Source organism: Nothobranchius furzeri, chromosome 2, assembly GCF_043380555.1.
Source record: "Nothobranchius furzeri strain GRZ-AD chromosome 2, NfurGRZ-RIMD1, whole genome shotgun sequence".
NCBI lineage: Eukaryota > Metazoa > Chordata > Actinopteri > Cyprinodontiformes > Nothobranchiidae > Nothobranchius > Nothobranchius furzeri.
In genome coordinates, this window is record NC_091742.1 from 1,256,623 (window position 1) to 1,328,711 (window position 72,089).

Sequence of the window (72,089 nt, forward strand, 5' to 3'; positions counted from 1 at the left end):
ACTGGGAGCCTAAAATGTTGATCGTGACATCCTTTATTTAAATATACAAAAAAGTAGCAAAGTATCCTTTTAATTCCCTTCTCATGCCAAAGGATTAACGTCTGCAGCTACTTTTCATGTTAGAAATGCTCCCGTGTTCCACACACCTTTTGTCAGTCAAAACCTGTAGCTTTATTAGTCCTTCTGCTGTGCTCATACACTGTAAAAATGAAATGGGTAATAACTTAACCAAGTTAGGGCAACTGGTTCAACCAAACATAGTTACTTAAATGTCAAGACATTGTTATTTGTTAAAAGTAAATGTTCATTACTCCATATTGTAATGATTTAAATTACATGTTATTTAATGAACCATAAGACATAAGATTCCATAGTAAATATGAAATCAACCTTATGGATCTGTGGGTACTGTTAACCAGAAGATTGGAACTTTTTAATGCAGAGATTAGAAAACAGCTTCGTATTCACTCAGAGACAACAGAAGAGAGAGTGAAGTTTAAAAGTTTAAAGATTTTATTAAAACAAATTAAACTAGTCTAACTTCAACACTAAATGTATGGTGTAACTAAGGTGGATGATTGGCCACTCCAACAACTTCTCTAGAATGCTTTGAACTGGCGTTAAAGATGATGTGGGCATAGTTTTATACTTCGGATGTTTTGGTTTATGGTCGAATGAAAAGATGACAGATTTACCAAACACCACCAAAACCACGCCTCCGTCAGATCTGGCACATTCTGATTGGATCAGTAAAGCAATGTGTCATCTCTTAACGCTACGTGAGATCAGTCCTAGTGGAAACATTTAAAGTCATATTACTTATTATATTCTATAGGATTATAATAAAGTAATTAATATTTTGATTTCACAGATTGGTCACATCTTATTATCGACTAACACTTTGTTTGATTAGCTTATTAAAAATAGAGTTCTTTGATTAATTAAAAGGAGAGAATCCTTTCTCCATTCTTCTCTTTGGCTGGAAAGAAGCAGTTTAGAAGTAAATGCATGAGACCTTGAGGCCATATCTCTGTTTCAGAGGAGATGGGGAAATGACTTTTGGTGGAAAACAGTCATTTCATACCATTACAGTATTTAAACAACTAGATTCTGTGGAACCAGTTGGCATAACTTGATTAAGTTAATTCAACATATCATTTCTTACAGTGTAAATTCCATCTCTCACATGAGGTTTGTGTTGTTACCAAAATAGAATTTCAATAGGAGTTGGAAAATGACTAGGTGGCAGAAGCTAAATGTAGGGAAATCAGAATAATGAAAACGTTACTGAGCACCACTCATGTTATTAAAGAAAAGATAAAAACAAGTGTCCAACTGGGAGTTCTTCTTTGGCTCTTGTTTAACCCACTGGGTAATAAAGTGATTTGTTATAATGAGGAGGATTTTATGAACGACCTCTTCCTCCGTTCGTATTGATTGGGAGCTATTTAGTTTCCCATCTGCTAGATTGTTGTTTTCCCTTGATGTATGAGTTCATCTCCGTTCATTAAACCAAACACACACATAAAGAAAGAGTCAAGTCTCGATGAAGCATGCCCCCCCCCCCCCCCCCCCACACACACACACACACACATACACCCTATTGTTTCTGATAAATGACCACCCCGGCTGTGCCCAGCAATGAGTCAAGGGCACGGCAAACTATGAGGAAATGTGATTATAAGTGCACCGGAGCAGCAAAAGCACCTGAGGATATTACCAGCCCACGCAGCATGGGCTGAAATGTGACCACTTGGCGCTCTCCTAGACTGTTACCTTCAGGCGCTGCGGGATTTTAGAAACAGTAATTTATAGTGAGGAAATGAACACATGTTAACACGTCGTTGTCTTTCTCCACTTATCCGGGCCCGGGTCGCGGGGGCAGCATCCCAACTAGGGAGCTCCAGACCATCCTCTCCCCAGCCACCTCCACCAGCTCCTCCGGCAGGACCCCAAGGCGTTCCCGGACCAGATTGGAGATGTAACCTCTCCAACGTGTTCTGGGTCGACCCGGGGGCCTCCTGCTGGCAGGACATGCCCGAAACACCTCCCCAGGGAGGCGTCCAGGAGGCATCCTGACCAGATGCCCAAACCACCTCAACTGGCTCCTTTCGATCCGGAGGAGCAGCGGTTCTACTCCGAGTCCCTCCCGAATGTCCAAGCTCCTCACCCTATCTCTACAGCTGAGCCCGGCCACCCTACGGAGGAAACTCATTTCGGCCGCTTGTATCCACGATCTCGTTCTTTTGGTCATTACCCAAAGCTCATGACCATAGGTAAGGATTGGGACGTAGATCGACCGGTAAATCGAGAGCCTGGCTTTCTGGCTCAGCTCCCTCTTCACCACGACAGATCGGCTCAGCGTCCGCATCACTGCAGACGCTGAACTGATCCGCCTGTCGATCTCCCGATCCCTCCTACCCTCACTCGTGAACAAGACCCCGAGATACTTAAACTCCTCCACTTGAGGTAGGACCTCTCCCCCGACCCGGAGTTGGCAAGCCACCCTTTTCCGGTCGAGAACCATGGTCTCAGATTTGGAGGTGCTGATCCTCATCCCAGCCGCTTCACACTCGGCCGTGAACCTACCCAGCAAGAACTGAAGGTCAGAGCTGGATGAAGCTAGGAGGACCACATCATCCGCAAAAAGCAGAGACGAGATTCTCCTGCCACCAAACCCAACACACTCCACACCACGGCTGCGCCTAGAAATTCTGTCCATAAAGGTAATGAACACATGTTGACACGATAAATTAAAATTGATAAAGGAATCTGCATATGAAAACGTACGTTAGCACATACCTAGCATTAAAAATGTCTGTTTTCTAGAAGAAGTTATTTTTTATAGCGCCTCTAATAACACGGCACTTGACCATAAAAATGTCAGAATGATTTAAAAGATAATAATATAAAAATGGGAGAAAGATAGAAGTCTAAGATTATAAAATTTGTTTGACGACATGTTGTGTTTACCGTTTCCACTTTTTGAGACATCATGTTGCTTTATTTAATTGTAGCTGGATTATTTCGTTCATTAATTTTCTATAAATATTGGAAGAACTATGTTGAGTTTGCACATTTGTAAAAGAAAGAATGTTTTTCTTTTATTAAACTAGATACTGTTCTCATTTTGAAAGTAATGAATCTTAACATATTTTAAAGTACATTTGTGCCTATTTTCAATACTAAGTATGCCAAAAATGGTTCGTTTGATAAATAATGTTGGTTTACCTCAACTCACAAATATAAAATAATACTTTTCATTTCATGCTGTACGTATTTACAGAAGCCAAATGAAAAAGAATCTTTGATGGTTTGTCCTCTCGCAGCTTCAGTTGTCCTTTCATTTGGGCTCCTAAACACAAAGCATTTAACATTTGAAGGTATTTAGAACGTATGAATGAAACTTTAACCTTGGTTTTGTGAGGTTCTTGTTAGAAAATCTTCCACAAGAGAAGGTGACATGACAACGAAATCAAAGAATTATTAGTTTAAAATGAAAAAAATGAAAGGGACCTCCTGCTCTTTGACTGTGCTGTCATGTTGAAGACAACCTTGAGCAAACTTACAAAGAACGATGATCCCTCCCAGTTGCAGAGTGGTGCAGAGGTATGTGCAATTGGAGAGGCTTAGAGCAGGGGTGCCCATAACTTTTCAAGACAAGGGCCAAAAAGTTATTAGTTGGGGCTGCATGGTGGTGCAGTGGTTAGCACTGTTGCCTCGCAGCACGAAGGTTGCAGGTTCGAAACTCAGCTGCGGCCTTTCTGCGTGGAGTTGCGTGTTCTCCCCATGCATGCGTGGGTTTCCTACGGGTACTCCGGTTTCCCCCACAGATCACAACATGCCCTGTAGGTTATAAATTGTACGTCGCTTTGGATAAAAGCGTCTGCTAAATGAATAAACATAAACATAAATAAACATAAACATAGTTCTCACGTCACAGGTGACAAAAATGGGATTTTTTAAATTAAAATAAATGCTAAAATTATTTTATGCTCATATTTAAAGTTGTTCTCTTCAAAATAGTCAAAAACAGGCATATTAGTACATATTGGAAGAAAAAAATGTTAGAAAGTATTCTTCAGCTATCTGCCTCATCGGGGGGCCACACAAAATCACAACGACAACCTCGGGCCGCGCTTGTCTGGCTTAGAGTGTTGGGATGACATCCAGCCGTCACATCAAGCTGTGGGTCTGTAAACTGGACAGATGTTTGCATTTTATTGGAGGTGCCACTACACTGTAAGAAAAGAAATGCTGAATTAACTAAATCAAGTTATGTCAACTAGTTTCACTAAACCTAGTTGTTTAAATAGTACAAGTAAAATACATTGTTATGTTAAAAGTAAATATATACTACTCTCCACATTTAAGCAGTTAGGTTTAGTGGAACCAGTTGTTATAACTTTTTTAAATTAATTCAAAATTTCATTTCCTACAGTGTATTTTCCCTACATTTCTAAAATGGCATGATATTAAACATAAAATATGCTGTTTTAGGCATCATGTGCTAAATACCATACATACAAAGAAAAACACAAAATTCTGACTTCTTGAAAGGAAACATTCTTATTTTTCTTCATTTAATACAGCTGCTTTAAACTAAACTCCAAATGCTGAAATGATTTTTAAAAAGATCCAAATGATTTACAGAGAAGCTTGGCGAAAAAAGCTGGAAGGAAATAAATCGAGAAGTGGAGAATCAGAAAAAAGTTTCATGAGGATAATGGATATTTATATTTCTAAAGACATTTGAGTCTGAGGAGATCAGTCAGTACATCTGCTGCTGGCTCACATTTCAGTGCTTCTGTCAGGCAGAAATGTCAGCTACAAGCAGACAGGTGCCCTGGGAACTCCGCTATCTAGTTTCAAAATCTGTTCAGATTAATTCCTCATTAAAATAGAAAAATACAGTGATTATTCACTTAAAAAGAGAAAAATAGGGAAGAAAAGTTCATATTTGTATTTTTCATCAATAAAATTAAGAACATTTCAGCCAGTCAAACACTGATGTCTCATTCCAGGAGCCTGCAGATCCTTTTGACAAGCAATTTGCTTTGAGCCGTTTGTCCCCCGAGGACATGCACTCAGCCTATCAGCATGATTCATCTTCCTGATTACACGGTGAGTCTGAGGGCGCTGCGTGGCGTCTGAAGGGTGAGACCTGCTGCTGCTGGACAGAGAACAGGGGAGGGATGGTGGAATTACGCTCATCTGTTCTTGTTAGTCACTATCTCTCATCACAGGTTTAGTGAATGAAGTGTTGCAGGACGGCATGGCCGTTTACCATGAGCCACGCGCCTGAGGACACATCAACTTCTGAGTCAAATGTTCTCCTGAACCACTGGATGGTTTTGAACTAAATCATTTGGATGAAGACCTGTAGCTGACCAACTTATGGTCCGAGATCAAAAGCTCTAACCCAGGGGTGCCCAAACATTTTAACATGAGGACCAAAGTCATCAAGATAACGGTCTTCGTGAGCCACAAAAACGTGATTACATTTTTTTAATGGTCAGTTTTAAAATTTGTACTCCTCAAAATGTGTCTAAAACAAGTAAAATTGGAAATATCTGTGCCATGGTCGGTGGTGAGCTGCCTGCCTGTAACCCTGTTTTTCTCTGAGCCTTGTCTGCAGGTGGGCGTGTCTGAGAGCTACCAGCTGCAGCTGATCCTGTCATCAAGGCCCGGGGGATTTAAGGAGCAGTGTGACACTACACCACGCTGGATGATTACTCCAGCCTCTAACCTGTCTCAATCCTGTGTACTTTGCTAGATCGTGTGTATATTGCTAGATAACTTGCCTCCTGACAAGTCCTGACGACTCTACCCTGCTCTCCTCCAGGTTACGCTCCACACTCCATCACCTCCACACCAGCTCGGACTCCTGCACTCCTGATCACACTGCCTCCTCCCCGGCCGCCTGCTCTCAGCCACTCACCTGCCCTCCTCAGCCTCCGCTCCTACATGATGTCTGGATTAAACAGTTTCTGTGCCTTCTGGACCTCCTCAGCTCACCCGGACCTGACCAAATCCCTCCCCGTGTCTATTACCATTACCAGAAAACCGTAAGCTCCCGCCTGTCACAAAATCTCCAAATTATTCCACCAGATACTCCCTCTGTCTCCCTCCTCAGAATCTCACTCTGGAATCTTGCTACCTGCGCAATCGTCTTCTGTTCCCGTTACTCCTTTAGTTCCTCATTTAAAATAAAATCCTTTTTACACTTGTTTCCGCAATTGATTCTGCATGTTGTGGGTCAAGAAGTCGCCACCCAACATGACAATCTGACCATCTTTCCAGGGTTCAGCATTCTAGAAATGCAAGCACAGGGGCAGCAAAAAACCCTCCAAGAGCTGAAGAATGACCCCTGGGCCATGTTGGGCATCCCCGAGCTAACCCTGATTTCGCAGCATCACAGCACATCCTTTATGGAGTTTCTGCATTTGTTATTATTTAAAGCTCCTGAACAAAAAAAGGTTTCCTGGTTGCAGTCATGATCAAAATGACACAAAAGATTTTTTATACAGATTTCTGCTTTAGTGTTTTCAAATTGTCGAATGAATTACAGGCATTTCTTAAACTTTTCATGACAATTTGTTTTCTTAATTTTGAGAATTGACCACAAGTTCTGAGTGCAATACAGGTCTGATTGTTTTGGCAATGATTCCAGATGGCCACAACTCACTTTACAGAGATCAAGCGATTGACCCCAGATTGGGTAACAATCTTAGTTTAAGACGTTTTCTTGGCGTCAACCCCAACAAACCACAGAACTTAGACATGCACATGCTTCAAATGCAAAGTGAATCACGAGATTCGGGATTGATACGCTCTTGATACGGTGGCACAGGAGTTAAGTGCTCGCCCCGTAATCGGAAGGTTGCAGGTTCGAGTCCCGCTCAGCCTGTCGCTGTCGTTGTGTCCTTGGGCAAGACACTGAACCCACGTTGCCTGCTGGTGGTGGTCAGAGGGACCGGTGGCCCCAGTGCTCGGTCTCTGTCAGTGCGCCCCAGGGCAGCTGTGGCTACATCGTAGCTCATCCCCACCAGTGTGTGAATGTGTGTGTGAATGGGTGAATGACTGATTGTGTTGTAAAGCGCGCCTTGGGGGGTTCCAGGACTCTAGAAGGCGCTATATCAAATACAGGCCATTTACCATTTAATCCACATTTCTTAAATGTACAATGGTCCTATTTTAGTACACTGTAATAAAGACCTTTGGCTCCCTTAATGAACTCCAATCTTTTAATAGCTGCTGAAATGTTAAAGCAGCAGCAGTGGGACGGACGTTGGCTGTGGCCAAGCAGAGCCAATCGATGCCGCGCTCCCCTGATAACACGTGGATGATTAATCAAGCTGCGCGTGCACGATTAGACTCCAATGGGTCTTATTGGTTTGTGGAGCTTTAACAGCACCGCAGGACAGCTGGCGATCCCCCGCCTGCGCGATAAACTCACAGGCGCTGTCTGTGGTGCTGAACCGCGTCCCGGTGGACCGACGCACCTCCCTCCATCTTTTTTCTCCCCCTCCTCCTCCACCTCCTCATCCACACAACCTGTTCGCACCTGAGCTCCCCGGTGATCGATGATGATGGCGCGCAGGATTTAGACGGACCCCGGGCTGCTTTGCATCGGATCATCAGGATGAAGGACCTGTAGGATTAACGGCGGAGTGAGAAAATGTTCCTGAACGCATCGTTTGTTACGGATTTACAGAGATTACTAATTCACTGAGCAGCTGCAGCCAGATGCACACCGTTCAACCTTTCATCCTTTGCGGAATTTCAGCGCGTTTTGTGCAAAAAATGCATTGTTTAAATCAAAATAATCCGCAAAAATAGGAGATTTGCTCGTTTTTGTTTTGTTTCGTGAGAAGATCATGGCTCGCCTGCTTGTTTGGGTCAACTCCGTGGTCCTGTTGCTTTTTGGCAGCGACGTGTTCTTGGTGGCAGCGAGTAAGTATCACAACAAGCATGCATGATCATAACACCAGGCTGCTCGTGACACCTGCTGTCTGTGTGCAACGTGGGCCTCCACGTGCAAGAATAAAATCACCAATTTGTGCTCATTTCTAAAAGGTAGATTAATAATCCACCAAGCATCCTGTATGCAAACAGGCACATTTATTTATTTCAGTTTGAACACATTTTTATTTGAGGTGAAAATGCAAATTATTTACAGGAATCAGCTCATTATTCCGCTGATTTCTACAAATGTGGGTGCGATAACACAACTTTGTATTTTTCTGGGAAAGAATTGCCAGATGATTAATTTTTATGACTTATTTGCTGCTTGCTATTTACCTTCTTTGCTTCCCAAGACACCTTTATAGAATCATATTAACACAGTTGTGTTTAGAGATGGATGTGTACAAGGTCATGCCCAGACAGAAAACTATTCCCAGATTGTTCTTTTCTTCCACACCGATGCGTGAAGTCACAAGCATCTCTGATCAGTTTGGTGTGAGGATGTCAGAAGTGCTGAGAAATCAGTCATCTAAGCAAACGTGGCATTGAAGTTGCTCTTGACCTCAAAGAAAATAAAAAATAAAGGGTGAATTAATTACCAAGGGTCATTTCATGGCAGGAGACTGCAAAGTGCAATTAAGGGAAAGATCTGAATGAACTGATTGCACCACTTTTCTGTTCAATTGGCTCAATTCTGAATAAATTTAAGAGTGAAAATGGATTTTAGCTACTCAGAAAGAGAAGAATGGTGTAAATAACTTCAAATTAAATAAACTTTAGTATAATCCACTCACTGAAATTAAATGTTTGCCCTCTTCTTGAGTAAATGAACAATAAAACACAAAAGTTTGCCCTGTATTTACACACACACACAACTCCAGGAAACAGAAACACTAGAGGACTAAATCTTGCTTTGTGTGAATCAAGATTTATTGGATTTATCAGATAGCTGGGCTCAAATCAGATTGGCGATCTGCTGTTAATAAACCCAGAGACTTGTTCCTGATAAATAACATCTCCGTCTGCCAGCTGAATCCATTTAAATGATGGGCCAGATTTAATGATGTTATAATTGGAGCTGCTGTCAAATTGGACACCAAATAACAGACGGGGAGCGGTGAGTTTAGGGCTGCAGCTAACACTTGTTGACGTCACTGTAAAATCTTATTGGAAAATATAAACGTCACAGTGTCACTGTGTGCTAACCTTTACCGTTTTTGCAATGATTGAGGAGTTGGCTTGTGGCTGCAGAAGTCCCAGAGCTGAGCTGGAGAATACATTAACATTACCCTCTTCCCATCTGGTCTAGCTGCAGTTTCACAGAATGAAGGCAAAATGTGAAATGATGAAACATCCAGAGGTTAGGTGAGGGACAGGTAGTGTTGCAGTGGAGACAGGAGCCATTATGATTTTTGTTTCTGGGTGATTTTCCACACTGAGGTCTGTGAGCAGCTGTGAGACAACCAGCTGTTGTTCTCAGAACATTCAGACTGAAATCCATCCTTGAAGACTGACCGGGCAGCATAGTAAAAAGCCTCTGACTCACCCCCTTTGTAAAGTAAATCCAATATTTCATCAGGGGATGAGACATCACTTAGGCTTATAAGTAAAGACTCAAAAGTGATTCAAATACTTCAAAATGTGACTATTTCCTGGCTTTCAAATACATCTGGAGTTTTGTGAATTAGGCCCCTTTGAGAGTTCTGCTGTTCTGCCACTTAAGGGATCAATCAGCTGCTTCATTTAGAGGCACTGAAGACGAAGCTGAGCTTTCATTCAAGCGGTTTGAGCCTTACACTGAAGACGTGTACCCCTATTTCTCACTGGAAGCATCAGCAGCGTTGAACGGTTTACGCAAGCTTCAACGACGGCAAGATTCTCAAGACTTCAAAGGTCGCGGTTTGTTTATGCGATCCACCAATAAACCCAAAAACAGGAAATCATGTTTGATATTGCTGCTTGATGTCATAGATGATGTTGTTCTTCTCCACTGCCAGGAAAAGACATTGCTGCACTTATCCAACAATACAGGGAGTAAACAAGCCGTTAGGTCACACATAAGCTACATACAGTATATATGAAATCATGTTGTTGCAGTACATTTATTTTGAAAATTACAGGGGATTTTAAACTGAAACCATGTGTCATTTCCTGTCTAGCCCTAAGTTAACAGCGGAAGTTGACGTGTCCTGACCCTAACTTTAACCTTAACTTCTGGGACGCTCCTGGAAATCGCTGCGTCACGGCTGGTTTGAAACATCTCCATAGATGATGAAGGATTCTATGTGAAGCAGCGCCGTTCCGCTGCCGTTCTGCACCGCTGATGCTTCCAGTGTGAAATAGGGGTTAGAACGTGATTAGCCTGACATTTCTTCACCAGCGACCGCAACAGTGTAATCTGGGGAACTTTAATTTAAGATGCAAGAAGTAGGAGTGCCATCCTGTGGTCAGATGTAGATACTGCAGTCTGTTTCAAAACAAATGGGTCCAATCCGAGCAACTGTTGCCAGTCATAAATGACTTCCAGTATGATTCAGACATCAGACTGTTTTGTGATCATTTCACTGTAAAATTCTTAAATTTGTTATCTTTATTGATAACAATCCAGTTTTTTTAGAGATGATAAAATTTTTTCCTGCTTTGCAGTTAAAAAAACATTTACCATCATCATTTTCATTGATGTTTCTGCCCAAAGTTCCAAGTGTTGCCATCTTATTATGTTGTTATAATATGCAACAATTGTTTTGGAAACAAGATTATATGTTTTTAATTTTCAAGCAAGCACATAAAGATTGAATCTTATCAAGTCTCATCTTATCACATCTTCTCTTAAAGATACGCAATTATAAATGTTTTTATTCATGTTCACACTCGTTACTGTGACTCAGTTTGCAAAGTTATCATTGTTTTGATTTATCTATTAGTAAATAATTATGATTGTGTGCTTTTATGCACTGGGTACACTTTTTTGTAACTTTACTTTTGAGACAATCGAGCCTTTGAATTTGAACTCTCCTATGATTCAATTTAACATTTAGTATTGTATAACATTGCACCACAGTGTTGATTTCATGTCGTATTGCATCTAATTATAATGCTTAACAGTAGTTTTGAAACATTTGATACAAAATTCAAACTAAACATTTCAAAGTTTAGGAAAGTTCTTGAAGTAGAGATATAACCTCCAAAATGAGGTTGTTTTAAACTTTCCGTGTCTTGTTTTGTCCACAGCAGTTGTTGACAAAAAAGCAGCCGAGGTTGTCTTGTTGCTGTAAATCCAACTTTTTTAATGCGTCCATAAAAACATTGTTGATGCAAACAAACACACAAGCAATAAACCGAGAGGCAGGTGTGCAGCAAATGTCTACAGGGCTCTACGATGACACAGCAGACTCTGATCCTGGGCTCGTATCCACGAGGCTTCGCAGCACCTCACAGGTCCAGCTTTCAGCGTGTCTCCCAGCTGTGGCTATATGCTGTGATTCATCATGGCAGAGCTCCAGCATCCTGGGAGGGAGGGTCTTGCCAGTTATTTGCACTGACACACACCTTGTCCTCTGTGACAGCATGTGGTTTAATTTCCAGCCTTATATAACACGGTGGGAAGTGCAGAGTTTTCTGTCAGGACGAGCGTTCCTGCTGACAAGAACATGAAACAAACATGAAGAAAAAACGAGAGGAGTCAAGAAATATCAGAATTTCCTCTAGTTTTTGGCAAAAATACTTTTAAGAAAATTTACTGAATGGCTCGTTGCTCTTCAGACATTTCAGGTTGAAAATTAGGACCCAACGCAGAAGTGTAACTCGGAATGAGAAGAAGGGGGAAAGATAAACCATTTCCTCTTTTCATGAGCAAAATGAGGTCCAAGACAGTCCAATTCAATTACTTTAATTACCCAGCTGTTAAATAGACCACTCACCCTGCCTTCTGCCCCTAAACCCCTTTTTAAAAGAATTGACCAACATTTTCTCTGTCACAGATGGAGATGAGGACCAGCCTTTTCCTTCACTCCATCCCTCTCTTCTACAAACCAGTCTGAGCCTGAGGAAGCCTAAGCATCAGGCTTTTGACACATTAAGAGACACTGATAACTCCACTTTGCTCCATCAGTTATCTCTGTGATACAGTAAAAGTGTAGGAATGAAGGAGAGGGGGACCAAAGGGTAAACACGTACTGTATGGATAAGAGGAACCACATGGAAAGGACTGTGAATGAGTTCATTTATAACAGTTTACAATCATTTCTTCTCCATAACTTCCTGGGTTTGGTGTAAACTGGTCATTTACAGGCATGCTGATGGCCTTCTGTATACTTTTTTCCTCCAATCTGACATTTCTATCTCCTGCAGCTACACAAACACCATTAGATGTACAGTAACAACAAAAGCCCTGATGAAAAGGCCTCCTGATCCCATCTCGCCTGCCGATATGACCCGTACAGGCTCCTCTGTCTGAGCTGTCAACCTCTGCTCCTCTTCTCTTTTGCTGCCCAGGCTTTTGTTGCCACTTTGCAATCGATGGAAGGCTGCAAAGGGAGCAGAGGGAAGAAAACATCATACTGACAGAAGCAGATGAGCCAAAACAATAGTTTTAATACAAATCAGAGCAGAACGAGGCTTATAGTAGAAATGTGTACAAAAACTGTCTTCTTTTGATCAGAACACAAAGAAACACGTCGAGTTTAGTTGCCTCTTTTTAAAATCAAAGACAAAAACAGAGAAAACTGGAAAAAAATGAGTTGTGTTTCTGAAATATTGCACGCTATCCACTTGGGAACTCACTTGAGTTTGAGGCTAAACCACTTTCTCAGTCAGTTGAGAATGGGGACCTGCACTTGTGTAAGTCCACGTGTGTTCAGTTCATGTATACTATCATCTCTGATCTCCATAAATATTCAGAACACAACCCAAGAGGATGCTACTGCAAATGCTCACCAGGAAGACAAAGAAGCACCGGGCTCTAAATGCAGCCAAGCGTGAAACTAAATACCACCAAACGCCCAAAAAGAGCAGCACAGAGGAGAGAAACATGCTTAAGCTTGACATTAAGCTGTCCTGACTTCTGCACCAGAGAGCTGGTGATTTGTTTTCTACTGACTTTCTTTAGCTTTATGCATGCAGCTCCTCAGGGGACACGAGATTTGACTTTAAGAGACGGACTCGTCCAGGTCCAATCCGCTGGGCTCTGCAGGGAGAGCCATACCAGACAGAAAAGCAAAGAATATTAGTTACAGTGACGTAGCAGATTTTTAAAGTTGTCCTAGAATTAGAAGCCATATTTCCCTTGTTGTTGAATATATCTTGGGGTGTCTAATGCTGCAAGTACTGCAGCAATTTCCTAATGTTGTGATTTCTTGCACACATGGCAATAAAACCCTTCTGATTCTAATGTACCAAAAGCCTGTGCTAACTTTGACCTGCTTTCCTATGTGACTTAGTAATATTGTAATAACCGCTGAGAAATGATTCTTAGTGGAAGAAGCTGCTTTAACGCGTCATAAATTTAGACACACAGCCTTAAATTTGCATGCCCCACCCAGCCCACGTGAATGTGGGCTGTATCTAAACACTGATAGCGGTAATGCTAACCGCAGAACAAGGCTTGCTAATGCTATCCCAAGCTGCGACTAACTCTAGGCCAAGCTACTGCAAACACTAGCCCAAACTATTGCTAACTCTAGCACAAACTACTGCTAACAGCTGAGCTACTGCTAACGCTAGGCCGAGCTACTGCTAACACTAGCCTAAGCTACTGTTATTGGTAGGTTTACAAAGTGTTACAGATTAATTAATAACATCTACAAATTATAATAGTTAGCCATTTAGAATGAGCCTTTTTGTAAAGTGATACTAACCAAATGATAGCCCCCTAGTGGCTGGTTGCAGTAACAGGTTTTAGTCTCACCCTCTAAATATTAATCAACAGGGTTTTGTCCTAAATGAAAGTTTCTGCCTAATTGACTGACAGTTGATTGTAATCATGTTGATTTGATCATTTTATTGTTTGTACTTTATTGTGTTCAGCGCTTTGGGCTGCCTTGACTAGTGGTGGGAAGGTGCTATATAAATCAATAAATGAAATGAAATGAAAATTGAAAACATCCTCCACATTGAGAGGAGCCAGTTGAGGTGGCTCGGGCATCTGGTCAGGATGCCTCCTGGACGCCTCCCTGGTGAGGTTTTCCAGGCACGTCCAACCGGGAGGAGGTCTAAAGGGAGACCCAGGACATGCTGGAGGGACTATGTCTCTTATCCGGCCAGGGAACGCCTTGGGATTCCCATGGAAGAGCTGGCCCAATTAGCTGTGGAGAGGAATGTCGGGGCCTCTCGACTCAGGCTGCTGTCCCTGCGACCTGACTCCGGATGAGCACAAGAAAATGGATGGACAATAAGATGTGACGACACCTGTAAATGTGATATAATAATATAACTTTGTTATTAGTAGACAGAGACCCAGTGTTCACTTTAATATAAGTTGATTTTACTGACAGATATGGTGTGAAACTAACTTAATATTAGAAAATTCATTGGATCAATTTATTCTTGTTCTCCAGACCGACCGCCAGCTCCTGTGAACGTGTCCGTCATGCATCTTCGTGCTGACTCAGCAACTGTGTCGTGGGAGGTTCCAGAGGGGGATATCATTATTGGCTTCTCCATCTCACAACAGGTAATTACTTAATGTCGAATGTCAATCAGGACATGTGTGGGAATAAATCAGAGAACGCTTATGCTCAGTAATCGTTATCACCCACATGCTGAAACTCAAAAGCTGGATTCAAATGAAAATTGCAGAATAATATAATGTCCATCCAAAACTGATTCAGCTTTGGAGTCAAGCTGAATGAACATGGCAGTCAGAGCTAATTGGCATTATAAAACAACTATAACTCAGTTTAACCAGTACCGAGCTATTGAGCATGCAACTGGTTAAGAAGGTGGTGCACAATATCTAACATTACAAGACTCACAAGCGTTTAATATTTTCAGGCGTAGCTTATTTATTTATTTATTTATTTATTTATTTTGTGGTTAGAAAAGAAACTTTTGGCAAGCCAAACAGCCTGTAGGCTAAATGAGGAGGTGGTTCTGTGCTCGTTTTTCTACAATAATGTACAATCTAATCATAATGATTGATTTTATAGAATTTTTTGGGACTGATTCCATGAACAGTTCCTAACTCACCAGAGCCTGGAGCTGGTAAACTTGTCATGGTCGGTGAGTCAGAAAAGAGCAAGGCTGCAGCATGAATGCTTGTAAACTGATTTTAAAAACTCCATTTTAATTTCTCATTATGAAACGTGTTTGAAAAGCTTGAAATAGGAAAAGCGATGGCTGAATGATGCAGCTTTAAATGCTGCACTGTGATCACATTTATGCACCATGCTGTAATTAAAACATGCTTTCAACTCAGAGCGACTCCCCTCCTCGTTCTCTAGGCAGCTGCATCTAAACACGCTTCGTAATTGATAAAAATGTACATAAAAATTTAATAAATACACAGTTTGAAGGCACATGCATACTTTTTGACTCAACTCCCCTTTGAGCAAAGCAATAAAAACCTAATAAAAGTACATCTGGGTCAGTGACGCCGTAAGTGCAGAGGAGCGTGTGCTGAGAACAGATAAATAGCTGCTTTGGGAGGGAAAGTTCTCTTGTCTCTGTGCCTTAGTAGCTTCAACAACCTTGGGAAAGGTCAAACACCAAGTCTGAGGTTTTCCCTCACAAAGTTTTTGCAGTCTAGAGTAATCGCTCTATCGATCAGGACTCTGTGTGGTGAACAGAAAAGTGCAAAACTGTTAACACATCAAAGTGCTCAGCATGTTCTTCTCTGAGGCTTCGAGTGTTTTCGACTCACATTCACTCTGATGGTTCCGGAGCCTTCCTGTAGCTTTCAGAGAGTGGCTCATCATTGACTTTAACATTTTCCTGTCAGAATTAATGAAGTAGAGCTGGGACACATCCAAGACAAGCCGATGTCTTTTGTTCTGACCCATTCTGCAGAGCGAGCGTGTGTGTGTGTGTGTGTGTGTGTGTGGCCATCTGATCACACTACTGCCCTCGATATTGATCCCATGCTGCAAATGCTCAGTTGTTCATTCTAATCCTGCTGCTCTCTGTCACTTTCCGATACCCAGAGACAGGATGGACACATGCAGCGATTCATCCGTGAGGTCAACACCACCAGCCGTTCCTGTGTTCTCTGGGATCTGGAGGAAGAGACGGACTACATCATCCAGGTTCAATCCATCGGCCTCTACGGGGAAAGCCAGGCCAGCAAGAAAGTCCATTTTCGCACGCTGAAGAAAACAGACCGATTTCCTTCCAACAGCTCCAACCAAGGTTTGCTGCCCTGAAGCCTCATTCACACCAAGGCAGAATGAATGTGGTCCAGCTACCCTACGGCTTCCAAACGGACTGATATTCATACCAACTGGGGTTCGGGTGCAGAATGTCTCCAGAAATTTGCTCACGAGTTCACGCAATAGCATCTATGTAAACAGAGAGAAGCTGTCTTCTTGAAAAAACAAAATCCAGAACAAACAATGCAACACAGGTTGTATTTTGAAGCATATTGGATGCACCTCCCTGTTTCACCTCTCACTTCCTGTCTGGCTTATGTAATTTCTTCAACTTCATAACGCATTTCGCATTTTGCGTTCAAAAAAATAAACTCCACGTGGAGACTGTCTCGTATCGCAGCCGGTGTGAATGCTCTGATTAGACTCAATGATTTTTTGTCATGGGAGTTTGCCCAACCAATCCACATGTGCTTTGTGGATTTGGAGAAGGCTTATGACCGTGTCCCCAGGGGCACCCTGTGGGGGACGCTCCAGGAGTATGGGGTGGGTGGCTTTCTGTTAAGGGCCATTCAGTCCCTTTACCAGAGGAGCGTGAGTTTGGTCCGCATAGCCGGTAGTAAGTCGGACCTGTTCCCAGTGAGGGTTGGACTCCGCCAGGGCTGCCCTTTGTCACCGGTTCTGTTCATCACTTTTATGGACAGAATTTCTAGACGCAGCCGTGGTGTGGAGTGTGTCGAGTTTGGTGGCAGGAGAATCTCGTCTCTGCTTTTTGCGGATGATGTGGTCCTCCTAGCTTCATCCAGCTCTGACCTTCAGCTCTTGCTGGGTAGGTTCGCGGCCGAATGTGAAGCGGCTGGGATGAGGATCAGCACCTCCAAATCTGAGACCATGGTTCTCGACCGGAAAAGGGTGGCTTGCCAACTCCGGGTCGGGGGAGAGGTCCTACCTCAAGTGGAGGAGTTTAAGTATCTCGGGGTCTTGTTCACGAGTGAGGGTAGGAGGGATCGGGAGATCGACAGGCGGATTGGTTCGGCGTCTGCAGTGATGCGGACGCTGAGCCGATCTGTCGTGGGAAAGAGGGAGCTGAGCCAGAAAGCCAGGCTCTCGATTTACCGGTCGATCTACGTCCCAATCCTCACCTATGGTCATGAGCTTTGGGTAATGACCGAAAGAACGAGATCCCGGATACAAGCGGCCGAAATGAGTTTCCTCCGTAGGGTGGCCGGGCTCAGCCTTAGAGATAGGGTGAGGAGCTCGGACATTCGGGAGGGACTCGGAGTAGAACCGCTGCTCCTCCGGATCGAAAGGAGCCAGTTGAGGTGGTTTGGGCATCTGGTCAGGATGCTTCCTGGACGCCTCCCCGGGGAGGTGTTTCGGGCATGTCCTGCCGGCAGAAGGCCCCCGGGTCGACCCAGGACACGTTGGAGAGGTTACATCTCCAATCTGGTCCGGGAACGCCTTGGGGTCCTGCCTGAGGAGCTGGTGGACAAGGCTGGGGAGAGGACGGCCTGGAGCTCCCTAGTTGGGATGCTGCCCCCGCGACCCGGACCCGGATAAGCGGAGGAAGACGAGAGACGAGACGAGATTTTTTGTCCATGTGGAAGCTGTACAGAGTCCATACTGCATCCATTCTGCATTTGGTGTGAATGAGGTTTAACATTGAATATAGGGTCAGTATGAATAAAGTCCTTTAAAACGTGGGTTTGCAATAGAAATTAGCATGCTGTAATGCTTTGTAGTAAAATGCAGAACAAGGAAATCAGCTTCAGATGTAAATGAAGACCTCCAACTCAATAAGGACTCCTATCATCTGAAAAACCACTGAATTGAATGAAAGAAAAGCATTCAAACCCAATAAACTATGAGCTTTAACCTTCTCCAGGTAAGAAAGAGCTAGTAGAAGATAACCGTTAGTATTAGCAACTCCACCACATGGCAGAACTCCTCCAGGCTTATGTTATTTGTGGAGATAAAACAGCAGAGCAAATTGAGTCAGTTGTGGAGTCGTGTTGCTGTTAGCCAATCAGAGTCAAGATGTCTGAATATCAGGAAATAAGACTCCAAATCCTGCGGTCTGGAGCGCAACCCTTCTCTGGCTAGCTTTGACTTCCTGAAACAGGAGCATGAGAGTTTTGTGGTCACAGAGATCAACTCACAAGGAAATAGTTTATACTAAAGACAACTGCAAGTGTGTTAAAAAAAGTGGGAACTTGGTCTTTAATCGTTGTTGCAAAGTAAAATGAGAAAAACGAAGTGTTATAATTAGATATTTTCCTTTATTTTAACATCAAAAAATCCCACTTGGAGGTGGTTGTTGGTGACAAATTGTGAACTCCACATGTTTCCAAAAGGCCTCAAAATGTTTGCAAGAGTAGTTACAGAATTCCCTTGAACGAATTACAGGGATGTGCTTTAATGTCTCCAAAATTTTTATTCTATTAAAAAATAAAAAAAATCTGCTAAAAATTTGCAAATGCATGTAATGAAAATGATTCAACTTTGGGAGCATTATGAGAGCAAATTAAAAATGATATTATGGTCAAATGTTACAAAAATGAGGCATGATGTTTTGTGATTGTCACAGTTTGTTTGCAGTTACATCATGTGACAGGGCAATACTTTAAAAATCTTGCAAAAAAGTGTCATGTGTACCAATTTAATAAGGTTTCAAGAAAAATAAATGTCATATTTCCTCTCACATTTTGGGTTTTCAACTAGTCGCCATTAAACTAAACCCAGTGAAAACCTAGCATGGCCAAGGTCAATCCAACAGAACAGGGTTAGTTTTTGTTTGGTTGTTCTGTTTTATTTTCACCTTCTCCCTCAACAAGAAGCCTGATGCTCCTCTCATAAGGTGCAGGACATTTAACTGTTATGTTACACCACACTTTGCTTTTCATTTAGCTCAAATCCAACTGTGCAGGCAAAAAAAAAACATTTCAGAAACTTTTCCTGCGGTTTCATCCAGTCCACTTTTCACTCCTCATTCTCCTTGAAATGCACCCCGTCACTGAAAATCAGACACAGTGAAGGCGAGTTCAGTCAAGTTGCAGGTTCTCGAGTGCCCCCTTTCTCAGCCACTCTCTGGGGAACGCTATCTGTGCTTTCTTTTTGGCTTTATTTTTTTCCAGGCATCAATACATTATTGACAATTCTTCAATCGCAACAAGCTCCTCCGAATTTATGCAACATTACATCACTCATGGTGATTCTCTAGATGCACTAAAATGCTTTAAATTCAGCGTAAAGGATGGAAATATGAAAACCATGACCGATATAAAGAAGGTTCTTGTTTTTGTTAAGAAGATCCTACTCTAGGAATCGGTTCGGGGGTAATTAAATAATGAGTGTATTCAATCCTAGATAATGAGGTATCTGAACCATAACAGATGGATTTACATTTCAGCGGTGGAAACAAAATCCAGTGCACACTGCTGCCAACTAGCAGTCAGAGTTTGAATTGCACCAAAAGAAAAGAAAAGACACAAATATTTGCATGTAATTTCTTCAAAAAAATTCAATACACAGCTTTTGAATATTGCTGTAATATCACAGGAAAAAAATATTACGATATATCGCCATATCTATATTTTGATTCTATTAAAAGATAAAAAAAAAAAATCAGCTAAAAATTTGCTAACTTATGTAATGAAAATGATTCAACTTTGGGAGCATTATGAGAGCAAATTAAAAATGATATTGGTTGTTAACCAACCTAGTCGTTCAATGGGTGCTTAGTGGAGATTTGCAGGAACTTAACAATTGCCTCTAAATTTAACCCTATGTTACATCCATTACCTTCTAAGAGTATAAACTAGTATAATAAAATATTACTAGAGGGATAATTATGCTCAAATACATTATAAATGATTTTATGATACAGACATTTTAAAGCAAGGTCAGAATTTATGAACTCTCTTTGGTGAGATGGGGTCACCAAACAAAACAACATTATTACTGAGCATCATTCTCATAAATACTGAACATTTGATGTCTGCGCTCCTTATTTGTAGATTGCCAAGAGCCAGCTGACTCCATAATCAGAGAAAAATATTTTATTACTGTTGCATTATCTAATCTTGAGTTGTAGGCGTTACTTAATGCAAATCTATTCTATTTGCAAAAAACACACACAGCACTAACATGTGGGTGGCCCCTGTGGACACACTTACTGCATGAAACTTCAAAAAGATAAATCTGAGATAATCTGTCAAATGCAAACTGCTTTACTGCCTAAAAGATAAAAGCTTATTTACTTTCCAGGCCACCGCCGTTTAGATGTTGAGCTGCTCAGATTATGAATGGGATGAGCTCAAATCTCATAAATGTTATAAAAATTAAACAGAACTATCGCATAGTTTGAAGGAAACCTAATTAATGAATTAAGCAGATGCAGCATCATCATGGCGACAGGACGTGATCCCTGGTGAGTTTCCTGACACGTTTCAGACCTAAAGCTAACGATGGGATTAGCGAGCAGACAGGGTTTTCGTTTCAGCACAAATGTTTTGGAGACAAGAATAACGCAACAATACCAGAGTGGAGAGGCATGTGTTGAAAACAGCAACCGGGAGTGTCACTCAGGTTATGTGGAGAACAAAACACTAACTCACGTCACATCTTTGTTTCGTAGCTCCATTGGAGCTGGTTAATGAAGCATCACATTCTAAAGATACAGATGGAAATTAATATGTAAGAACCAGTTGGTGGCAAAGTAGTTATCGAGTGGGTTCAGGTAGCTGGAGGACATGTGGGAGTAATAAACTGCTCACTGAAACAGCAGTCAGTAGCTGACCTGAAATCTGACCTGACATTTAAAGCTTCAATCTGCTGTCTGTGGAGGACATGAACAGCATCTAAATGGAGTTTCAGCCTAGAAAGAGTCGGCGAGGTTGGGACATTTCCAAAATGCTAAATAAGAACAAGATTAATAACTAATAATAATAAAAAAAAAATTGTGTGTTTTAGTTCTGCTGGCTAACTAGAGGTGTGTGTGTGTGTGTGTGTGTGTGTGTGTGTGTGTGTGTGTGTGTGTGCTCTGTCTTCTCGATCCCCAGTGAGTCGTGGAGGATGGCTGCTTATACTGAGCCAGGATTCTCTGGAGGTTTCTTCCTGTTAAAAGGGAGTTTTCCTCTCCACTGTCGCTTTATGCTTGCTTAGTATGAGGGTTGCTGTATAGTCACTGACACTAGTCAGTGACCTGATGCAATTTGCTGGGTTCCTTATATAGGAAACATTATTTCTGTTTGGCTTAATGAACTGACCTGAATTGGAATGTTTATCATGTGAAGTGCCTTGAGACGACTCTTGTCGTGATTTGGCGCTATATAAATAAACTTGAATTGAATTGGTTTAGTGAGCGTGTGACCTTTTGGCTCTTTCCACGCGGCGAGATCAACAATCAGATGGTCCAATAGTTCCTTTCGGATTAAAACGTGTTATTAATGGAGATAGTTCAAGAAAACTTTATTATTTTGTGGGGGGGTTGTCTCGACAATATATTTGCAGCTATAAAAGGTTGGAACATTGCCGTATTGCAGTAAGTTGGGCTGGTTTCTGGACTCCCCCAAGGCTGCCTTTTACCAATGATTCTGTTCATAACTTTTATGGACAGGATTTCTAGGCCCAGCCAAGGTGTTGAGGGGATTTGTTTTGGTGGCCTAAGGATCGAGTCTCTGCTTTTTGCATATGATGTGGTCCTGTTGGCTTCATCAGAAAGTGATCTCTGGCTCTCACTTTAGCGGTTCACAGCTGAGAGTGAAGCAGCTGGAATGAGAATCATCTCCTCTAAATCCGAGACCATGGTCTTGACTCGGAAAAGGGTAGAATACCTTCTTCAGATCAGGGATGAGGTCCTGCCCCAAGTGGAGGAGTTTAGGTATCTCAGGGTCTTCTGAGGGAAAGGTGGAGCACGAGATCGACAGGCGGATTGGTGCTTCATCTGCAGTGATGCAGGTGTTGTACCGGTCTGTCGTGGTGAAGAGAGAGCTGAGCCGGAAGGCAAAGAGCTCAATTTACCAGTCGATCTACGTTCCTACCTTCACTTATGATCACAAGCTTTGGGTAGAGACCGTAAGAATGAGCTCGCAGCTAAAAGTGACAGAAATTAGGTGGCTGGGTCTCCCTTAGAGTCAGGGTGAGAAACTCGGTCATCCAGTAGGGGCTCGTAGTAGACCCGCTGCTCCTCCACATCGAGAGGAGCCAGTTGAGGTGCGCCGGGCCTCTATTTAGAATGCCTCCTGGACGCCTCCCTGGTGAGGTTTTCCAGCCACATTCAGCTGGGATAAGGCAAAATGGAAGACCGAGGACACGCTGGAGGGTTTTTGTCTCACGGCTGGCCAGGGAAAGCTTTAGGATTTCCCTGGAGGTGCTGGCCCAAGCGGCTGGGGAGAGGGAAGGCTGGGCCTCCCTGCTAAGGCTGCTGACTCCGCGACTCGACCAAGAGGCCAAAAATGGATGGATGGACAATGTTGGACCGTTGGCATGAAAAATATGTTTTAAGATGATTTTTAAGCCAAATTTGCTATTGCAGCTCTAAAAGAAAAAATATATCTTTTTATATTAAGATGTCCCCTTAACTGTCAGAAAGATGGTCACCCTGACCAAATTAATTCTATAGAACCTAAAATATTAAATCATAAATTGTTCCCTTCAACTCGTACGTCTTCTATTCTTGCTGCATCTGTATTTTTTGTGCAATCCTGTTAGCATTTATGCGATACGCCACAACTTTTGGCTCTGTCCATCTGTTAGCTTTTAAAGTGGCAGAACAATAGAACACACTCTGTGGCTACTGGACTGCTGACAGGCTGGCGCTCAGGGCCACTTACTTGACAAGCTGATTTGCTAAAGGAGACAATTAGGAAGAGTGGTGCACTGGAAGAGCTCCATCCAGACCAGTTAAGAGACAGTCATGAGAGTGGAAATAGGCCCCTCGGTAATCCACTAAAAGGATGATTGATTTTACACTGATAGGCGGGAACGCCCACAAAAATCTTTGACAGTTAATCGTCATTAACTATAAAGTCAGTATTGATTTCTACCAATCAATACAGCAATACTGTTACAATTCTGTTGGTCTGTATCATATTTCATTCAAATTACTTTGTTGGTTTTATGCAAATAAAGGCGGAAGGACAAACTGTGCAGGACTTCAGTGTGAAAGGATCAGGAGTGTTTTGCATTTGCTAATAAAGTGTTGCTGTTGTCCTCTCTCCTATAGATGACCCCGCCGTGCAGGGCCTGGATAAGTCCAGGCACCTTCAAACAGGGGAGATGATCATAATCGTGGTGGTCTTGGTCATGTGGGCAGGTAAGTGTGTGTCTTAAACATAAGTTAGAACAAACAAGCATGAAAAATTACAAAATGGGATGCTTAAGTTTTATTTTAGAGTTTTTCAACAGAAGTGAGTTATTAGTGGAGTAGACAAATAAACATATCTATATATTGTTGCTATGCAGGGGAAGAACCCACGGTAGGTTGTGAAAAAATTCATTATATGTTCTACACAATAAATAATATTAATTTGATGCTCGTGCCAAAGCAGGAGAACATTCCCTTTAGCTTTTCCAAAATGTGTTCATATGTCACTTTTAGAACCCAGTATTTAAAATGTCAGCAACACCAAAATAAAAGAAGAAAACACACTTACCAACATAATTACCTACATAAAAGACCGTTTTAAACAGTAAGCAGAACATTAACAATTTAATTAAAGCTGGAAGTCCTCATTTGCTTGTTTTTTGACTTAGCATTTGTTGTTATTTGAGCCCAAGGAAATTCATGTCAAATGGGGACATATTGTGACTTTTTTCTTAAGTTATAATAGTTTTATGGTCTATAAAACATGTTTATGAAGTTCTTTGCACAAAATCCCTTTCTTATAAAGCAATTTCAGCAGTTTTATTCTTGATATTTTCAGTATACCAGAATGAGTCGCCATTACTTTAAGAAACCCTACCACCACTCAGGCTGCTTCATGTTAAAAAGCGTCAAAAAATGGGAGGGGCTCAAAGTAGAGCTGCTGCTTTTCCAGCAGCCTTCAAATTTCCCCCTTTGTGACATCACAAAAGGGGACTTTTTGAAACGACTAGTTTTAAGCACATAATTTGGATTTTTTTTTTCATGCTTGGTCTGTTTATACAGACAGTAGAGGCCTGCATCACAACACAAAGAGATGAAAAAGAAACATTTTGCTATAATCGTTTTTCAGAAATTCCTCATTTTTTTGGCATTTCAGAATTACTTACTGTTTAATCCCAAAATGCTAAAACAAAACTATCAGTTTCTGCTGCAACGCATCTATTTCTGTGCTACTCTAGAGAAATTCTACACTCAACAATGTTTTTGTTTACAGATTTGCTTATAAAATTTACTTTTATTCTTGCTGAGAGGTAGTTCCTGCTGCCCGTCACTTCCTGCGCTGCGTGTTGCCATCAAACCGAGCTAAAACCCCAGAAAATCAACAGTTCAATCAGAATTTTGTTTCACTTTGTGACGTCTGCAATCAATAGGATTTCCATGACAAAATGAAAGATGTTCACCAACAGCATCAGCACAGTCACACCTATAAATAAACCCCACAGTTTTGAAGAAATGAGGCAAAAATGACTGTTAGACTGCTTTAAAGTGCATACATTTTGGTGGCGTTCTCTTTGAAGTCCCCATCTCCATCAAGCTGGGGGGTTGTAGAAGTGTTAGCTTTAAACCCCTAGACACCATACACAAGGAAGAAAAGAGACACAAAGTCAGAATTCTGTTTTATGCTCGAGGAGAATGGGACAAGGCCTCACTAACTCAGTCTCCACTGAGCTGACAGGTCCTTCAAACCATTCTAACTTTGAGATCCGAGCGTGTTCTTTTATTACAAGCTGAGAGCGTCCCTAGATACGTGCCTGATGAGCTGATCTGAAAGGAGGGGGAAAACACAGCTCTCAGTTTTTAATTGTTACAAGTTTCACACAAAGACCGTTCAGTATTACACAAAAAGCAGTCAGTGCTAATCAGTGTTTAATCATATGATGTGCAACAAACAGTTGCATGAGTCAGCAGCTGTCCAAGTCAGCTGTCCTTTGGGTCACATTAGGTCAGGACCAAGATTCAGCTTTTTTACACGAGACTTCAAACAATACAGCAACTGCTTAAACAAAAATGGTAAAATCTTTAAATGTAATAAAAGCATAAAGCATGAGAAAAGAAAACACATAATTATCTTAACAAGAAGTGTGCTGATTAATGAAGTGATGAGGCACAATGAGATGTGGCACATCTGACAGGCTGCCAGGCGTGGGGCTCCCCACCCACGAGAGTCAGAGTGTTAGATGTTAAATAATACTGAGACAAATCAAAGTAGCACGGAGGCTGTGAGTGGGAGTGAGAGAACAGCATCACTCCGGGGAGTTAGAGTCATGGATGCTGCATCTGGAGATTACCCTGATCAATCCAGTTTGATAGATTAGGATTATGATAGGCATGTTTCTTATTTTACCCTCTTTCTGTGGGGTTCATCTTTAAAAATATATTATCTTAGAAAAAATGTCTTCTTGCATGCATTCTTGTCTAATAATAATTTTAGAAATCAATTTAGTGCAAAAATGGCTGATGTTTGTGATTTTAGTGTATTCACTTTTGGTTAATTTGGCTATTAAATCATTCACACCCAAAATTTTCCCATCAGAAATATTTCTTACGAGCATAAAACTGTGATCACCAGAAAGCGAGTGAATCTGGTGCACAAAATAAACAACATGTACACTTTAATTATTGTCTTCATTGTTTCTTAATGTCATGATTGATATACAGAATGTTTTACACTGTAAAAAATAAAATGTTTAATTTACTTAACCACATCATGTCAACTGGTTCCATTAAACCTGGTTGCTTAAATGTAAAGAGTTAAATACATTTACTTAAAAAGGCAATGTGTAGTTTTTACCATTAATTTCTGTAAATGTTCCTCAAAATGAAAATGAATTAAATGATGCCCAGTTGTTGAAAAATACTGGCGACTTCTTAACATATAACCATAAAAATCAGCTCTAAAATACATGGTGGCGAGTCTAAGTCTCTGGGCGATGCCATATTAGATTAGTTACCTTCTACGGGGGCCCATGAGGACAAAATGCACTTACTGATTTGTAACAAATGGTTCCAAAACTTCTGTCATTCTTAAATGTTGTTGTTTTACACATTTATCTCTTTATGTATTGACAATGATGAAAGGGAGTCTGATGTGCTTGTTATTTTGCTAAAGTTTGCACTCCCCAGGGATTTTTGACCCTAATGGGCATCCATTGGTATGGTCTTACTCCAACACAAAAATACTGCTTGCTTGCAACGATTTAGGTATTTACTGCCCCCTATGGCCAGGAAAAATACACACTGTCACTTTAACATGACAATGTATAAACATGTTTGTTACTTTTTACATTTAAAGGCCAGGTTCACTGAGAAACATTTTTACTCATTATTTTTGGAAATGATCTTTGAGTTTTTCATGCAGGCTGAACATAGAAATAGTCTCCTACACATATCTCCTGCATGAGCTTCTGACAGAAAATAGACATCGCATTGTTACTCAACATTCATGGACTCGCCCATCTTGGCTTGCAACGAGGAAGGCTGTTGTTGGTTTAGCCTCCAGAAGAGAGCAGAGCATGTCTAGTTGAAGCTAACCGTTAGCATTAGCAACCCCACCACACAGCAGAACTCCTTTAGGCTTGTGTTCTTAACATTAACGTTGCAGAGCAAATGGAGTCAGTGGTAGAGTCAGATTGCTGTTAGCCAAGCAGAAGCAAGATGTCCAAATATTAGGGAATAAGACTCCAAATCCTGCCGACTTCTGCCACTTCCTCCTCTGGCTGACTTCTACGTCCTCAAACAGGAGCATCTGAGCTTTTTTCCCCAGAGAACGACTTACAAGGCATTAATTCCTGCTAGAGGCTACTGCAAATGTATTTAATATTTGATAAAAGTTTATATTTAAGGAGTTAGGTTTACTGGAATCAGTTGACAGAACTTGGTTAAGTTAAATCAACATTTAATTTCTTAAGAGTGTAAACATTTTCCAAATTTCCAAATTTATATTTAAATGAAATGCAAACAAATAAAGTCTACTCGCAGACAAACAAGTGTCCTTCAGTCCTGAAGAAAACAAATTTAAATACGAACAAACATCTCTCTTCTAATTAGGCAACATCATCATTCCAGCTGCATCACTTGCATAGGCATGAATAATAATCTGTCAGTCAAATGAAAGCACATCCTATTTCCAGGACTGCATATCCATTTCTGAAAATGTAATGGCAGTCCTGTCGTAGTAATTTATATCCTTCCTTATTCCAGGGAAATTGCTGTGAATTTGCAGTACTTATCTGGACCGGAGGCAGAACTGCATTTAGCTGAGTGCAAAGTGCAACAAAGAAAGCTCGGTTATTTTCAAGGTGTTCCGATGAGCCACCCGCGCTCCCGGGGGGAGCAAAATTCCATTATCCAAAATGCTTGAAAACAGGAAGTGGTGTCATGTGAGTGAGCTGCATTCCACACGACTGACTTTCCATCTCTTGTGTTTCTTTCACGTTGGTCGTCTCTCTCATCTCGGCAGCCGTTATTGCCCTGTTCTGTCGGCAATATGACATTATTAAGGACAACGACTCCAGCAACAATAAGGAGAAGGTCAAGCCGTTGTCAGAGAGGAGCACGCCGGAGCACCACAGTGGAGGACTGCTACGGAGCAAGGTGAACCTGACGGAAATAACACAGTCAAAAGACTTTTACCTGAAGGGCTATCCTGTTATGTATTGAAAGCAATCACTCCATGGAGACCTTTACTCCTCCATATATCGACCTAATCTAAGCCTCTCTGTCAAAATCTTAGTTTCACCTTCTGGAAAGGTTGCAGGTTTAATGTAGCCTTTAAACATCAAGACAACAAAACTCCACTATAAAAAGTGTCAATGTGGCGGGTTGTAGGTTTTTGTATTAGCAAGTTGTGTACGTAGTTAAAAATGCCTTAATTTCACTATCTGATCCGGTTTAATGATGTAAACTACCATAATTAATATTTATAGTCCCACCCACAGCCTGAACAGCAAAACAAATCACTTATGAGAGCCTACAGCATTGAACAATAGAATTGCGTAACCACAAGAGGGAGCTGTTACTCCACGAGAATGTGTTCCATTTCCCAGCATGCACTGCGGGGTGATGCAACCGTCTCAGTCACATTAGCAAACCAACCTAGCTTGAAGGCTAACTCATCCTGCATTTATTTAATGTCAGTCTGTAAACTTCAAGCTGCCTGTGGAAGAGGAGGGAGGGTAACAAAAACGGATCTATCCTTCGTGTATTGGAGCTAAGTCATTAGCTCAACCTTACACTACATCCAAGTGCCAAACTCCAGCTGCCAAAAAGTGAAGCCAACATTGAAGTGACAAACATTGCACTTCCCCCTCAACCGCTAGGGTTTGTGTCTAGAATGGAGCAAGTTCCCATGGACTCCCATCAGGGGAAGTGCAAGGAATGTTCCCCTGCAGGAGCTGCACAGTTTCTTTCTGAGTGGGTGGGGTTGCTGCTCTCCATCAGCACGAACTGAGGAGCGTGGGGGTGAGGGGGCAGACGACAATCTTCCGGTGAGTTGCTAAGCTGTTGCTTGGCCTAATGTTGCTGATGCATGAGCAACTTCTAGCTACCGCCTAGTACAAATAACCAGTGTTGTGCCCGAACGCGTTCATTGAACGGTCATTTGTGAATTCATTCGGCTTTTTTTTTTCATGAACGTGAACTGAACTCATTCGTATTTTGCCTGACGAACGTAAAAGTGATCTTCGCGTTCTTTTGCCGTTCTAGCTCCAGATCTCCACAGAGCTTTTCCTGAGCTAAAGCCTAGTTAAAACATCCTGTTAACTACTGATGTGACGTTCACGAACAAGTAAAATCTTTTGAACGCATTTTCAAAGTGAATGATGAGAGCCGAGTCCCTGTAGAGAGCCGTTTATCTTAACAAACCTCCCCAGAAGTCGGTCAAACTCACCCACTCAAACCCTACCCACCGCTGTGACGGATGCAGGAGGAACCATAGAAACACATGGTTAAATACATATCTCGGGAGGAACACTAACCACCCCCCCCCCCCCCCTCCACCCCCCACCCCGCTCTGTTGGCTTCACTTCATTCAAAGGAGCCAGTCTTTTGAACGGCTCTTTGAGGTAAACAACCGACTAATGTATGAACTGAACTTTGAACTAGTTAATTTTTTAACGAACTTTCCCAACACTGCAAATAACCATTTTACATTTAGTAGAACAAGTCTACCATCATGACAACTCCCTTTAGATGGAAGTAAAGCTTGAAATTGTGAATAATTAGGGGCATGTCTATTTGACTGACAGGTAGCAAATGAGCTGTCAGGAAAAGTGGCTAGCCCCCGCTGCTTGTTCTAGTGAAAGCCTCAGCTTCACAATAAAATAGTTGCAGTGTAGAAGGCAGAGGGTAGCAGAGTCATTCAACTGTGGTTTTCTGGCTAAAAGCACCCACCAACCTCTATTAGCTTCAGTTAGCTTGTAACTACCTCAGATCAGAGGTTAATTAGCATCAATCATCTGCCCCCACCCTCACAGCACCCCTCTTAGCTCCATTTTTGTTTTGTTTTTCGGTAGTGATGAGATGCGGCCAAGAAGGCTGAGGTGGGAACTATCCCTAGAGCTTTGATTCAGCTCTTCAGAAACCTACAGGTGATGGCACAGAGGATTCGTCTATTATATATACACACAATTATTGACTTCACTTTACTATTGTTTTAGCTTGCTTTAGCGTTAGCAGTGGTGTCCTAGCATAGTGAGTGCAGGAGTCTTGCTGCTTGTGAGAAGGGTTAGGCTTAGGGTTAGGCATGGCCTTCCAGATGGGGAAAGGGGGCTATAACTAATTTCATAATCTTTTCCTCCTCTCTTTGATGACGTCATACTACGGACAACAACTTTGAGGAACCTCAGGCTTCCTGAAGGATATAAACCATACTTGGCCCATTTAGTGAAGTGTCCCAACATCTCTTGGTGACATTGTGCATAGTCGTTCTTTTTTAAAACACAGAAACGGTTTTGTTACCTGTTTTGTCGCTATGTTTCGCCGGCGGCTGCAGGCTTCCTCAGGCTGACGCTGATGGTGGCGTCACTTCCTTCTCCGTTTATCCGTGGGTAGCAGAGGACGTTGTCGCCCTCTACTGCCCGCTCTCCCCTCTGCAACGATGCAATCCCATGCGCGGTCCAACGTGTACACTCCGTCGTCCCTGTTCATGGTCCCCCATCCACGTCTCCTAATCTCGATAGCTTCTTTTATCCATCTTTTGTATTTCTGTTGTTCGGTGTTTATGATCCTTGTGTTGTCCCGGCCCATTACATGGTTTTCTCTTATGCAGTGATCTGTTACGGCTGACTTCTTTATTGTGCTTTCTGCTTCTTCTTTTGCTGCTCTTGTGTGTTTTCGATTTGCCTCTTTCTCGTACTCCTTTCTATGTTCTATTGTTCGTGTGTTGAGTTGGCGTCCGGTTTCTCCTATGTATGTTTTATTGCAGAGTTTGCATGGGATTTCGTAAATGACTCCACATTTACTGTAAGTCCAGCTGGTATTTTGTCTTTTGGGTGCACTAGTCTATTTCTAACTGTTGTGTATGGTTTTGTTGGTGTGTTTATGTTGTGATTTTTATTGTGCATAATCGTTAGGAAATAAGTCGAGCAAAAACATTTCCAAATCTGATGGAAGCGTCAGGAAATTAACAAAAAAAATGTAATAACTATTTTGTTGTCTGTTGCAGTTTCACCCCTCTGTGCCGTCCATAAACATCATCGAAGTCTGAGAAGAAGAAGAAGAAGAAGAAGACAGCCAAACTCAAGCTCCTCTGTCTCAAATCCTTAATGCATTTTTATGCCTCTTGCTGATGAGCGAAACAGGCAGAGAGAAAATGTGCATCATCAGCAAGAAAGAGTTGACAGAAGGCTCATGTGCATGAGCAGCTATAGAGAGAAAAACACACCAACCTAAAATCCACCCACTCACGCACACTGACACTTCTTACAGTTGCTACGAAAACCTGCTCTTGCTGGTCAGAACCTGACGTATGCTAACCCGCGGTGCAGCGAACACCGATGTCTTTGGTGGGTGCTTTACACATTACTGCAATACAACCCCCCTAGGTAGACTTTATCTCTGGGAAGTCTGTGTTTGTGACTTTACATACGCAGAGACTTTTGATATTGGCATGTGCAATTAGATACTCACCCATTATAGGCAATAGTGTTAAAATGCTGCCTGATGATAATACCATGAGTATGCTGTGACTAGATTGCCAATAAGGAAAGAAAGGAAGAGTGTTCAAAATGATTGCTATTTCTGATTAGTATTGTATTTGTTCAGTTTTTGTATTTAAAAAAAATTCTCTTGTTTCCTAAATGAAGTTGCATGCAGGGTGTTTTGTGTGTAGAATACCATTTCATGTGGATTTGAACTCAGATCCCCAAAACTGAGAAATAAACAAAATGATAACTATGAAGCTCTGTCACGCCCTGTCCTGCCCGGTCCTGTCTTCTCTTAGGTTTTCATCAGTGTCTCTGTTAATTGCTCCCACCTGCCTCTTGTTTCCCATTCACCATAGCTCCCTCTCCTCATGTATGTAAACCCCTTCTGCTCTGTGTTCCATGTCGTGTCATTGTTTCAGTGTCCAGCATGTGTTTCTAATAAACCTTTGTTAAACGGACTCACCTGTTCGCCTTGTTCCTCCCCGCGTGTGGATCCTTGCCTCACCTCAGCTCACCTCGCCACACGCTCGTGACAGAATGACACGACCTCCTGAAGGGTCCAGCGGGGAGATCCTCCCATGGAAGTATTTATTCCAGTTCTTCTCCGCCGACTATCAACCGGCTTCTCCTTCCCCAGCTCCAGCTCCGCCTCGCCGCAGACGGCGTCCCCGACCTTCTGCCTCGGCGTTCCTCGCCGCCCTTCCGGAACCGGACGGGAGGTTGGATGGAGAGACGCTCCGGGATCGCTCCAGCTTCGAGGGCACGAGGCTGGCTTTCTGCTCCCCCGGGGTCGGTCCACGGCGTGGGGAGAGACGCCGGAATCCACCGCAGCCCTGCGCTTCAGGACGGAGCTGCGAGCCCGCCGCTGGCCGTGCTCAGCGCGCCAGTTCGGACACGCCCTCGGTCAGACCAGCGGTCCCGTCTCCGGCCAAATCGGCGTCTGCAGGTGGTGGAGCTGCGCCCGCAGTTCAGCTGACGGACGTCGCCAATCTCCGAGCTGAGTTGGTCCAGATGCGCCAGACCCTCGTTCTCGAGAGGCTCGAGCTGGAGAATCTGCTCACTGCTTCGGCTGGACGCAGCAGCGTGGACCCGCCCCCAGTCGGACCAGCTGTCCCGCCTCCGGTCCAATCGGCTTCTCCGTCATCTGCAGGAGGTGGAGCAACGCCCGCAACCCAGCCGACTGAGCTTGCCAGTCTCCGGGCAGAGCTGGTCCAGATCCAACAGCTCTCCAGTTCTAATAAGCTCCTAATGGATGCTCTGCGCTCCCTGTCTCCAGCACCACCCGTTCACTCAATGCCTGTTCCAGCGGGGGTCCAGAGGTAGGCGGTGCGGGTCCAGAAGCAGACTGCGCGGGCCCAGAAGCCGACGGTACCAGCCCAGAAGTCGGCGGTTCGAAGACCGGTGGTCCAGAAGCCAGAGGACCAGAAGCTGATGAAAGTCAACACCGCCTCCAATCCAAGGGTCGACGCCTCCAATCCAAGGGTCGACGCCTCCAATCCAGAAGTTGGCTCGTCTGATGACGTCGCCTCCAATCCTGAAGTTGGCTCGTCTGATGACGTCGCCTCCAATCCTGAAGTTGGCTCGTCTGATGACGTCGCCTCCAATCCTGAAGTTGGCTCGTCTGATGACGTTGCCTCCAATCCTGAAGTTGGCTCGTCCGATGACGTCACCTCCAATCCTGAAGTTGGCTCGTCCGATGACGTCGCCTCCAATCCTGAAGTCGGCTCGTCCGATGACGTCGCCTCCAATCCTGAAGTCGGCTCGTCCGATGACGTCGCCTCTGGTCTGATGTCTCCTCCGTGTCCGTTCCAATGGTGATTCTGAAGGTCGCTCCGGTCCAGCCTGTGTCCCCGGCCCAGCCTGCAGGGCTCCTCTACCGCAGGCGCCGCCCTCCCAGGGCCCGTCGCCTCCTCATCTGCCCCAGGCGCAGGCCCCCAAGGGTCTGTCCCTGTCTCCTCTTCTGCCCCAGGCGCAGGCCTCCCTGGGACCGTCGCCTCCTCTTCTGCCCCAGGCACAGGCCCCCAAGGGCCCGTCCTCGTCTCCTCATCTGCCGCAGGCGCCGGCCTCCAAGGGACTGTCGCCTCCTCATCTGCCCCCAGGCGCCGGCCTCCAAGGGACTGTCGCCTCCTCATCTGCCCCCAGGCGCCGGCCTCCAAGGGACTGTAGCCTCCTAATCTGCCCCAGGCGCAGGCCTCCTGACTCTGCTGATCCCTGCCGCCTCTTCTGTGGTCCCTCGGTTCCTCTGGGCCCTCCCTCCGGGTCCCCCTCCTACCGCCCTGCTCCTTGTTCCTGTGGGCGTCTGGGATCCGCCCTTGGGGGGGGGGGGGGGGGGGGTATATTGTCTTGCCCTGTCCTGCCCGGTCCTGCCCGGTCCTGTCTTCTCTTAGGTTTTCATTAGTGTCTCCGTTAATTGCTCCCACCTGCCTCTTGTTTCCCATTCACCATAGCTCCCTCTCCTCGTGTATTTAAACCCCTTCTGTTCTGTGTTCCATGTCGTGTCATTGTTTCAGTGTCCAGCGTGTGTTTCTAATAAACCTTTGTTAAACAGACTCACCTGTTCGCCTTGTTCCTCCCCGCGTGTGGATCCTTGCCTCACCTCAGCTCACCTCGCCACACGCTCGTGACACTCTGTTGTGTGTGTCGGATCGTCTCGTGTAAAAAAAGAGAGAGGCTGTGTTTTGTTTTTTGTGCATCATTTTATGAGTATTATATACCTTAATACAGGGATTCCCAAAGTGCGCGAGCTGCCGCTAGGGGGTGACGCGAGGTGAAAAGTGTAATGGTTGCGGAGCTCAGAGAACTCTGTCATATGTCACCATTAGCGTAGCCAGAAACTCATTTGTGGGTGGGCCTAAGAAAATGTAAGTGGGCCCAATAAATGTAATTGAAAACAAGTATATTTTTGCACGTGTGTGTGTGTGTGTCCTCCACATGTGCCCTAGCTTCATAATAACAATGCGCCGAGCTTCAGCACTCTGGCCTGCGCACACCGATATGTTTCATATTTGATCATTTTTAACGGTGTTGGAGGAATCTGAAGGTGGTGAGTCATTCTGGCAGATTGTAATTAACACCCTGTCTCATGCAGGTGTTCTGACATTGTAAACCTCACACACAGAACATTTTGGATGTAACACAATAAATCAAGAAATGATTCCCATTCAGGCTATTAACAGCGCGCTGAAGATCTGAAGTTCAGAGTGCGTCTGTCAGAGGTCAGATGCGTTCCAGTGGAACCACAGCTCACGGGTTCACATGTGAGCACATCAGGGCTGGGCAGAAGCAATTTTACAACATTGGTTTAAATAGAGCCAATAACGAGACGCGGTGACTTGAGCGGTGCGCGAGCACCACCTCACCCCTGCCACATGGACCTCAAGGGATAAACCATCAATCCTGCTCAATGGTCAGCTTTCCTCGCAGGGTCACGCATAAAGACAGTGGGAGGGTTAAGTGATCACATGAAGCTCTCACTGTGAATTGTTCACTAGGTACACCTGTCCAAATGCTTGTTAAAAGATTAGGCTAATCAGCCAATCACAAGGCAGCAATTTATGACCTTTCTGTATCTAGATGTTATGGCTGCAGACTTTGGATGTCAAGATAACCATGATCCGTAGAGTAGTTTCTCCAATCTATGGCATGTTGAACCTGAAGATGGACTCGAACAGCAGTAGATCACGTCAGGTGTCACTCTTGTCTGCTGAGAACAAGAAACCAAAACTCAGATTATCTTTAACTGGTTTCTTGATCTCAGTCCAGTCCGGAACCTTTGGAATGTGGTGAAACCAAACATTAACATCATGTGTGTAACTGTGATGCAGCCATTTCAATATGGACCACAACTTCAGAGGAATTTATGACAGGAATGATTAAGTCAGTTTTGAAGGCAAAAGGAGGTCCAGCTCAGTCCTTGCAAAGTGTTCTTAATAAAGTGGCCATTCAGTGTATGTCTCTTGGTCCTGTGCTTTAGGTCCTTCACCTCTGCTCCCACCATGAATCACGACTCACAAGTAACAGGAAGAGACTGACTGTAGCAGAGCTCCACAGAACGAGTTCTGTTGGGTAATTTTTATATTACTCCCATTACTCTCAAAGAAAGTCAAAGCACACACAGAGGGATTAGACTGACAGGCGAACTCCCACTGAAGGGCTCTGCTCTCCCGGGTTTCGGCACCAAAAATGTTGGGTAAATTTTATATTACTCCCATAGAATATATTATATTACTCCCTCAAAGAAAGTCAAAGCACACACAGAGGGATTAGATTGGTAATTTGGTAATTTGTAATCAGACAAAATGAAAACCACAAGAATGCTTTGCAAAGGGTGAGAGAATCAATACACACCATACGAAAGGCAGTTTGCTCTCACACTGAGCCGAAACTGTGGAGCGAATTTATTTGCAAGAACACACACACACAACAAAGAGATAAACACCCATAAATTCCTCAAAAACCTCCTTTGCCTCAGGAATCCACAGAAGACAAAAGGGATTCTTCAGATAATAGATCAACGAGTCTCTTGGTCTGGCAGGACGGCGTTCCTGCAAAAGAGACTCCCGGTCTGGCCTCCATATAATAGAACAAAAGTACCTGAAGCAGAAAGGAGTTCCTGCAAACATTTAAATGTAAATCAGGGTGAGGTAACTCTGTTTGACAATCAGTTTTTACCTATCAATCCCCCCTGTTCAAACGGCGTTCACCTTAAATGATTATAACAATGAAGGATAATAAAATCTGAGTTGATAACAAGAACATCAAACAACAATGGTTACAGAAACCGTAATTTACATTGTTGAAATCATAATGAAACCAACTTTATCAGGCAATATATTCATCTTCTGCAAGCTCCTCTTTTTGTCTCAGGAGAGTATAATGAACCAAGGCATTCGTCATCAGTTTGCTTACCATATTCTTCAAACACGGGAGCACACAGCCTAAAACTAAGCAAATCATGACCAGGATAACAATAACAGGTGCAAGAAACTTTAACAAGAGCTGATACCAGTTACCAGATACCAGCCAACTCATAAAACTCCAGGATCCGCCAGTCGAGTCTTTGGATTTCAGGAAGTTGCTAGAGGGGGAAAGTTAATGTAAAATGTTAATGTACGCAGCTCTAACTGTGGCAGAGCTGAGGTCAAAGGGCTTGTCCATGGACTGGAAACTGTAGTTTGAGTAAAACAATGCCTTCTTCTGGATGGTGTTGCACGGGGAAAGGTGATGCAGAAGTGACCTTTGGGGTCGTCGTCGTGAGGGGCGCGGCTTTCGTCGCTCATATGAGGCGGGGTCAGTGTGCCAATCTGAACGTGTGTACCACACCAGGTGTGTGGCAGGAGAGAGCCAACCTGAGCAAAAGGCGTGTGCCAGCAACTGTGATGATGTCATAGCAATATGGGATTCAGTGATGTGGGGACGGTGAGGGGATGTCTTTTTGTGCAGGGAGCCATGAAACCAGACGGGAGATTTGGGGTACTGGATCTTGACATCGTTGGAGGCTGGTCACAGCGTCGTGTGGACGGACCCAGGAGGGGTCTCAACCACCAGATGTTGTTTCCGTCGTCCCTCCCAACTGCTGCTGTTTCCTCTCGTTCCATCAGATGCTGAGGGGCGTTTTCAGGGCAAAGTGCGATCCCCAAACATCAGCAGCGACATGGTGGATGGGCCCTGCAAGCTTAAGACAGATCATTTACTTATCTGCCGTCCTCGGTGAGCCCGCGTGAGGATGGTCAGTCATAGTGGCCCTCTCAGCAGTATGCAGCAGCGGGAGGGATAAGATGAGTGACCTTGACGCCTCATCTTGGTAGAAGCACGTGCACCCCAAATCTCCTTGGTTTCACGGTCTGTGGCGAGAAAGCACACAAGGATCTGCAAGTTCACTGTGGCTGTTTGATATCTTCAGCAACAACCATCCAATATACTTTTTGACCAGTCCAGTTTGGACCCCCAATGGGGCCGAAATTCACCAGAAATTTACCTTCACAGTCCACCCGGTATCATCCTAAGCTAGAATCAAGACCACACATACATGTGAGGTCAAAATACTGGACATTCCCCCTGAGCGTAATTGTTGGGACAGCAAAAGATAAAATAATAAAAACAAACACAATGTCATAACAAGAAACCTGAGTAAGATAACCCATTAGTGGGCTAGAATTATGGTTCAGTATATCCATTAACTCATGTTCCATGATATATTAGTCTAACCTACACCAGTAATTTGCATCATTCCATAAAGGAACAGCCTTACCAAGTGAAAACAGAGACCATCTTGAGTCAAAGTTGCATTGTTAAACTAAGTCCATGAGCAAAAGGCATCTTTGGACACAGATCAGCCGCCTCACAGCTAATCTGTTTCCACAGGAACTCGAGTCTAGCAAAACCAGAGCTGTGTCAGAATTGCACAAAGGCTGTTTCAGTTAAAAGGGGCAAAATAGTTTGTCATTTTAAAATGGCAGTAAGGCACTTTTTTTTACAGTTCTAAATCATACTAAGCAGAAGCTATTCATGAGGTTTTGTACCACATTAACACAAAATCATAATTTTACAATAATTCTCCCCTCTAATTCTGTAAATCGGGGTCAAATCCAGCAAAAAAGAGAAATGTGCAAAGGACTGGGACATTTCTGCATTAGAGGGACTACTTAGGAAGGTCTAAAAACTGCGTGATCTGTTCCGTATTTGGGGTGTCGGGGCAGTCAACATGGTCCCTGACTGGATCTGCCTTCACCTGACAGCAGTGTGTCCCAAAATACCGGACTAGAGATTTCTTTACCCATTGTAGATTCTTTTTACAGACTTTGTTTCCTGTTTTGCGGAGATGCTGCAGCAGAGCGAGAGAGTCTTTGAGGCAGGACTCAACATCGTCTGAGGCAACCAAATTGTCATCCACATAAACAGGAATTTGTGAATTTGCTGAACATTGAAAGTCCGCTAGACAATTAGTATTATTATTATTGATTGTTTAGGCAATAGTGAGATTTTGTGAGGTGCAACTTTTGCAAGTTGAACTCTAAATTTTGTAGGTGAAAGCAAATCAAGCTAGGAAGAGCAGAAATACTGAAAAAGGGTATTTGTTTATTTTAATAATTATGTTAAAATAATAAATTGCAGGAATCTAGTTTAATTTGAGGGGCAATCGCGTGAGAAGTGACCTCGACCTTCACAGGTCCAGCAAATGGACTGCTGTGATCGGGCCTGTTAATTGTACCTCTGCCTCTGTTTAGAATTCTTCCTCCTATTTCCCTTCCTGTCTGGGGTGCTTTGTGGGGCTGATCTGGGGTTTTTTGGCTCTTTAATTTGTCCCTGGACGACCTTTTCTGCATATCTGGCATGGGAATCATCTATGGACTCACCAGTCTTTTGTTTAATAGTTGTTAACTGGGTTAAGTTAGGAGTTTCCAAAACATCAAAGTGGGGTTTTAAGTCTTCTATCATTTGTCCAGTCGCAGGATGTATTAGAAGGCTTGTTTGAGCCAGCTGGTCTAATTTTTGGCCGATTAAGCAGTGGGAGTGAATCACCTCCATCATATCTGGGACCCACTTCTCTGACTGTTCTTCAGGTTTAAACGAGTGCCTCCATTCAGCCAGCGGAGCTGAAGGAGTTAGTTTACTTAGGACGGATGTATTTATCCCTGCTTCACTTTCTTTTTCTTTCATTTTCTCTTTACTTTTTTGGATATCTCTCAGTCTCTTATCTGTCTCATCACGCCAAATCGTTGCTATCTTTAATTGTTCTTCCTTAGCCAGCTTCTTGCCAGTGGCTGCCGCAACTTTAACGTTGCATATATCGACTAAGTTATGCCATTGTTGACCTTTTAGTGTTCCATCGACTTTGTACTTTTTGCGCCATTTTCCCATAAATTTTAAGCTATCTGGGTGTTTACGAGACATAAATTTCATATCTCCCTCCAGTTTGTCTTTAGAAGCGGTATTCCCCATTCTATCTAAATCTTTTGTTTACTGGTTTAGTGAAACAGGCTGGGAGCGCGCCAAAGAGTTCTAATGCAAAAATTGTCAGAAATACAATTAATCTGCAGATAAGGGCATATGATAAAATGACTTTTTCAGATAACATTTGGCAGCCACTGAAGCAATTCACCACTTCTCCATTTCTGTCTACACACACACACACACACACACACACACACACACACACACACACACACACACACACACACACACACACACACACACACACACACACACACACACCTTCCACACACCCCCACAACGAGACGGCAGCCGAACCTGTCACACAGTGAAATGGCAACCAATTCACCTCTACCCACACACACACACACACACCCGAACACACCGTCCCAGAACTTTAGTCAAACGATCTTGTTTCCTTTTTCCAGTACCTCTAAATTCATACTTTCTCATACATGCACAGAACAGAACAGAACGGAACGGAACAGAACAGAACAGAACAGAACAGGACTGAACAGGACAGAACAGGACAACACAGAACATGCAGGTTTTTTTCACACACAGAGACACAATGAGTCGGCAGCTGAAACAAAGTCCACAGCCGGGTTTTTAGCACTTCGGCACAGATTTTAAAACCACAACACAACACAGACGTCCGATGTCCGTGATGGGACAGCCGACACCAATATGTCAGCAACGAATCATAGGACCACAAAGATCTGCACAACCAGAAGTGGCAAGCCTAACCAATCAGAAATGGGACGCAGCCCATGATGCCAGAAGCACAACAACACAAATAACACACAGCAAGGGCGAATTTAGACCGACTTGGGATTCTTCGGCCAAATGTAGCAGTGATTAATTTTTGTGTACCTTTGTTGCACCATGAAATATTTAAACAGTACAAGCGTCAGTGAGATTACATAGTGGTTTGCACATCCAACCCTATTGCGACCCACTCTCTCTCTCACTCACTCACTCACTCACTCACTCACTCACTCACTCACTCTCTCTGTTCGTTGTGGGGTGACTGTGTGCGTCGACACAGACTGATTACACCTCTCTCGCGTTCACCCCTCTTCTCTCAGATTGCTTATCTGCTTTATCGTGGCTATACATCACTTCTCATTGCAGTGCCACATGCAGGTTGCCATCATCTATCCAAGCCAGTATACATTTCACATGCATATACAATAAATCCAATATATGTCAGCCATGTGCGCGGGGCCAATATGTCACACCCTGTCCTGTCTTCTCTTAGGTTTTAGTCGGTGTCTCCGTTAATTGCTCCCACCTGCCTCTTGTTTCCCAATCACCATAGCTCCCTCTCCTCGTGTATTTAAACCCCTTCTGTTCTGTGTTCCATGTCGTGTCATTGTTTCAGTGTTCCAGCGTGTGTTTCTAATAAATCGATGTTAGAAGTCCTCACCTGTCTGCCTGTTTTCCTCCCCGCGTGTGGATCCTTGCCTCTGGATAACCTAGCCTTTTAGATGGAGTCATGTTGATCAACTGCTGTTAAAAAGTTATTGGGTATTACTTTTCAGTTTCATTTGATTTCCAGAGGTTTCAAAACCTGTGAATCCTCTAGAGAACTAACCTTCCATGGTTTTACTTTTGCCTTTACAATTAAACATGAATTTAGTTAAGATTGAACTGATTTTGTGTTTATTACTGATATTTTATGTCATAGTATAACTTTTTAGCTTGTTCTTAATTTCATTAGTTTAAGTGTTTACTAATTGCTTCACACTTATTTTCAATTGTTTGAAAGTGGTTTGCAGTGTGGGATTTGGGGTCTTATTTCCTGATATTTAGACATTTTGTTCCCGATTGGCTAACAGCAACGTGGCTCTACCACTGTTTTGTAACAATGATGTTTTATCTCGATAAATAACACAAACCTGGAGGAGTTCTGTTTGGTGGAGTTGCTAATGCTAATTTTAGCTTCCACCAGCAGAGATGTTCTCTGCTGTTTCCCGAACGTTAAACCAATACCTTCCCTGTCTTGAGCTAAGATAGGTGAGTCCATGAATGCTAATTCACAATGTGACATAGATGTGTGATGATTTTCAAATCCTGGCATTACACTGTCTATTTCCTATCAGAAACTAATGCAGGAGATAGGAGACTATTTTCATGTTCAGCCTGCATGAAAAACTCACAGTGACTGATTATGATCAGAAATAATCATTAAGAGATACCCGCAGGTCTGCTAAGCTCCTTTACCTGCCGTGAAGTACAAATCAGGCTTTGGAATGGTCTTCCCCTTTCTGTCAGACAGGCACCGACCCTCACTCGCTTCAAGTCACTATTAGTTTAGTTTAGTTTTTTTTTTAGTTTAGTTTAGTTTATTTCAAACAAAGAAAACATACATAATTTTTTAAAAAGTACCACAAACAGAAAAAATACATATCATCCCATCTGTGTTTGAAAAGGAGTAGACTGAAGTGGAAACTTTTATATCCCTACCCCTTTATACAAGTCATTTTTACTTGTTTACTTAAATCTAACACAAAACCTACATTAATACAAACAAAATGGTACAAGACACCAAAAAACCACCAAATTATATGGAAAAAAAAAACAAAAAAAGAAAAAAAAAACATCTTTTTACAATTGATACAATTTACTTTTCCTTGGAATAAAGGACACCCACATAAATCATCTATTTTCCACTATATACTTGTTCAGAATATGTTTTTTATAATTCATTTTAAACACATTTATATTTGTACTTACTTTGATTTCTTCTTCTAAATTGTTCCATAATTTAACCCCTATTATTGTGATACACATCTGTTTTAATGTTGTTCTAAACTTATGTATCTTTAAGTTTAGTGTCCCTCTCAGGTTATATCCTCCTTCTCTCTCTGTGAACAGTTTCTGTATTTTATCAGGCATTAATTTATTTCTTACTTTATACATTATTTGTGCTGTTTTATATTTAACCAAGTCCTGGAACTTCATTGTCCGTGTTTTAATAAAAAGTTCATTTGTGTGATCCAAATATCCTGCATTTGTTATTAATCTGATAGCCCTTTTCTGCATTGTCATTATTGTTTGTAAATTACTTTTGTACGTGTTTCCCCAGACCTCTACACAATAGCTCAAATATGGCAGTAGCATCGTATTGTATAATATATAAAGTGCTTTCTGATTAAAAATATACTTAGCTTTCCCCAATATAGCAATGCCCCGTGCAAGCTTCCCCCTAACATATTTGATGTGTGGCTTCCAACAGATCCTGCTGTCTATGACCACCCCAAGAAATTTTATTTCATATACTCTCTCAATTTTTACATTATTAATTACTATATCTAATTCATTGTATCTACTTTCATTACCAAACAACATAAATTTTGTTTTCTCTAAATTTAGTGACAGTTTATTTACATCAAACCATTTTTTTAATTTATTTATTTCCTGTGTGACCACATCCAGGACCTGTTGCAATTCCACACCCGAGCAAAAAACATTTGTGTCATCTGCAAACAATACAAACTTCAATACTTGTGAAACCCTACAAATGTCATTTATGTACATTATGAATAGTTTAGGTCCTAAGACTGATCCTTGAGGTACCCCACATTGTATCTCTCTTAGTCCTGATTTATGTTGATTTATTTGCACATATTGTTGTCTATTTGATAAATAACTTTTTATCCAGTCCAAAACTATACCCCTGAAACCATATTTTTCCATTTTTCTCATCAATACATCATGGTTTACTGTATCGAAAGCTTTCTTCAGATCTAAAAACAACCCTATTGCATGCTTCTTTTTGTCAATGCATTCTGTTATTTCCTCATTAAGATCAATCAGTGCCTGGACTGTCGACCTGTTATTCCTGAAGCCATACTGGCATTCCGTCAGCAACTCACATTGATCAACAAAATTATCGAATCTTTTAACAAACAGCTTTTCTAATATTTTGGAAAATTGTGATAGTATTGACACAGGTCTATAATTTGTAAATTGATGCTTATCTCCTGTCTTGTAAATAGGAATTACCCTTGCTACTTTCATGTTATTCGGAAAAAACCCCTTTTGAAAAGAAAGATTACAAATGTGTGTTAATGGTTTTACAATGCCCTCAATCACACATTTCAGTGTTTTCATATCAATATCGTTCCAGTCTGTACTGGTTTTATTCTTCATATTTCTAACTATCTCATAAATCTCCTTCTCATCAACTGCTCTTAAAAAAACAGAATTTTTATTTCTTTCAACATACTCTGTGGCATCCGTTTGTATCTCATCAACTATTATTTTTTCCTCCAATTTACATCCTATGCTTACAAAATATTTGTTGAATTCATCCACTGCTTCATTCATGTTTGTAATATTATTTTTTCTCTCTATAAAATGTTGTGGATAGTTATTATTCCCTGTCTCTTTCCTAATTACGCCATTTAATACTTTCCAGATGCCTTTTATGTTGTTTCTATTGTGCTCTAACTTTTTAATAAAATATTCACGTTTACACCTTCTCATTATATTTATGAGTTTGTTTTTATATCTTTTGTACTTTTGTTCTGCTTCTGTCATTCTGTTTTTTATAAATTCTCGGTAAAGTGTGTTTTTTTTATTGCATGCATTTTGTAGTCCTTTTGTCATCCACGGTTTTTCTTTATACTTATTCCTCTGAATATTTTTGATAACTGGACAGTTTCTGTCAAATTGACTTTTAAATATATTTAAAAAGGTATCATATGCTTGGTCTACTTCATTTTTTTCATAAACAATATTCCAATCTTGTTCTAATAAATCATTTTTAAGACTATTTAACCTCTGGTCAGTTTTCATTCTTTTATACATATAGTTAGTTTCTTCTGTTTCATTTTTATAATGACAGTCATAAGAAGCAAAAACTGGTAGATGGTCACTCATATCGCTTATTAATAACCCACTTTCCACCTTTTCTTCCGTTATATTAGTGAATATATTATCTATTAAAGTAGTGCAGTGTAATGTTATTCTAGTCGGTCTGGTTATCAATGGAAATAAACCTAGACTGGACATTATATCAGTAAATTCCTCTGTACTTTTGTTTTTATTTGGATTTAGCAAGTCTATATTGAAATCTCCACAAATAAACACTCCCTTCTGGTACAAATTTGTAAACATCTCCTCCATTTTATTCTTAAATGTTTCAATCTTAGAGCCTGGTGTTCTATATATACAGCTTACTAATATGTTCTTCTTCTTTTTCATGCTTATTTCTACTGTTACACATTCCATCACTCCCTCAACAGTAGTCGTCATCATTTCTGCTTTTTTGTAATTAAGATTTTTGTCAATATAAAGTGCCACCCCTCCTCCTTTTTTTCTTATTCTGTCTTGGTGGATAAAGTCATATCCATGCAATTCAAAATTTCCTTCCTTTTTATGTGTTATCCATGTCTCTGATATGGCAATGATAGTAAATGGCTTCTTGAATTGTGCTATATATTCCTTGATGGCGTCAAAATTTGCATATAAGCTTCTGCTATTGAAATGAGCTATTGTCAAACTATTTTCTGACTTCATCTTCATGTTGAATTGTTCTTCATTGTAATAATTACATTCATGTATTTCATTATTAAAGAAATTGTAATCAGGATCAATATTGCTGTCAAAATCCCAAAACCTATCTTTACAGCCTATATTTGTGTCAATATGTAGTTCATTTGTCATCCTGTTCATTATAAATTTCTAATCTCCCTCACACTAATCACGTTTCAAAATCCAAATATCATTGAAAGATCAAGTCCTAAATGAAATTTCATTTTCCTCATATTTTAATCTACACATTCCATTCCTCTATCCCATCATCTCTTTTACTGAAATTGATCCAAATCTTCTAAACATTTAATCACCAGTATCTTTGCTTCTTCTGGAGTTCCATTCAATTTAACAAAAATTTTACAATTTGCAGTCCAGGTACCCTGGATCTTTTTCTGCTTCCTCAGAAAACGGGCTTTCTTTGCAATTTCTGCATTATACTTTGTCAGATGCTCATTTACATAGACCTCAGTTCCTTTCAACTTTTTTGCCTGCTTAAGGAGTGAATTTTTCATCTTTCTGCTCACAAATCTCATTAACACAGACACTTTTCACTTCGTATTCCTACTTGATAAAACATGACATGCTTCAATGTTGTTCTCACTGATTTCAATACCCTGTGAGTGAAAGAAAGTCGTCACCTGCCTTTCCACATGATTCATATCTGTATCAGTTGGTTCCTCCCCATTATTATTTGCTACAGCTCGAGCATATGATCTAGGTTTTATATCAACTCCTGTAATGACAACATCATTTATTCTTGAATATTGCTCTAGTTCATCCACTCGTTTTTGCAAAATATAGATTTGTTTGTCCTTCTCAACATTTTGTTGTTTCAGTTTTTTTACTTCTTGTACCAAATCCATAATACTTTTCTGTTGTTGCCTGACTGTTGTAAGTTCTTCAGCCAGAAAGTCAAGTGATTTTTTAATTTCATCCACTTCGTCATTATTAATCCTCTTTGGTCCCATCTTGAAAAACTGTTACTATCAGCAGTTAAACCTGTTTCTTGGTAGCTTGTGTTGAGGCCTGTAGCCAATGACTCACCCAGTTGCTAATTGCTGATGTTGAATCCTTTAGCCCAGCTTCCTGAGTTGATGCCTGTAGCCTGTGGCTTTCCCAGATGCTGGTTGCTGGTATTTTTTCCTTTTTAGCAATTAGTGTTTAGTAAAACCTGGGCTTCCGGGCCTATTGGCCTATGGTATATTCCAGAATCGTCTGGTGGTGGCTTGTAGGCTGCTGCTGGCCTGGTGGTGGCTTGGTAGCTGCTGCTGGCCTGGTGGTGTCTTGGTAGTTGCTGCTGGCCTGGTGGTGGTTTGTAGGCTGCTGCTGGCCTAGTGGTGGTTTGTAGGCTGCTGCTGGCCTGGTGGTGGCTTGTAGGCTGCTGCTGGCCTGGTGGTGGCTTGTAGGCTGCTGCTGGCCTGGTGGTGGCTTGGTAGCTGCTGCTGGCCTGGTGGTGGCTTGGTAGCTGCTGCTGGCCTGGTGGTGGTTTGTAGGCTGCTGCTGGCCTGGTGGTGGCTTGTAGGCTGCTGCTGGCCTGGTGGTGGCTTGGTAGCTGCTGCTGGCCTGGTGGTGGCTTGGTAGCTGCTGCTGGCCTGGTGGTGGTTTGTAGGCTGCTGCTGGCCTGGTGGTGGCTTGGTCACTATTGAAGACCCACTTCTTTGATTTGGCATTTGGCCAGTTATTGATTATCTCTTGTTCTGTTTTTTATTTATTTTTGTTGTTGTTTGTTTTAATCCATTTGATTTACTGTATAGTAAGCCTGCTTTTATTGTACAGCACTTCAGTCAGCCCTCATTCTGTTTTAAAGTGGTTTAGACATAAATATGGTATGGTATTAAAAATGTTTTTTCAGTGAAGTACCACCTTGAGTTTCTCAGTCTGTAATCAGCCTGATTTCCTGTACATCACCTGATCGACCGTTTTTGTTTCATTTATTCCTGAATATCTGCAGGACTTGGTTCACTCAGAAGCTGCTGCACGCACCTGCTCTGTCTTTATCTAATCTGTGACTCAGCAGCCGCTGAATGAATAGACGTATTGATTTGACCGTCTGTGAGAAACAGCAGCATGCCCTTGGTTTGGACCGACCACTGACAGCTGGACAACAGTTTGAATGGGAAAAAAGCCTTGGATTGAAACTCCATGTTTGATCAAAACACTCTAAGCACAGAAATGGGAAAAGGAAGTGGAATCTTTCTCCATCATATGGTGCTAAAACAAAACAAATACACAAATTTGTACAAAATGTTTTAATTATGCATAAATATGTAGCAAACCATAACAGTTTCCAAATTCTGTACATGTTTTTACACAGATTAGCACTGATTCTTGTGGTATATTTACAATCTGGTCTTTAAAACAATGCAACATTGTTGGAAACCCATTAGTTGCATAGATCAAATATATTTAAGCACCTTAAAATAAGCCGATACTGTAAACCTCAGTGAGTATAGCTCAGTTGGAAACCCTCAGCTCAGCCTGCAGGAATTTGGTCTCATTTTTACAACCTTCAAGTGTCTTCTGGACTCAAACACTCGCAGGCTGATTGGTATTCAGCGCACTCTTGACTCAGTTTGGCATGTTATGTTAGGCACCTCAAAGTCCCCGCACCTCCCTCTCCCTAACACACACACACACACACACACACACACACACACACACACACACACACACACACACACACACACACAGAGAGAGAGAGAGAGAGAGAGAGAGAGAGAGAGAGAGAGAGAGAGAGAGAGAGAGAGCTTGTTGACATTTCAGGAGGAACAAAATGTCAGCCTGTGTTCCCAAACAAAGCCTTCTTTTGATAAGACTGCAGGATTGCTCACTCTCATGATAAAGGAACGTTTACAACTCATACACAGCCAAAGTGGATTACTACACATATATGGTTGAATGAACAAATGTTATATGAATACTAATGAAAGGTTTTGATTAATCTGTGCTTAAATTACTGTGGTTGAAATGAATTTTATTATTACAAGGAAACATTTTGATGTTATGATCAGTAATGTTTGGTTTAACAAGTTAATCATTATCTACACTCAGACACAATGTTCATAAGATAAAGTTAAAGTAATTTCTGCACACTGATATTTTCTTACCCACAAATCAGTGCATCCTGTGTCTGAAAGAAGGCGTGCTGTTCTGAGGTTTGTTTGTTAACACCTCTTAACATGGCACGTCCCAATTGGCCAAGTAAATCATAATATGAGAATATTAAAACAGGACAGCATTCTGTGAGATTCAGCATTCTGTTAGTTGAGCTAACTCTGACTGGCCATCGGAGGGAAACTCTGCTCACACCACATCTCTTGACAAGCTTTTGACAATCTAAAAGCTGCCTACAGCTGACACAGCAAAACGGTTCCTTCAGCTATTCAGAAACAACTGCTCTAGACGCAAACTAGTTCCAACCTGTGAGGCTGGCGACATCTCTAGACTGGAGCGTCGGTGCTGCGGTTAATCTACTGTACCTCGGTGCCCAGAGGTCATCTGACCTTCCTGACCTCCGGATCTGCGAAGAGGGTCTCCAAAGACAGGGTGAGGTAGACAGACATGATTGCGTCTGATGCCGTTTTGATAAGAACAACTTCATAGTTTAATGCAAATCAAATTCTTTTTAGGCCCAGATCTCAGTTCTTCTAGATACAAGGTTCTGATAAAAACACACAATTCAATCACTATACATCACTTCCCATCCACTTAGATTCATCCATCACAGTAGTCTTAGTTAACTTGTCACATTTTAATTGTTTAGAATATAAATTCTTACTTTTTATAAACTTGACTCTGTCTGAATTGATACGAAGGGTTAGGGTTAGGTGTTTGATCCCTGAAAGGCAAAGAATCCTAGAATCTTCTGATTAAACATCCAAAGACCAAGGAGGTTGATGTTCTATATTTATATAGAATATCACATCTTATTGGTCATAAGTAAAGGTAATATATTAAGCTTAAAAGCAACAATATTTAACCCTACAAGCGTACTTCAAAGCCAAGGAAAAAAATAAATCACAGCCTTTTAAAAATGTTATAGTCATTTGCTAGCGCTATTAGTTGCATTTGCAAATGTACAGTGGTGGCTAAAGCTGAGAAATTAGCTTACCTTGAGGAATATTCCATCCCAAGGTGAAATTTAGTCTGTTGCCATATTTTCAAGAGTTGCATAAGGGAGAAAAAGCCATTTGTAGCCAGTCCGGTCATTTTCATAATCTAGCAGTATTCTGTTAGCGTTAGCTTAGAATAAACAATGTAAGCGAATGGTAACAGCTAGCGTTTTGTGTGAAAAGGTCTTGAAATTACATAATAAAGATCCTAATTGATCTTGGCAACTTCAATAATCACACAAAGAAATTACAGGAGCTGATTTATACTTGGGACTCCAATACAACGCTGTAAGCCGCTGCTGCAAGGTGCATGGACACCTATGTCATCTGCATTTACTCTTCCATTTTTGTGAAACTTACTATGCTGGTCTTTCCAAAAACTGTACTGGTTTGAGGCTAAGAGCCACAAACTTGTATTTACAGAAGTAGATGTCTTTTGCGTTGTGTGCTTGCAGCTTTCCTTTGTCATAATGTAGTCCCAGGTCAAAATCAGCTCACCATTACTGAAGTCACCAAGAAAAATTAGAAATCATATTGAGCCACTTTTATTACTTTTTTCACAAATTGTTACCATTCACCTACATTCTTTATGCTAAGCTAAAGCTAATGAAATAGTACCAGATTAGTAGAATGTGTTGTACCACTTATCTAACTCAGGGGAATATTGCAACAGATTAAATTCACTTAGGGTGGAATATATTTTTAACTTTTATGAACTTCTTTGTTTATTTTAGCTGTTTTAGGATGCAAAAATCCACTTTGGTCCCAGCTACACAATGGTTTGTTCAGTGAGGCCCAAAGTGGATTACTACACACACCTTATAAAACTTTACACCACCACCAAATTTTGCATTGCAAGATTATTTATAAATAAAATAATAGTAATTTGGTAGCTGTTTTAGTGGCAGAAACAACCAGCTGCTATTTCAAGCAGAAACATAATAATATTTCTGTCAACATAACCCTACAATACAAATTGGACAAAGTTTAAAGTTTTAGAATATAGAATTTGTGCAAATTTTTATATATTTTTTAGTTAATCAGCCCCACCTGAAGTAGCTGTAACTTCCAGATTTATTTCCTTATTTATCTTTAAATGATTCACTGTTTGATTAATTATGTGTCATTTTACATGCCACCTTCAGATAGTGCTGTATAAAAGGCAGCCTAAGCAGTCAGATGACGATTTTACTGCAAGGACAATACTAATCTAGCTTTTAAAGGATAAAAATAGCAGAAGAAATAAACCTGATTGAGTTTTTTTGTACACACCCAGGAGCGTGTCCAGAGGGGGGCATGGGGGGCACGGGCCCCACCCTCTGGACATGCCCCTACACACAGTCAGTATCAAATCAAATCAAATCAACTTTATTTATATAGCACTTTTCATACAAAAAATGCAACTCAAAGTGCTTTACAGATTAAAATGGCCGTATAGATTCCATATTCCCATCCCAGCCCCCCTCCCAAAGTTTAAAACAATTAACAATTACGTTCCCCTCCCGCATCCAACTTCCAAAGTGGACATACAATCACCCGCACACTTGTCCATGCACACACACACACACACACACACACACACACACACACACACACACACACACACACACACACACACACACACACACACACACACACACACACACACACACACACACACACACACACACACACACACACACACACACACACACTCATGAACACCAGAGGAAACAATAGGCTGAGTTCAGATGGGTCAGGTAATGAACGACACATCATCAGCAGAGCCATCTGCCCTGGCAGCAACAGATCCACGGCAGCAGCCAAGACACCAGCCCATGACGCCCAGTGGCGGTAGGGCAGAAACCCCCACTACTGCCTGAGCACTACCCGTGGAGCGCTCTGGCCGCCTCCGCCCCTGACCACCGGCCCCAAGGCAGAAGACTCCGCAGAGGAAACACCGGAGGATTTAAGATATATAACATGTAAAATAACAAAAGCTAATATGGATAAAAAGTAACTGATAAAAAGTGATTATAAAGATAGTGAAAGAAAACATAATCATGTAAAAACACTAAGATGTAGATAAAATTATAAAATTAATTAAAAGAGATAAATATGTATATATAGATAAATAGTAATCAGTTAAAAGCTAAGCTAAAAAGGTGGGTCTTGAGCCTATTCTAGATATGTGTATGTTTTATTTCTGTATATCGCAATCTAATAAATGTGTTTTAGAATCAAGATTTGCCTTTTTTTTCTCAATAATTGTTACCTTGTTTATAGGTTTCACATGTGGAATTGTAATAATTTCACCAATTTGAGGAAGCCACTTGTGTGTGTGTGTGTACATATCTTATTATGGTAGCTGTTAGCTCATCAGTTAGAATTAAAGTATTTTTCCAAATTATTGGCAATTTAAAATATAAATAATAAGTGTAGAAAAGCCACTCAGAAGTCAGTGACGAAAGCTTTTTTTCATATATATGCTAAAACAGTGCAAGCTGGGGCAGTTAAATGACAATTATTTGAGCCCAAATCAGAGGAAATTTTTGATTTTTACACCTCATGAAACTGACCTTGAACCTCACTGTCAATGGATCATCTAAAACATTTCATGAGCCGTTTTTCACGCTTAATACACAATTCAAATGGCAGTCACGCTAGTGTTGCAGCCAGTCAGGAACGACACAATGCAACGAAGCTTCATGGCGTAACCTGATAAGCCATCCAATTATTCTGCAGCAGATGTCATGACAGCATAGAAACAAGGCTACCTCCCTCCGTCACAACGATTCTCAGTTAGGATGGCATGAATACAAACACACACACACACACACACACACACACACACACGGAGTGAGAGAGACTACGTTAGTCACACTCGGCCAGATTATTAAACCCTTTTGAAAATGTTAAAAATAAACTTTGTTGTCTGGGTTTATAATAAGATCCTGATTTCCACTCAGGAAGCAGGACAGGATGGTTTTAAATGTGAAGGTCATTTACGTAATGCATTTAGAGCACTAATAATTGTTTTTAGAAAATAAATAAATCCTTGCAGCAAAATAATCCACACAAACTGCCATCTGTACAAGTTGGCCTGATAACACAAGCAGCTGCACGTTCACATCAAGAAAGAAAAAGTTACAAAAACAGAGTTGTGTAAAACCCTGATTCTACCTCATTTATATATTTTAAGCCTAAATACAGCTTTAAAAAAAGACAAGAATACACACGGGTCTTGTACTGAATCAAACTGGAACCTCATTGTCATCACTTTTCTTTATCAGTGACACCATCTTTATGTTCAGTGACGACTGATTAAAGGGGATGATGATTAATAGGGTCATTATAAAAACTATTTCTGTCACATAGTAATGCTGATGTACTTAACATGGAAGATTAATGTTTTTTTCCTCAATATTAAAAGGCGCATCCATGAAAATGGAAATTTTATCAAGCAAGACATTTTGTATATTCATTCTTTTACCAGGAGTAACACTGTTTATGACTTTAGTTATTGTAGTTCTCGGATTGAAATAAATCAATTTAAATATGGAAAGTAAAAATATTTTACATAAACTGAAAAAGAGTGCAAATTACAGACAAAACAGACCGTTTTTAAAGATTAATGCTAGATTGATAACTTAAAAGGACATTAGAGCTATTGGAGATTAGAAAAGAGAGGAAGTGATACAGAAAAATTGAAAAACCAAAAATTATTTTCCAAAATTCCAAAATGAATGTGAGTTACATAAAACACTTGGATACTCAATGATTTTGCAAAGTTTAAAATTTACCAAACAATAAGCCAAAGTTACATTTTCAGAAATTTACAAAAAGAAAACAAATATTTTCGGGTGCAGATTTGTCAAAATAAAAAGCTGAAAATGATCTGAGATTAAAGTGATACGTTTACAAAGGGGAAAGCACAAAATCATTACCTTTTTAATCACTTTTGGATTTCTTAAAGCACCTGGTGATTTTGATCTTGAAAGATAAATGCAACCCTAACCCTAATTCATGACAATATTGTCATAATTAAACAAAACTTCATCACTTCACCCTGGTTCTGCAAATTTGTTTTTTATCTTTAGATTTTGATATTTCTGTTTATTTATTTGCCAGGTGTTTGAGCCTCCAAAGCCTAATTCTCTCTGGCTGAAGTGGCTTCATAAATATGAAATAGTTTTTACTGAGCTTTGGTTCAGCAAACCACAGCTTTCAACAACATGTCATTTAAAAAAACACTTCAGTACACTTAGTGTTTCTCCACAAAAACGTCATTTTGCAAATTTTGATCTTGGACTCAAAGCTGAAATAAATAAATAAATAAATGAATGAATAAATAAATAAATAATCTGCATTTAAAAACAACAACTGATCTAAGTAATGAGCTCACATATTGGGATGCTGGAGCCAAAACATTAATTAATATAATCTGATAATGACAGATGAAGTAACTCATGAAGGCCACATGACCTTTCAAATAATAAATTCACTTCCTATATGATAATGTTGTTAAAAACAAACTCCAAAGCAGAGTACATGTATAAAATCCTCATTGATACAGAGCTGTTTTGCACATTTTATCTGGCAGTTTTATAAAATTACAACCATAGATTGCTGTTTACACATAACATGGAGCATGTTGGAGCAGTTTATATATATATATATATATATATATATATATATATATATATATATATATATATATATATATATATATATATATATATATATATATATATATATATATATATATATATATATATATATATAAGCAGCCTCCCTGATTTAGTTCTTGCTTGAGACTATATTCAGTGTTGCTTTGCTTTCCCCTTGAGGACTGGAGTATTTTTTGTGTGAAATTTTAGGGCAATTGTTGCCACTTTGTGTGCTGCAGACAGGAAACTGTCTCTCTGAGGAGACCTCCGGAGGACTCAGAGCTGCATCACCAGAGACGGATTTGGAGAGGGGCTCGACCAGCCTGGCAGAGATGGAGAAAAACAAAACAGAGGAGTAAAGTGTTGTTGCAGAGGTCGGAAACCTTCCATTTTCATCCAGAGGATAGGATTTCAGGATTGGGTTTTAAAAAAGGGGCAAAAGTCTAGAGTTTATTGTGAGAAGTAATCAGAAAGACATTTAGCTTTTTATCTATAAAAAGATTTCTGGGAAAAATAACTTCTGGCATTAAAGGCATTTGTTTCGTGTCATTTCTAATGAAAATTGATGCTAAAACCAAAAGCAGATGATCAAAAAAAGAGGTTAATAAATGTGATTTAATCTGGATTAAAGATTAAACTGTTCTTAACTTTGATGATGAAAAAGGCCAAAATTATCATATATTTATTAGGAGTAGGAATTCAATGCATTAATTATGATGAATTAATTAGAAAAAAACATGTTAAAAATGTACCCCTTTGAACTTGAGCGTCCTCCAATTAGGGGCCGTAAAAGTTTAGTATCACAGTGTATGCCCTACATATCAATAAACATCATCAAGCTGCACCTCTAACAAGACTGCAGAGCCTGAACCATATAAATATTTTTTACATGCTCCAAACAAAAATACTTCTACAATTAAATGTATCATAATACATCGCTCTTCATGACGAAAAGAAAGGAAGACATTTTTTTTTTATCGTTTTGTAGTTGCTAGAAAGCGGGCAGCCAGTGCCTTTATTCATGTGAACTTTGTTAGAACATGAGGGACAAGCATTCACACAGCATTCATCTTGTAACCCTCAGCAGAACTTCCCCTGAACTCTACACTACACCTTAATGTATATTAGCAGTGTCGTGCTGCCACCTAGTGTTCAGTTCACTATCCAACATTTACAATATTCCATGTCCATTTACACTTAAATCAAAAAACACGTACTAGTATTTACACATCCTAACAAATCCCACAATGGTTACCTTTATAATGAAACGAAAGTAATCTAATAGATCTTGTGGTTACAGAAATATACTTATCGGTGTGGGTTTTTTATTTTAAAAAATTGCTTGCAGTTTGTCTAAACTGATTAAAATGTGATTAATCATGATTAATTAATTACAAAGCCTATTAAATTAAATTAAATAATTAGGTTTTTTCCCATTGAGTCCCAGCCCTAGTATTTATATATTATTATTGTTACTGTTATTATTGTTATTATTATTATTATTATTATTATTATTATTATTATTATTATTATTATTATTATTATTATATGTTTAAGATAGTAACAATGATTTTTAATTTTTTCTTTTGCTTTTGCAAGTATGTGTTTCCATGGGATTAATTGGTAGTTAACTATTAAAATTCACATTTAATAAAAAATTGGCTTAAAATTCCGCTTAAAGTTCTGTTATCAGTTATCACGCAAGTTTTCTATCCAAAGAAACCAAGCCAACAATGACTTGTCAGTGTTTTTTTTAGCAATCCTCATGCTGAGCAAGTACGTAGCGACAGTACAGAGGAACACTCCCCTTTAACAGGAAGTAGTTTTTTTCTGACAAACATTGAAATACATGATCTACAGGAAACAGTGGAGCAGGAAAACACTTGTAGGATGAAGTTTTTCATAATGTTTCAGTAGTGATATAATTTTCGATTTATTGTTTTCTTCTATTTGAACTCCTACTATTTATCTTGCAAAAGGAATAAAACAGTTCTATTTGTTAGCATTTTTGCTACAACAAAAAGAAACAAAAGCAAAAGATAGTAAATAAATTAAAGAAACAAAGATTTAGATTTTGGGTTGATTGATGACGAAATACAAACCATCACTTACCCGATTCTGCCTCCTCTACCTCCATGTTGCTGTATATCAATAAAGAAAATATAAAAACAACATGATATATTCAAATAAAAATTAGAAAGAGAAGAACTGTGGACACAAATTAAAAGGTTAATTTATTTCCGTATTCCAGGAACTGCATTCTAACCCTAAACTAAAGGTTGGAGGTCTATTTACATTAAGTCTCCTCTTGCAAAAAAGAAGAATAATTCCATTGTTTAAATTTGCTTGTTTAGTTCTTGGACTATTTGGATTGTGGGAATTAAGATGATTTACTGGTGCAGCTGCAGCTGGAGATGCTAAACTATCAAGATTTGACCTCTGGAACCTTGAGTGCTTCAAACATCCAATTAGAGATTTAAGAGGTTTAAGGTGGACTTCCCCAGAAAATAAAAGGTGCAGCATGTTTAAATGTTCCAACGTATTCATAGTCAGAATGAACTGATATAATGTGTTTTTAAAATGTTATAGCTTAGATCCTTTTAGACAGTGTTCAGGGCTAAGTTGCATCATGTTTTGACATCATTTAATTTGATTTTCTCTCCAAAGTTTCTCTTTATATGATTTATTTTGTGACCATTTATGTCATCTGTGCTGCTGTTTCTTCTATTTATGAGGTCCTTTTAGTTTATTACACCCTCAGTGCAGCATTGTATTATATTGCTGTAACAGCTCTGACACTTGATGAGATCCAGAATAGAATTTATCCGCCAACTCTCTTGGGAATGTTTGCTTTAAAACATCAAACCTCTTTGATGCTTCCTCCATAAAAGTCCAATTAAGCATTTTAAGTTTAATTCTCAGTCCTTTTGAAAATTCCTTAAAGTCAGGTCCAGCACTTTCTCACTGCTGCACAGAACACAGTCACATTGTTTTACCATCAATCTCCATCCAGCTAGCTAACACGCTGACAGTCTGTCACAACAAACAAATCGGTTTCCTCAATGAGTCGCCACAAGTTGAGATGGGTGAGTCCATGTGAGGGGCAACAGGGAGCAGTTCTAAGGCTTTTAGTAGGGATGTCCCGTTCCGACATCTATGTCCTTGGGCAAGACACAATCCCCGTTGCCTGCTGGTGGTGGTCGGAGGAGCCTGTGTCGCCAGTGCTCGGCAGCCTCGCTTCTGTCAGTGCACCCCAGGGCAGCTGTAGCTAAATCATAGCTCATCCCCACCAGTGTGTGAATGTGTGTGTGAATGAGTGAATGACTGATTGTGTTGTGAAGTGCCTTGGGGGGTTGCAGAACCCTAAGAAGGTGCTATTCAAATACAGGCCATTTACCATAAAGCCAAGTTAAATGGATCATTGGGGAAAAATAATTATTAGAATTTGTCAAAAAATGTCACATTTGAACATTAATAGTTTGGATGAACATGTAATTAATTCAGTCATTTTGTGTGTATTTATGCATAGGGTGTTATTGACGTTATGACCTTTAAACCCACCTTGAACTGTAAAAATAAAAGGTTTTGTCTCAAAATTTGTGTGATGTGTAATGTTTGTCTCAGAGAAAAGTGGGCACTGTCATACATTCAGTGTGTAATTCATTGTGTTCCCTTTAGACGATTGTGTTTTCAGTTTTGCTCTTCAGTGTTCTTTCCATGCTTGGTAGTGTTCACCCAAAGGCTACTTGTGTTTAAGCAATGAGTGGTATGTGTGTGTCATGTGAAAATGTGGCTGTGTTTACCAAATGAAAACACGTGTTCCATTTTGGGAACATGTTACGATATGTGGTGGCAGGGTTTTGTTGCAAAGGGAAGCCACGGTTTAGGGTTTTGTGTGTGCAGTTTAGAAAGAAACGTACAGTTTTGAAAAACGTGTTTTAGCAATCGAAAAAAACTGTAAAATCCCAAAGAAAGTGAGATCATCAGACAAAATCTTCACAAGAGAGCGTTCACATCTCTGTATCCACAAACTGAATTTTCTTCAATAAATAAAGGTTTTCCATATTTTTCTTTTCTTTACCTTGAGAATGGGATGTCGAGTCCATCCTCCACATCCTGTTGAGTCAACACACACATAGAAATGTCAGAATAAAGTCCCAAATAAACAGCAGTTCGTCAGAAAATAACAATTTAACCCAACCCCTGTTTTAATTGTTATTTCTGATCCACATAAAAGATCTAATATAACTAATACAATCACCGAGATTAAAAGACAATTTCTCTCAAAAGTAAAATTTTGTTAAAAACAAACCAGCAGGAACGGATACAGACCAGTATATAGAAGGGATACGATGCCACCTAGTGTTGAACATCACTAACTGACCACAAGGATGTTTAATGGTTGAAATTTCATCTATAGACCTTAAATGAAGTTGAAGTCTCTGAACAAAGCATTAACCAACAAGATCAACACAACCCTAAACGCTAAAAATGTGCGACCCACCCATGAGTCGTGTTTGATCGGCCGCCGTCGAGTTGGGTTGCAACGAGGTGACGGTGAGCCGAGGGACGCAGAGAAGAAAGGCCCTCGGAGCCTCTCCTCCATCCCGATGGATTTACACGCAGCTGGGTGTGAGGGGGATGAAAGGTGTGGGAGAGAGGCTGACAAAGCAGGAGAAGCATGAAGCGGTGGCACGAAGAGGAGCAGGAGACAATTGGGAAGAAAAAGACAGAACACATAAAAGAGGGGAGACTTGGTGCAATCTCATCTCAGAAACTTCTCTTATGTTTTTCTCCATCCTTTAACATTTCTCTTGCAGTGAATTCCTCCAGAAGTCCAAAAGGTCTCAGTTTACAGCAGGTAATTAAGTCTCATCCTGTGACTGTTTTCAGGAGGCAGATACATTTTTACCTATAAATGTCACTGCCGTTGAAGGCCACTTAAAGTCTAATTGTAGTCATAATGAGATGATTTTGTTCTCAGTGTGAATGAGATGGGATGTTTGAATCCATGTGAGAGGGAGTCCAGAAACCAGCTTCATTAGGGTGAACTGGTAAAGGTCATAAAAAGAATCAGTAGACTTCCCCATGAATAAAACATAAATAATAATAATAAATAAATAAAATCCCAAGGAATCTGCATCTATATAAGTACAGATTTCAATAAAGATGTATGTTTTACATAATAATCGGTGGTCCTTCAGTGACCTTGTAAACATTCAGTTGAGTAAAAGACAGGCGCTGCATGCGAACAGGCAAGGCAGGCAATTGCTTGGGGCCCCCAGGTCACACGGGGGCCCCAGTGTGCAGGTAATATTTGCCATTTCACAGCACAGTTGGCTGACTAACAAGGCCCTTTCCCTCTGAATACTAAGCCATAGACCACAAACACACATTCACACATACTTGTCTCTGTATCTTTATGGGGACTCTCCACTGACTTCCATTCACTTTTGGAACTCCACTATGTCTAATCCATATCCTAACCTTAATTGATGCTGTTCTACTCCTAACCCTAATCTAAACCAAAAGTTAATTCACTCCATACCTCTAAAACCAAAAATGAAGAAAAAGAAACACACACACACACACACACACACACACTTGGATTACTACACTTGTGGGGACCTGCCATTGTCACTGTCATAGTGGTGGCCTACGTTGCAGCTTAGACCTGGAAAAATGTCCCTAAAATGCAGTGTACACACACACACACACACACACACACACGCTCGCGCGCACACACACACACACACACACACAAAACAAAATCATCGTACCTGTTGGAACACACTGCTTCTCTGTCATCTCCATCTGTCCTCCACTAGCAGCACAGGAACAACAGGTCCTGGCCTTCTTGCTTTTGTCTGTAATCACAGAAAACATTTTCAAAACCATCAATTCGATCAGAAATTTTTGCCAGTTTGGTTTTTAAATAAACAGTTATTAGTTACATAAAATCCTCCCCAACACTTTGTTGAGGACTCTTACCTTCCTGAGCAACCTCCCAAAGATCCAGAGCTACTTTAAAAGCCTGAGCTACTGTTAACGTCACTGCCTGAGCCTGGAGGGGGACAGAGAGCAAAAAATCCAAAGTTAAAAACAAACATAACAAAATAAACACCCGCATAGGCTGATATTTATGCTATGAACATCATCAGATTTGTTTTATTAATTCTAATCTGAGGTTTTGCCATATTACATGTTTTGGATTTTATACCATTCAGTGGAGAAACCAATCTGTTTGTGCAAAGTCTCCTTAACCCTGCTGAGAACTTCCAACAATTTCTGGATAAATGATAATTATATTTGTATAAATTTATTTTAAAAGAAAAGAAAGATATTTCTAATCCAATCAAAATAAATAAATGAATAAAATAAATAGACTAAATAAGCCAAGAAAAAAATCCCACACTAATTCTCTATTTGTATTTGTAATAAGAAAAAGACAAACATGAGAGCTCTACTCACAGGAACCTCATCTAAACTGTTTATACAAATTCTGCTCTTTAATATGAAATATATAAATCTACATAAATGTGACTGATTCGAAATTATTTTAAAAAAAGCACAGAAGGATTAAGCTTTAGGATTTAAATAATTTGGCTGTAGGCTCCTATAATGAATCAAATGCACTTAACATGTCAACATGGTAATGGCCACAATGTGGCGCCAGATACCAAAATATTTATATTCTATTTAAGGTTTGGTTATTCTTGGAATAATTATTTGACCATCCAGCTCAGGAGTAAAGGTTTAAAAGCTCCCTATAGCTGCTGACTGATACGTTTATGGAGTCTATGATTTTACTCACAATTTTTCTCTTTTGGCAGAGAAAGGCGTGACACTGAAGAGTCTCATTAAACTGACTCTGAGAGACGTAGGCGAACACCTTATCCTGAGTTTTATCTGCTGTGCAGTATGAGATTCTGGAAGATAAACAGAGAGACAAAATAAAGGAGAACATTATGTTATTTTAATTTTTATCATAATGTACTTAATAATTGTCAATTCATGGTGATAAATGATCAGTTGTCCCAAAAACAAGTTCCACAGCAAAGTAATATTTTGTATCTTCTATCAAAAACATTCATGAATAAACTTCCCAAATAAAAACAAACCTTTAGTCCAAGAATACGGACTCATTGCTGAGACAGGAAAAAAAACCTAAAAGCATAATAATAATAATAATAATAATAATAATAATAATAATAAAAGCATACCAAAACATTTTTAATCCCATAACTGAATGATTTGCTTTGTCAGAGGCAGTATTGATCTGGAGCTGCCGTGCCTCTCTGGGGTTACCTGAACCAGCATTGTGCATCATGCTGGGTGCTTTAAATAGATGTGTAAACGAGCCACGGCAAGTGATGCACTTGACCTTTGTCTCTATACAGACTTTATCTGAGGCTGCACAAGGACAGCTGGGGGCCTTGTCTCTTCGTACAGCAGGTTTAAGCCTGAAAACGCTCATATGAGACCTTTATTTCCCCCAAAGCAGAACTGATCAGAGACTTCAAAGGTGTATGAAATAAGAATGGCACCTTGTGGTCAGATTTGGGTACTGCAGTCCATGCATCAAAACAAACAAGTTCTCTCTGAGCCACTGTAGTCAGCTATGAATCAGCGCGAAGAGACTATAGATAACAAGTGACGAGGCATACACAGTTAGTTGAAAACTAGATAACTGTTTTGTGATTTAAAAGTAGCTAGAGATGATTTTAGCGTTGTTAGCTCAACGTTAGCCTCTCTTTCATAGATATTAGAGTAAAACAAAAATGGATGTTGTGGCTTCTTAGGGTTACGGAAAATGATTCACGAACCGTAGTATGCAGCAATTAGCTGAAGTTAGGGTGTGCATGTGTTTCCAGCGGCTGTGAAGCGTTTGGAACTGTTCCAGAAGCATGGGGGTGCGTGTCTCCGTTTAACTTACGCTTTGGGTCTATCTTGCTAAGCTTCCAGAACTCGTCAAACTCTGCAGTTCGGATCAGACCACATAGGAAATTAAACACAAAAGCAGTGTAAAACATCTGAAAACTTTCAAAATAAAAGTTGCATGCAGATTTCCAGTTGTTTAGCTAATAAACAAAAAGAACATCACTGCCTGTGACACATCCGCTGCTGAGGTAAACTGAACATAAATGAAAATCCTTGCTTGTTATCGCGTGAACTGTCAAAATCACACATGGCCTTGGAATTCTCTCGTGATTTTGTGACCTCATGGGACTAGTTCCCTGGAACACTTTCACGTCTGAAACACTCGTGCTGAGCAGCTGGAAAACCAGGATTAGATTAACAAAAGATACCTTCTGGATTCCTCATTTTACTGGCTCCTTTTCTGTCCACAACACTGCTGCTTTTTACCAGCCAGTGTTGAATTAAAAATGCTGGAGCACTGTTTTTGTTGAAGATTTGGCAACCTTGCAGGCTCACATATGGTTGACTCTGGAATCAGGAAGTATGGGGGCTAGACAGACTGTAAACAAAGACTGCGTGCCTCTTTGGCTTTTGGCCTGAGAAGGACTATGACCATCTTTCCAACATGATTGAGACATTAGACTGTTTAGTGATAATTTCCCTGTTAAATTCTTACTTATTGCACCTTTAAAGGACCAGATGAATCTATTCAGCTCTACGTGGATCAGAGTATAATCTACCATCATTACAGCAACATGTAAACTGTGCAAAAAAATTTAAAAAGAGGGATTTGTGGAGCCTCACTTCAAAGAGGAGGGGGAGGGGGTGAAAAATGAAGTAATTTTTCAGATCAACTAACAAGCATGAAATCAGCGGCGCTCACATCTCCTTCTCAGATTGTTTGGCTGGCTTGCAACACTGATGCATGACCCACATAGCAATGCCCGGGACACACAGCTCTCCCCTCACCCTCCTACTTCCATTTGGGGATGGGATTGCATGAATATGAACAGAGAAAAAGATTTTTGACCTCTTTAAGGCTGAAAATCAAGTGGGGTGTTACCAACAACTCAATATAATCTCAGTAAAAAGTTAATATCTAATGACGGTTTTCCACAACTTGACAAACTGCAAGAAAAAATACCAAATGCCACTAAGATGAGGAAGAAACATGACAGACAGGCAACAGATCTGAATATGAAAGGCAAATAATTCTTGTTTTAATTAGATTTAAAACAATTTTATATGTAATACCAATTTTCAAGTTGCTTTGATTTCATCCCTTTGGATTAACACACCTGACTGCATTTCACTGACATTTTTTAGATGGTTGCATTCCATTGCTGCAGCTTAACATGTTGGCTGTTGTATAAAAATGTCTTTTAAATGGAACGCAGCCCCTATTAATACACCTATACTTCCCCTTTTTTTCCAACAGCTGAGGCATTCCAGGTAGCCTTTCAGCATTGTGTGCACCAAAAAGCAACATGATGGTTACAGAAAGGGGTAAAAATTACATATTTAGTGCTCGTGTGTCCTAAATATTAAACAAAAGATCAGTACGCTTAGGATGTTTTTAAAGAGTGCAAAGAAGTAGATAAAAATGTAACAACTTGCTAAAATAAAGGGTTTGGACTGCAGAGCAGCTGAGGAAGCAAAACATATGTTCATGTGCAAAATGAGGAAATGGGTCAATGCACACACACTTCACGAGTGACTGGCCAGCATATCTAATTACTGTCTGCACATCAGAAAGAATCTGTGACATCAGCAATCAGTTGAGTATAAAATCACATAATGGTTGCATATAGCAGTAGAAAACTTGGAAACGTGAGCATACGGCTTAAAATTAAAATATCATCAACCTATATTTGACAATTTCATAGATTATACTTTTGAAAAAAACCCTCCAATTTTGACAAAGAAGTTACCAAAAAAATTCAATAAATATATTTATGTGACAAGACTTTGTGTCATATTCACAGTTGTGGCCTTCAGCTTGAACAAACAAAATAATAATAATTATGGGCACGCCGCTGAGCTTGAACAATGTTGGGGTTATTAGGAGCGAACAATTCGTAAGCTTTAACTTACTTTTGGATTCTTCAATAAATTCTGTAAATATGGGAATATTTACTGATTTATTAATTAATTAAGATATTCTTAGATATACGGGGCACCATTCCCCTTTTTCCGGGGAAAAATTGAATCCAAAACTCTTATCAGTCTTTCTTGAAGTTCGTAGAATCCTTGGAGCAGAGACTTCTCTTCGACACAACAAAGCTACTGGACACAAAAATCTGAATTTTATAACATTTAATTAACAATTTGTCAAATGAATAAACAGTGGAATAGATGAATAATAACCGTGTGATATGATTGAAGATGGATGTGTTTGCATGTGATGGAGGATGTATGAATGGGGTCCTTTGTTCTCACAAAGGAGTAGTGTGTATGTGTGTGTGTGTGTGTGTGTGTGCGTGTGTATGGATTCAAAATGGAGTCTTGAATACAAGATGGCTGACCCTTTTGTCTGGCTAAAGTGTGGGTGGCAACTTGCACTTTAACTTCCAAAGCACTTAGAATCAGTAGTAACTTAACCTTAAATCACTCAAAACATTTCAAAAGATCATGAAACAACACAAAAGATTAATCACAAATTAATATCTTTTAGTTTCAGCCTGGCCATGACAGAAACCATTTTAAGATACCAAACAATGATCAATAAGCAGTTTATTCTTTCAAAATGACCCGACGGACGTGTTTGGGACGAAAGAGGAAAACACGAAGCTACTTTTTAAGCAATAGACGCGGTTTATTGCTTATTTGAGACCATAGAGGAAACGGGAGAAGGAAAGAATGAGAGAAAGAGATGAGTTTCTGATCACCAGAACAGTGAAGCGTCCCTCACTGTTTTGATTTGACGGTTCTCCGTGTTTCTCCGCAGTTTGGCGTCGTCCGTCGGTTTGATGCTTTCTCCGTTGTTTACCTCCACGAGTGTTTCTCCACGGGCTGGACAGAGACAGCAAAGTTTCTTTCTGTGCTGAGTTATAACTTACAGCGTGCTTGATGGAGTTGTTGCTTTCCTCCGCAGTTCTGTGTCCTCAAACATCAGCTGGAGGGGAGCAGAAACGAGCAGATCTGATGGGCTTGCAGTTTAGTTTCCAGCAGTTCCGTGGCTCAACTTGGCACTTAGAGCTTCCGCGTGCTCAAGTTGTCGGAGCGTTGACAAGCGTGTCCTTACCGCCAGGTATCCTGGGCAAAAGAACGAGGATTCTTTGTCTCTGCTGAAGATTTATGGTCTTAGTTCGCGGGAAAAGCTCCACGGCTTCCCGCACATGCGCAGAACGTGTTTCTGGTACTAGGCGGTGACATCATCCCAATGCTTCCGTGTGCAAAGCATCATGGGAAATGAAGTTTCTTGGCGCTGATGTGATTATTTGCTTTTCAGAGCAATTTAAGCACAGTCATTTTGGAGAAAATCACTGCATAGTAATTTCCTCATGAGGTCGGACCCTCAACATTCCCCCTTTTGGTTTCGGGGATCGCGCCCAAAGCTCGATCGTCGGAAGCACAGATGGGTTTGTTCCTCATGAACGTAGGTCGACTTGATTGTCGGAAGCACAGGTGGGTTTGTCCCTTAGGACGTTGGTCTCCTTGGACGCCTTTGTCTTTGGTCTTTGTCTTGGATCCTGGCGCCTTTGGTCTTTGATCCTGGTCAGGCACAAAGAGGATAGGAAACGGGATAGTCCCCAACGCGCATAACGAGAAGAAGCCACTCACGCAGGTGGTACGCAATGATGATGTCGTCCATGCGAGAGGTAGTAGTGTAGAAGGAGGAAGGTCGGTGGGCGGTTAACTCCACGAGTGGACACAAAGGCATCTCACCGCCGGCCATACAGTTCAGTTTATGGAGCACGCGGTGATGTACGAGATCCATAGTTCGCAAACGCGCATTGACCTATGTGGTCCCAAGATTCCCCCCTTTTTGGTCCAAAGGGTGGATCAGGACAGTCTTTGGGCTAAAACAAGGACCATAAAACTAAGAGGTACTACAATGTGCTGGTGCGTCAGACAGAGTCATTGACAGACTGAGCTGGGCCGGCACATAACCACTAGTTAATATGTGACCAAGTACGAAACAAAAATACAGAAAACCCCAAAAAAAAAACATAACATCCAAGAAAATTCATAGCAACCTTGAGGTCTCATAAAATACATTCTTAGGTCATACATTCAGTGTGTAGCTTATAAAGAATGTGACATACTGCAACACTCAGATAAATATGTGAGGTAGACTAAAATGAGAACTACTCTTAGGTTTACAGAATAACAAAGAAAATGTTGCTCACGCCCTTTAGACAGGTGTGGTACATTCACGCTTGGAGTCTCCCCGAACGCAGTTACGAGGCACACCGTAGGTGAGCAAGTGCATCTTATCTTGGAGTTTCTTAACACGCCTGTAGGCGGAATAAGCAATCACGGCCGTGATGAGCCATTCCATCCCCAGGGCGACCAATGTGCAGATTAAAGTCGTATAATCTGTGTCAATGTAGCGTCTTGGGCGTCTATTCATGGGCGTCAAAGTAAGTTCACGCGGGGTTTGTGTGAACTTAACAAAATTGGTTCCTTCAATCAGTAATTGTTGGTCAATTTCTAAATCGAAGGTAAAGTTATAACCCTGGAAAGCGTCCATGATCTCAATCTCTGAGTCATGCTGTTCGAGGTTGAGATGATGGAGTGCCAGGTTTCTAGTTCAAAGTGGAAATGCCTACCGTCCTTTCAAATACCAATGTTCAGCATCGACTTAAACCTATAGATGTGAGGTGTCACAATTATGGGAACGTTTAACAGGAAACCGAGTTCTAATTTTTTTTAACGTGAATGGGCATTGCACTACTTAGGCTGTACGCTAGGTGGATTTGTGAAAGGTGCACAGTAGAGGGGTAAGTACGGGGAAATACGACTTTCAACCAAGCTGTCCAGCGTGGAACTTACTTCCCTGAGCAGGTCCTACATCAAATCTCTCACCACTCGTGTGTACACAATATCCTGAGGTATGGTTTCAGACAAAGTCTTGATTGCACGTAGAGATCCATTAATCAGAGCCTAGTGTAGGTACCAGAGTACCCTGTAAGGTTTTAGTAGGTACATCCTGTTAGCGGTCTAGGAAGGAGTTTCTCTTGGTTAGTGAAAATGACGGCGGGGGGGGGGGCTTGGTTCTTTGTCGGTTAGTACATGTTAGTGGGTTAAACGTGCACTTCCCCCCCTTTCCATTTCCATGCATAGAACTATGTCGAGACTACGTCTACCTCCTGCGGGGAGTCTGGTCTCTGTACCCGCGGGGATGGTTTGACGTAGGGTTTGATTTGGTTTGCATGCACCCATTTGTAGACAGGCTCCTGTCTCGCTTTGGTGATGCGTAACCTGTATGCAACTGGAGAGAGTTTTGCCACGATCTCAAATGGTCCTGACCAGCAGGGCAGGAACTTCTTAGCTTTGCGTGCCGGTTGGGCGAACCGAAAGTAGAATACTTTGTCACCCACCTCGTATTCGCGGCTGGTTGTCTTTTGGTCGTAGTAGGCTTTAGCGCCTTCTACGTTGGTCTCCAGTTTCTTCTGAGCGTGCGCGAACGTAGCTCTGAGGTGTGTTTTCAAGTCTGCCACATACTGATGAGCGGTATAGGCAGTGGCAACACTGACATCCTCTGGGTGATACAGGAGGTGCAGTGGTAGAGTCATCAGTCTGCCGGTCATCATCTCAAAGGGCGTAACCCCAGTGGATCGCTGTGGAGTGGACCGTATGGCCACCAGGACCAGAGGGAGCTTGACGTCCCAGTCCTTCCCCGTGGAGCAGACGCACTTTTTGAGCATGGAGACGACCGTGCGGTTCATCCGTTCGACCTGTCCGGATGACTGTGGGTGATAGGGGAGGTGGAATCTCACTTCCACTCCCAGAAGTTCAAACAGGGACGTCATTACACTGGATGTGAAATGAGTTCCCCGGTCAGAGTCAATGCAGAGTGGAAGTCCCCATCGACTGAAAACGTGGTTAATCAGCAGTACAGCGGTTGTGACGGCTGTATCGTTTGGCGCTGGAAGGCACTCCACCCACTTTGTGAAACTGCAAGTTACAGTTAGCATATATTTGTTTCCTCTTGCCGATTTGGGAACCGGTCCAACCCAGTCGATCTGCAGGTGGGACCAAGGGAAGGTTATTCCCCTGCGTTGCAGTGGTGCTCTAGCAAGCGGCTGGGAGGGTTGAAACTGGGCACAGACGAGGCAGCCTTGGACATAGCTGTGTACGTCCTTGGACATCGACGGCCAATATGCTACTTCTGTCAGTGACGCGAGGGTAGCTTTTGCTCCGCGGTGACCTCCAACCGGAGTGTCGTGGGCGTAGGCAAGCATGACTCCTCTGTGGTCAAGTGGAACAACCCAGCGCGGCGGGCTGTGATCGTCACGCATGTAAACTAACAAATCGTTTTGTAGTTTCAGGTGCGCGAGTTGACGATGCAGGGTTACCAAATCTCGGCTTGCGCCAGTAGGTGGTGACGGTTGTTCAGGCATCGGGCCCTTTTGGAGAAGCTCGCGGATGAGCTTCAGGTCAGGATCTTGTTCCTGCATGGTGACTAGGTCCGCGTCATGTGGTTGTCTTCCTAGAAACACGGGTACCTCAACGGTCCGAGGTTCGTCTGCCTGTTTAGCATGGCGACGAGTAATCGCGCAGACCTTGTGAACGGCCTTGGGAGGAAGCCACTCGTCTTTGAATTCCCAACAGGTTCCCTGGTCAGCACCGAGCTTAGCAAGGCGGTCAGCTTCGTCATTACCATCTTTCTCCGGACCTATGGTCCTGGAGTGACCTTTGACCTTTTTCCAGTAGACCATTATGCCTTTCTCAGTGGTGAGCAGATCACACGCTAGGAATAACTCTGAGTGTTTCACGTCTCTGTTCCTGGCGTTTTTCATGTGGTTCTCCTTCCACATGGGGAAGTGAGAAATGAAGCTGTGTCTAGCGTAGTTTGAATCAGAGCAAAGGACGATTTGAGTGATGTCCAAGGCTGCCGCCTGCTGGAGGGTTATCAACACTGCAGCAATTTCGGCGTACTGACTAGACTTTTGGCCCAACAGGTAGTGATTTGGTTGCTTAGTGTCACAGTCCACCCAAACGACTCCAACCCCAGCACGGAGCTGGCCTTCGTGAAGGTAGGAGCATCCATCAGTGTAAACTTTCGGAAGCCCTTGGCAAACATTCTCATCAAAGTAGCGATGATTGGATGCGGTTGGGTAGACTGCAGCAGGTGTGTCCAGGGGGCCCATGACGGAGTCAGAGTCACAGTGCTGGCAGCCTGCTAGCCCTTGTCCTAGCGCTAGCTTGGTGTTCTGACCATACTTGACCTCAATGTTGTATCCTTGGAGCACCATCATCCACGTCGCAATGCGGCTGTTTGACACTCTTCCTTCGCGAAGTCGCTGGCTGTTTAGGAAGGTGACGGGCTGATGACACGTTTCAATGATCACTTTCTGTCCACCGATGTAACTACGAAAGTGTTCGACGGCCCAGACTGTAGAGAGGAGAGCTCTCTCGCAGTCTGAGAATTGGAGTTCCACCTTGCTCAGAGGCTTGCTGGCGTATGCCACAACTCTCATGTCCTGATCGTGTTTCTGCTTCAAAGCAGCGCTCAGGCAGTGAGAGGAGAAAGTAGCCTCTATGTAGAACTCTTTATCCTTGTCTGGGTAAGCCAGACAGGGTGCGGACGCCAACTTCTGTTTTAGGAACTGGAAGGAGAGTTCTTGGGGTCTGTCCCACACGAAAGGTGTGTCGTTCCGAAGCAGCTCAGTGAGGGGCCTCGCTGTTTCAGCGTACTCCTCAATGAACTGTCTGGAGTAGTTGCAGACTCCGAGGAAGCTCCTGAGTTCAGTCAGATTAGCTGGGGCTTTGATGTCCTGAATGGCTCTAATGCGTCCCGCTTGGGGCTCGACTCCATTAGGGCCAACCAGCAGTCCAACATACTCCACTTTGGTTCGACACCACTGTCCCTTGAGAATCGCCAATTTAGCTCCGGCGTCAGCGAGCTGTTGCAGCACGTGACGGAGTTCGGCCAGGTGCTCCTCGAAGGTTCGACTCCTCATCAAGATGTCATCGACATATATGAGGTTCCCTCTGGAAGCAGCATCTGACATGGCTTTGTGGAGGAAGATGTTGAACTCGGCAGGTGAGTTAGAGTAGCCAAAGGGGCAGCGGTTCCAAGTATATTGGCGATTTCCAAAGGAGAAAGCCAGTTTATACTGGTCCGCCGGCTCAACCTTCATGGTCCAGAAGCCGTTGGCTACGTCAACCGTAGAGAAGAAACGAGCATCTCTGACTCTGGCTAGCTCCTGATCTAAATGGATCATAGGCCACCTGGAGAGAGGTACTTGTTTGTTCAGTGCACGATAGTCTATGGTGAGACGCCATTTCCCAGTCGGTTTCAGAACCGGCCAGATGGGAGAGTTGTAAGTGGAGTTACACTCTCTGATGATGTTTTTCTCCTTCAGCTGATCGAGGATCTCCTGGATCGACTCATAAGCAGCGAGGGGAATCTTGTACTGACGTACAAAAGTAGGAGGGGCATTCGGGTTCGTCGGAATGCGAACCGTGTGCAGGTTTGTGAGTCCACAGTCCAGGGAGTCCCTGGATAAGATGGACTGAAACTCATAGAACAGGCTTCTAAGCGCTGCTCTCTGCTCCTCTGACTCCAGCGCATCCGCTTTGTCAAGCTGCTGGCTGACTTCGGCCTCGAAGCCGTCATAAGGTTCAGAGGAGGAGGGTCTCTGATGTTCCGGGCTTTCAACCGGTGACTCAGAGGGTTGAGTATTTATTGCAAAAACCGTTAGACACTGACCGCAGTCAGTATCTAAGGTTGCACTGCAAATAGGTTCCTCAGGAAGGGCTTCATGCCGCTTGATGGTAATCATTTGTGAAGGGAAAGTACTGAATGTGTCTACACCAACCTGTCTGTCGTTCAAGAACAACGGAAGTTGTCCGATCACGGGGACTGAAAGTTCGAAGTCATGGAATGAGCCATCTATCAGCATGCCCAAGGGCTTTCCTGCCGGCATGTGGATAGGACTCCGGGTCGGATTTTCGACCAACAAGTAGGCAGAACGATTGTTCAGCTCCAAGAGTGGCGTGCCACAGACGGCTAAGTTGAGCTCCAAGAAGTGTGGTGATGGCTGGAAGAAGGCCTGTGTGCCTGGCAGCTTCTGATGCTTCATCAGAGTCAGACGAACAGGCACTCCTTTGACCAGTGGGGGCAGAACCGTGCTGGCCTCAACCACTGCACGGCAGGCCTGTGGAATGGTCTGTCCGGACAGCAAGTGTTCACGGCCTTCTGAGCCAGGCTCAGAGGATGGTGTGGCCCGGGCCCAAAGGACTTGATTGCAAGTGTCCAGCTGGGCACCTAGTCGAACCAGCAGATCTGCTCCAATGAGTGCAGGTGGATCAAGCTGTGGTATGATGCTGAATGTATGTGTGAGCTGTCTTGCTCCAAGTTGGATAGTCAGAGAGCAGACCTCTGGCGCTTTCAGGAGCCTCTGCGGCCAAGTAGGTGACAAGAGCCGATGGCTACGTGTCACACTGACCAGAAGGGGGTCCTTCTGACGCAGGTGTTCAAACGTCTGCTGGCTGATGGCTGACTTTTCAGACCAAAGAGCAAGGCGAGCATCTGAGATGTGGGTGCAGTTGATGGTAAGACCACCAACTATGTGTGGTGCATATGGCTGCAGGCTGACGTTCTTCAGCGAGCAGAGAAAAGATGAATGTGCGCGGAGCGGAGTTCCAGGAGCGGTTTCGTGCCTTTGCAGGCGGTCATCGTCTGTGGGAGCCGTAGGGAGGGGCATGACCTTGGAACAAGGGATTTGCGGCTCACTTATGCTGACTTCAAGAATGGAGGATGGTCGGCTGCTATCTGGGTTCCAGGGCTTAGGTGTGTCCACCTGGGCCCACAGTTGACCCTTCTGGCAGTCGATGAGGGGAGCTAGACGTTCAAGCAGGTCCTGACCAACGAGAAGTGGTTCAGTGTCTAGCTGGCAGACATAAAACGGGTGAACCAGAGTCATGTCTTGGAAGGTGATGTCCAGCCACGCCCGGTGAGTGATACACTCCCGGGTCTGGGTGTAGCTGGTGATTTTCAGGTCACAGGGTTCTACCTGGACTGGTTTCCCGAGCGACCGCATGGTGTCAGACACGCGATGGAACAGTGTGGAGCACATCAGGGTGATTTCTGAGCCGGTATCCAGCAGAGCATCAACCTGTATGCATCCACCTACGTTGGTGCTACAGTACAAACGGCGAGCATGATCATGGTTTGTTAAGTCACCAAGGAACTT

The 72,089-nt window shown here is 41.8% G+C and overlaps 2 protein-coding genes across 3 annotated transcripts in view; one reads left to right on the forward strand and one right to left on the reverse strand.

Moving 5' to 3' along the window:
• Positions 1-7,735: 7,735 nt before the first annotated feature.
• Positions 7,736-31,266, forward strand: fndc4a (fibronectin type III domain containing 4a). The gene is made up of 6 exons (XM_015947143.3): positions 7,736-7,956; positions 14,523-14,638; positions 16,107-16,311; positions 23,494-23,583; positions 27,875-28,008; positions 31,079-31,266. The coding sequence occupies exons 1-6, from the start codon at positions 7,881-7,883 to the stop codon at positions 31,118-31,120; spliced, it is 663 nt and encodes a 220-aa protein (XP_015802629.3). The 5' UTR covers positions 7,736-7,880; the 3' UTR covers positions 31,121-31,266.
• A 22,642-nt stretch (positions 31,267-53,908) lies between these two features.
• Positions 53,909-72,089, reverse strand: part of si:dkey-71h2.2 (low density lipoprotein receptor adapter protein 1) — an 88,100-nt gene continuing 69,919 nt past the window's right edge. The window contains exons 4-10 of one of the 2 annotated variants that reach the window (XM_054747874.2): positions 60,614-60,728; positions 59,791-59,863; positions 59,580-59,666; positions 58,304-58,461; positions 57,881-57,915; positions 55,912-55,940; positions 53,909-54,122 (exon numbers count right to left, since the gene is read on the reverse strand). In XM_054747874.2, the coding sequence (XP_054603849.2) occupies positions 54,076-54,122; positions 55,912-55,940; positions 57,881-57,915; positions 58,304-58,461; positions 59,580-59,666; positions 59,791-59,863; positions 60,614-60,728 (544 nt within the window). In that variant the 3' untranslated portion in view covers positions 53,909-54,075. The remainder of the gene's footprint in view (positions 54,123-55,911; positions 55,941-57,880; positions 57,916-58,303; positions 58,462-59,579; positions 59,667-59,790; positions 59,864-60,613; positions 60,729-72,089) is intronic. The other variant, XM_015947144.3, reaches the window with a different exon arrangement.

Coding starts and splice junctions, on each gene's coding strand:
- fndc4a (XM_015947143.3), top strand. CDS start 7,881: ATGGCTCGCCTGCTTGTTTGGGTCAACTCCGTGGTCCTGTTGCTTTTT. Junction 7,957..14,522: donor CGTGTTCTTGGTGGCAGCGA/GTAAGTATCACA, acceptor CTTGTTCTCCAG/ACCGACCGCCAGCTCCTGTG. Junction 23,584..27,874: donor GGTCTTGGTCATGTGGGCAG/GTAAGTGTGTGT, acceptor TCATCTCGGCAG/CCGTTATTGCCCTGTTCTGT.